Source organism: Lepus europaeus, chromosome 11 (genome assembly GCF_033115175.1).
Source record: "Lepus europaeus isolate LE1 chromosome 11, mLepTim1.pri, whole genome shotgun sequence".
Taxonomy (NCBI): domain Eukaryota; kingdom Metazoa; phylum Chordata; class Mammalia; order Lagomorpha; family Leporidae; genus Lepus; species Lepus europaeus.
This window is the reverse complement of record NC_084837.1, coordinates 54,038,318-54,110,406: the sequence shown is the minus strand read 5'-3', so window position 1 is coordinate 54,110,406 and position 72,089 is coordinate 54,038,318. Positions and strand designations below refer to the sequence as shown.

At 36.8% G+C, this 72,089-nt stretch overlaps 6 protein-coding genes across 6 annotated transcripts in view; 1 reads left to right on the top strand and 5 right to left on the bottom strand.

The window, feature by feature from the left end:
* Nucleotides 1-2,464: 2,464 nt before the first annotated feature.
* On the bottom strand, nucleotides 2,465-3,400 carry LOC133769490 (olfactory receptor 4K1). Its single transcript, XM_062204701.1, has one exon. It carries the CDS (start codon nucleotides 3,398-3,400, stop codon nucleotides 2,465-2,467), a length of 936 nt encoding a protein of 311 aa, XP_062060685.1.
* A 10,062-nt stretch (nucleotides 3,401-13,462) lies between these two features.
* Nucleotides 13,463-14,434, bottom strand: LOC133769489 (olfactory receptor 4K5). The gene has a single exon (XM_062204700.1). The coding sequence runs from the start codon at nucleotides 14,432-14,434 to the stop codon at nucleotides 13,463-13,465; it is 972 nt and encodes a 323-aa protein (XP_062060684.1).
* Nucleotides 14,435-20,397: 5,963 nt separating this feature from the next.
* On the bottom strand, nucleotides 20,398-23,259 carry LOC133770533 (olfactory receptor 4K15-like). Its single transcript, XM_062206610.1, has 3 exons — nucleotides 22,337-23,259; nucleotides 21,367-21,388; nucleotides 20,398-20,472 (listed from the first exon to the last, which is right to left on the bottom strand). Exons 1-3 carry the CDS (start codon nucleotides 23,254-23,256, stop codon nucleotides 20,398-20,400), a joined length of 1,017 nt encoding a protein of 338 aa, XP_062062594.1. The 5' UTR covers nucleotides 23,257-23,259.
* A 9,890-nt stretch (nucleotides 23,260-33,149) lies between these two features.
* Nucleotides 33,150-34,142, bottom strand: LOC133770532 (olfactory receptor 4K15-like). The gene has a single exon (XM_062206609.1). The coding sequence runs from the start codon at nucleotides 34,137-34,139 to the stop codon at nucleotides 33,150-33,152; it is 990 nt and encodes a 329-aa protein (XP_062062593.1). The 5' UTR covers nucleotides 34,140-34,142.
* A 15,165-nt stretch (nucleotides 34,143-49,307) lies between these two features.
* Nucleotides 49,308-50,276, bottom strand: LOC133770531 (olfactory receptor 4K2). Its single transcript, XM_062206606.1, has one exon. It carries the CDS (start codon nucleotides 50,274-50,276, stop codon nucleotides 49,308-49,310), a length of 969 nt encoding a protein of 322 aa, XP_062062590.1.
* Nucleotides 50,277-71,350: 21,074 nt separating this feature from the next.
* The window catches only part of LOC133769488 (olfactory receptor 4N2), a 924-nt gene continuing 185 nt past the window's right edge, over nucleotides 71,351-72,089 (top strand). Inside the window, exon 1 of the mRNA XM_062204698.1 lies at nucleotides 71,351-72,089. This exon is cut by the window's right edge and continues 185 nt beyond it. Within this exon, the coding sequence (XP_062060682.1) occupies nucleotides 71,351-72,089 (739 nt within the window).

Below are 72,089 nucleotides of genomic sequence, written 5' to 3'. Positions count from 1 at the left end.
AAATTATCATCTATAATTACAAGTCAGGGCATTGGCACAAAGGAAAAAGACAGTGACCTAGAAGCTTGCAACAGCAACATTTGTCCTCATTTAATGATATAATTTCCTCCATATTCATTTCTTTCCTTTCTCTAAGCTTTTCATGGCAGTGAACATTATCCCACACACTCAGAGTCTGTTGGAAATCAGGGAAGAGATACAAATCTGGTTGGGATTCTCCGAACACTGGAAAATTTATGTTTGCCCTATTCCTTGTCTTTCTACTTTTCATAGAAATATTTATGGCAAATTTTTCAAATTCCATAATGCATACTATCCCATCAATTCATCTTTGTCTAATTCTGACAAGCATATTGTGCACATTATATATCTACTTAACACATTTGATTTGGTCTCTAAGTTGCAGCTAATAAGTAATCATTACAAAAGTCTAAAAATTTAGAGGTATACATTTTAATAAGATGGAGAGAGAAAACAGAGAAAGCATGCAAATGCATCACCAACTTAGTTTACTTCTTGGAGGTAGCAAAAGCCTGTGTGCATAGAATCCATAAAGATCTAGCTGTCTACTGAATTACCTATTCAAAATAGTAGCGGTAAAACTATTTGTATCTTCTTATCTCTTGTAGTTCCTATGCAATAGTTACTATGAAAATCTTCATTTTAGGGTGTTGGCTTTGGGGCATCAAGGGCAAAGCCTCTTCCAATGAAGCCAGCACCTATTTGAATGTCGGTTTGTGTTCTGGTTACTCCACTTCCAACTGAGCTCCTTGTTAATGGCCTGGGGAAAGCAGTGAAAGATGGCACAGGTGCTTGGGCCCCTGACATCCATATGGGAGACCTGCATGAAGCTATTGGCTCCTGGCTTTGGCCTGGCCGAGCCCTGGTAATTGCGGGCATCTGAATTGTGAAACATGAAATGAAAGAACACTCTCTATCTCTCCATTTCTTTCTGTAACTCTTTCAAATAAATAAATAAATCTTACCAAAAAACCCTTCATTTTACATATGAGAATACTGAGGACAGAGTCATGGTATGACCTGATTTTTCAAGTGTACAGTGAAAACCACTCCAATATTCCCAACAGGATAAAGCAAAGAACCACCACCAACAAAATTATGACTATTTGAGGTTTATTGTATAACCAAAATGCTTTCAGCACTGTATTAAAATATATTACAAATAATCAAGTTTAACAGATCATTATCATGTTTGACATTGTACAAATGAAGTTGAACAAAAGTCCAAAGTTCCAAGAAGATAATATTCTTATGGTTCAGTAGGATTGTGTATCTATATCTAAAATGCTGCTTTCACTAGGACTTAGCATACAGACTTAATATCTATGCATATATCCAGTAACTTCTGTCTTACAGTGTAATTAAAATACTGAATCCAGAGTAATAACAACTTGAAGACTTTCTGCTTTCTGTAATAGTTTTTGTTTTCATTGTTAGAATACATTTATTCTTCCTATTATAAGACTGTTTTCCTAGTGTAAATCCCAGGGGAAAATAGTTAGTAAACAAACAATATTTGATAGATGCATTTTATCTGTATTATTAGATGTAAAGGAATTTTATTTTACTCTTCTGTTTTCAAAGAACTATGACAGACTGGATTTCAGATTTTATCCTCAGTTGTAGATAATTTGTCATTTTGTGTATTTATGTTTTAGAAATATATGGAATTAATTTTTTCTTTAAGTATTGTCATGTTTCAGAAATTTCATTGATATTTGTACTTTTATGTTAATAATATGGGTGAACTATAACCAATTTATCCTACCTCAAAAATAAGTAGATTCGGAAAATAGTTATATATGTTGCTGATGGCACCAAATAGAAAGTTTTGTAATAAGTAGAAATATGTATGAAATAATCTTGAAAAACAGAAAAATATTCTAGTAATATAGGAATAAAGTACTACCTAGTGAAAAGGAATATAACCATATTAATGTAACCATATGTACAAGTGAATTATCTATATCAAAAATATTCAATATATACAAGGAATAGATAAGCTCATAAAATATATCAAAGAAATGAAACAAAAGTTATAACCATTTTTCCATCAATATATAGAAAAATGTTACAAAGAAATTGAATGAAGACATCAGAAATTCAATTTCTTTGTTATATTGATTGCGAAGTATGGAATATCTTTGTTCTGTTGAAGAGAATCACAAATTGAGTAATATGAACATTTAAGCACATTAACTTATCAAATAATTTAACACTACTTAATATTATAAAGATGATTCATACCATGTTCTAAAAACAATGAAAAAATTTTTTAATTATAATGAAATTGACCCAAGATGTGCTTTTGTGCAATATTCTTGCCATTACAACAAGTCAAGTGGCTCAATGAGCCATATCATTAGCAAAGATATTTGGCACAATTCTATGAACTACTGGAGGTTTCATTCTGTTTCAGGATTATGCTGCCACATACTGATCCCTAGTTTTTCCAGGATGTAACATGACGATTTCTCAACTTCCTCATTGCTGCTTTAACATCTTCATTCCTCAGAGAGTAGATGATGGGGTTCAGTAAGGGTGTACAAACAGTATAGAAGACAGAAAGGAATTTATCCACTGAAAGCCTGCTAAATGGCCATATATAGAAATAAATGCAAGGCCCAAAGAAGAGAATTACAACTGTGATGTGGGCAGTTAATGTAGAGAGTGCCTTGGATGACCCACTGGAGGACCGGCGCCAGACAGTGGCCAAAATGATGGTGTAAGAAATGATTAAGGCCAGAAAACAGCTCAGTGAGATCAGGCCACTGTTAGTTAGGGTCATAATTTCCATTTTATATGTATCCATGCAAGCCAGCTCTATAACTAGGGGAAGGTCACAGAAGAAGCTGTCTACCTCATTGGGACCACAGAACGGAAGATCCACTGTAAAAGCCAAGTGACTCACAGAATGAAGAATGCCCACTGCCCAGGAAATAGACACAAAAATTACACAGAGCTTCCGGCTCATAATTGTACCATAGCGTAAGGGCTTGCAGATGGCTATAAATCTGTCATATGCCATGGCTACAAGCAACATCATCTCACTTCCAACAAAACTATGAAGAAGAAATATCTGTGCCATGCAGCCTTCAAACGAGATAGTTTTGTGCTCAACAAAAAAGTCCACAAGCATCTTGGGGGTGGCGAAGTTGGACTGGCAGATATCAATGAAAGAAAGGTGACCGAGCAGGAAGTACATGGGAGAGCTCAGCTGGGAGTCACAGGAAATGATGACGATAATCATGACATTGCCTAGTAGTGAGGCCACGTAGATGCTTGAGAAGATGGCGAAAAAGAAAAGTTGAAGCTCCCAAGAATTAGAGAGCCCCAGAAGTACAAACTCAGACACTACTGAATCGTTTGTGTGACCCATGAATCCAATCTACAGTGACCTAAAAAAATTAAAACAGTATCATAATAATTAATATTATAACATATCTTGTTGATAAGCAAAAGATATATGATGCTTTTGAGTCCTTTTAACTTAGGAAACATAAATAAATAATCAGTTGACTATTATTTAACACAAATGACTGCTATGAAAATTTGGAAAAGTTGGAAAAGAAGATTCTGTATGTATTCTGTCATAAATGGGAATAGTTAAAAATATTTTAAAAATAAAATCAAAATAAGCAAATATGTCAGTGATACGTTATTATCACAAATAGAAATAAGATAAATGAGATTGTGCAAACATAGTAAGTTTTAGCTCAAATGAAATCTATTTTAAATTTTAAAAGCTTGAGATTTGCCAGCCAAATACGAATGACAGGGCTGTTTCAGACAACAGAATAATACAAAGTTAAGTGTCTGGCTGTAGAACAGAGCTTGTTAATGAGCTTTAATACACTGAGAAAAAAAGAACTAGAAACAGAATGAGGACATCGTTAGCCTTCAATGCAAGACAAAATGGACTGAATTATTGTTCTTGGAATTGGCAGGCTCTTCTAAAGAAGTTTAATAGAAGAAATTTGAAATTTGTTATTAAAAAAAGAGTGCAATAATGACACAAAATATTTCTCTGAAAGTCAAGAGACTTTCATTTTTTTTAATAGTTAACTAACATTCACTTTTTGTCACAAAAATACCTACCAATTATGAATAACTGATGAGAACCAATGTATTTTCCATCTGGTCCTGGTTTTGTTGTTTATTGCTGACACACTTGAATTTTCCAGAAATTGTAACATCTTTCAGGAATGATCATTTCAGAAATGTGCGACTATACCTTCTATATTTTGAACAACTAATAGATTATTGAGAAAAATTAAGTAGTATGTAAATTGTCTCTTTTTTTTACATTTTGCTTATCAAACATGTGGTCATTGGTCCCAGCAAGGAAAGTTGTGTCTATTTTTCTGCTGTGACCAAATGACCACATAATGGACACAACTTTCCTGAAGTGTTCAGAAAACATTTTAACTTTAGCTTTGTGTACCCAACTGTACACAGAACATATTAATTTGCCCATACGTTGATTGAAGCTCTGTCCTCCACATTCTTCAGTTAGGACTAAATTGTTAAGCTATCACCAAAATAAGAATAAATATTTTAATATTTTTAAAGAATATGTATTGTTAACCATAAATTAACAAACTAAAATGTGTTTAAACTCTGTAAAGCTTTCCTTATGTAATTTTAATCTAGATGTTTCAGCACTAAAATGTGTCCCTTCAGGGGCTTCCATTTTTGCATTTTGTTATTACATCAAGTTTTTAAAACTATTCTGAAAATTAAGTTACTCAGGAATATAAACACTTCACTGAGACTTGAACTCACCCAAGTACAAACTTGTATCCTGGGACTCTCATTTGCTATGAAGATTTCGGACAATACTGGCATACCTGATCACATGTTTACATGGACAAGACAGAGAGAAAAAAATAGACATTGTAATAGAAAGACATTCCTTTTTGTAAAAATTAAAAATTCCTAAAGAGCTATAATTTGAATTTAGAGAGATAAAATTTGACACCACAAGAGAACTGATAAAATCCAGTTAATTGTGTAAATTTGTTAAATATTATTATAGTTTGGTAAGAAGGCACTGCAGTTTCACTGGGTATCACAAAATCATTTACATTAGTAAGCAAAGTATTATTCTTGATACAGAACATCCACATATATTTTGATACTACTGTTACTAGGATATTATTACATCTTTATTAATAATAAATACTGATACTAATAATTATAATTTTTATCTATTTCTATGACCATTGTCCTAAAGAATATTATATGTGTTTACTATTTTGTGTTGAGGACAATAACTCTGAAAGGAAGCCACCATTTCTACATAGATTGTACAGTTGAGGGAACTGAAGTACAGAGAAGCATAGAACAGAAATTCTCTGAGTTTACCCACCTAGTAAGTTGTATCATTATAGTATTCATTAGACTGGTCTGTTTTTAAATATATAACTAAAGATAAATCTCATGATAGAGTAACAGAATAGTACAGTATTACTGTGCAGTGGAAGAGACTTGGATTGAATCTCATTTCCTGGACTTTGTAATGAAATGAATAGTTCTTAACATTTGTAGTGTGCAATGATAATCTCACTTGTTACATTACAGGGTAGAATATTACAGGTATTTATATGAGAAACAGCAAGAGTGAAAGTAAGAGAGGAAATGGAGAAGGAAAAAGTTGAGGAGGAAAAGATGATTCATGATTGTTACGTAAGATTATTAGTTCATTTTTTCCCCAGAAACCTTCTATTTAAGGTATACAAACTTCATGCATTTCCTAAATACAAACTTAGGAACATAGTGATTCTTTATAACATACTCGCATTCCCAGCCACACTCCCACCCTTCTTCCTCCTCCCTCTCCTACTCCCATTCTTATTTTTTACTAAGCTCTATTTTCAATTAAATTTATACACATAAGATTAACCCTATATTAAGTAAAGAGTTCAACAAATAGTATGAGAAAAAAATGTCCCTCTACAGTTGAGACAAGAGATATTCAAAGTCATTGTATCTCAATTTGTCAACTTCACTTCTATAGATTACCTTATAGGTGCTCTATTAGTTGCCACAGATCAGGGAGAACGTATGATAATTATCCTTTTGGTTCCAGCTTATTTCACTAAGCCTAATGTTTTCAGTTTAATACATATCCAAAAATCACGTTATATTTGGCCAAAGATTTTCTTAAAATAGCCAAAATCTCTATGAATTCTGTCTTCAATATTGTAAAGATGGAATTAGGAGAAAATGTGGAGGTCTTCAGAAAATCATCTTGCCAGCCCTCATTTTTCAAATGAGGGAAATAACTAGAAAATCTTCTCTATGGTTACACACTATGATTTCTTAATGCAAGTAGAACAGATCAAATTCAATGGTGTATCACACTTCCTTCATATTAAAGAAAGGTCCCTAGTAAAGATGAATAGTGCTGTGTTGCTTACTTGGGGCTGAGTTTAAAAGGAAGAGCTGGATATCTTGAAAGCTCCTTTCATCTCAAAAATTCTAAGTGCAGAGGTAGTTATGTATGTAAACACACGAAGTTTATAAAAGTCACTTGGAATTCCTTGCATAATACCCCAAAACTTCTCTGTTAATGAATCATTTACTTTTTCATTGTCACAATATCTTAGAGATAGAAATATTTTCAGATCTCAAAATACATAATAAGATAGAAGATGATGTTAAATTAACATCCATTTCTAAAATATGTCAATAGGATTCAAAACACAAGTATGTGTAATTTTAATAACCTTACTTTAACGTATAATACTTGACTTCCTATAATCCCAGACAAAAAGGGCATTGAAAGAAACTTTATTGACCATTATTCTACTCTGTAGAATTCTTTATTTAAGGCAAATTTTGAAATTAATAAAAACTTTTCTTTATTTAAGGCAAATTTTGAAATAGATAAATACTACTTTAGCTAACAGCTAAATATTTGTCTTGAAAACATAAAAGAGGATGAGAAGGGACCAGTAATGATTGTAACATACTTCTCATTGTTTATCAAGTTTGGATAGCATTCCTATCACAGTTGCCTCAAACCATTGTGGTGGGAAGTTATAAAAACAGAAATCGAGAACAAAATTGGCATTTTTCAGGTTGAGTTTTCAATTTGACTAAGACATCAATAACTTCCCCAATTATCTTATTGCTGAGTTTGTATCTAGAATTTACCCATTATTTCTTCAACCCTCACTATGTTCACAATTTATGTAATACTTACACTTTCATAATTTCTGTGTTTCATTCATTCCTTTTTTTCTCCAAACATTGTGTCTTACAGTTTGTTTCTAAGACACCTATTTATGCTATGAATTTTCATACTGAAACTATTTGTAATATCGTCTTGAACTGATACATTTTATCATGACTTCCTATACTAAACTTTGTAGAAGTAAGCTCTTGGCCTCTCCCTGAAGTAGTGAGGGATCTACTTCTCTGGCCCTCAGTCATTCAATTACAATATCCTAGGCTGGTGTAATATAAAACCTTTTACCCTTGTCCAGGAAATCAATATCACTGAGGAAGTAAGAAATCACCCTTTAGAGATCTGAGTCAGCCTGCAGTGGGAATAATTATGTTTTACAAAGCAACTTTTTTTTTCAGGAAAGAAAAAGAAAAGAAAAAAAATTAACCAATGAGTTAATTTAGCTGATTCTTAATAAGAAATTTAGAAAACTAAGGTTCTCATCATCAGTTAAATTGTCAAACACAATATGTGTGTAAGAGACACATGAGATGCCATGGAAAAGATTAATAAACATATACTCAAGATCACAGAAGAGAGATAAAGGAAAACTAAAGCCACAGTGAAAAAGTCCTGGCAGTAAAATTGAAGTACATATCAAACAATAGAATCAAGAACTTCTATAAATAAGCAACAGAATAAAAATAAGATCATAGTAAAGTCTAGAATTATGGGGCAGGAAACACAAAATACAGAATTGGGTCAAGGGGAGTGATGGAAAGAAGATCCAATCTTCCATTCCTTATTTCCTGCCAGTGTTTAAGCTACCATAGCATTAACAAATTAAAGAATAATTGATTATCTCAATCAATGCAGGCAAAGTATTTAATAAAATACAACATCCTTTCATGATAAAAGCCCTAAGAAAGTTGCATATAGGAGGAACATTCCTAAACACAATCAAGGCAATGTATGACAGACCCACAGCCAGTAACTGTTGAAAGGGAAAAAGTTATAATCCAAAAGTTGGACTTATGAAATTTACATTATTAAATAAAAGCTTTCTATAAAAAATAGAAAATTATATCATTAGAAAAAAAAGAAAGGGAAAAAGTTGAAAGCATTTCCACTAAGATCCAGAACCAGACAATGATGTCTGCTTACACTATTGCTATTCAATAGAGTTCTAAGTTTTAGTTAGAGCCATTTTTTTTTTTGGACAGGCAGAGTGGACAGTGAGAGAGAGAGAGACAGAGAGAAAGGTCTTCCTTTGCCGTTAGTTCACCCTCCAATGGCTGATACAGATGGTGCGCTGATCTGAAGCCAGGAGCCAGGTGCTTCTCCCCGTCTCCCTTGCGGGTGCAGGGCCCAAGCACTTGGGCCATCCTCCACTGCACTCCTGGGCCATAGCAGAGAGCTGGCCTGGAAGAGGGGCAACCGGGACAGAATCCGGCACCCCGACCGGGACTAGAACCCGGTGTGCCGGTGCTGCAGGTGGAGGATTAGCCTATTGAGCCATGGCGCCAGCTGAGATATTGCTTTTCTTAAGGATTAAACTTTATATAGACTTTAAAAGATAAATGTTATTCACACTGGAATTTTCTCTCATTACAGAGCACTCTGCAAGTTTTTTTTAAAATCATACTTCCAAAAAATCCATTAATAATTGGGTGAAACAAGTAATGAATTTAAAAAAACACAAAAACAGCAACGACAACAAGCTTTGGTTAATAATGGAAATAGTCATTCTCAGTAAAGACATGTAAACAGTGAATTTCCCAAATGATGCCATCCATTTCGTGAGTGCTGCCAATGCTTATATTTTGAAGCATGCCATAAATAAATTTTATTTCAGCCTTTAAATAGATGATACTGCAGACATCTTTTGGTTCCCCTTGCTCCTGACTTTCCTCATTATGTGCATCATCATCTGGATGCTTCTGGTTTTCCAGTATCTTCAAAATTCTTAAAATTATCTGCATCAGTCAGAGTCCATGCATGAAACAGAACACACATCAGTAATTTGAACATGAATATTTAACATAAAGAATTGGGAATGACTAACATGGGTTAACTACTAAGAGAGAATAAAAGAAAACTCTAAAGAATGCCCTAAGATTAAAGTGCTGTGGGATGGGCGGAATGGTGGGGACAGGAAGAGAGGAAGCACTCTGGACCAGGAGTCCTTCCCTGCTCTGGTGCTCATCCAGCCAGGTCGCGACAACTGACAGAACCCTGCTGCAGTACCACAAAGCTGGCCCGTGAAAGATGCATTTGGTGTCAAGAGGCAGTGAATTGATTATTGATAGCAGCGTCTTTGTCAAGAAATAGTCAAAGGAAAACATTATACTGTTTTTAAATAGACTACTTGTAATTTTCTGCAGTTTTCCACTGTGATTATTTTGTTGATCACACTCTCAACGTTACTACCATGATCATTGCTCTTTTTATTGGCATAGGTTGGCTAGAAATCATTTTAACAGCCCTCAAACTGTGTTTCCTGCTAATAAATTAGTCAACTTCAACATTTAAATGTAAGGCCTTAAATGTCTACTTATCAAGAGAGTCTATCAATAATTAGGAATAAAAGTATTTTCCTCTACTATATGAAAGCTTGCTGGCTTTCCAAACATTCTTTGAAAGAACTAATTAAAATGTAGACTATTATTAGTCTTTTCATGAAGCAGACCATTTGAATTTTTTTGTTGACCAAAAAAAAAAAAAAAATTGAAAACAATTAGAAGAATCAGGGAAAATTTGGAGTTCCTGGTCCCAAATATCTCCTCCTTTGCAAAACTTAGCCATGGAAGCTTTCACCCCAGTTCTTAATACTTATCATTATCTCAAAATTTAAAATAGCATATATTTTCCAAGGCATATATCACTCTACAAAGTCATCTTATTTAAACTAAAAACAATTGTCTTCATATTAAAATGTATACTGAACAAAGCTAAAACCTCTTTAGCAGTTTTTATTTTTACTAAAATCTTATTAATTTTTAACAAAAAAATACAAAAATATTTAAAATTGTTTATATCTGATTAATTTGAGTAAAGTAAATGTCTTAAATAATAAATATACTGTATATGCAATCTTATGAGCAAGTATTTAGTTTGTTTATTTGGAAGGGTCCTTGCTGAACAAGCATTAACAACTAAAAAGCCAAAAGACCCTAGATTAGTGTGAATACAGACAACAACTATAATAATGATTTAATGGCACAATGACCATTCCACCCACACACAATACATGTGAAAGTAATCACAGATCATTCAAAATATAGTAGTATAACATTCTTAACTATTGGTTTCACATAGGAAAACAAAGTTTTATAAAACTATATTTGCAGCAATACTGATACACACAGATATTTCTTTTTTTCTTTCTTCTTTTTTTGCTTGTTTTGTTAAATTTTAGATCACATGGGAGAACATATGATATTTGTCTTTTTGGTCCAATTTGTGTCAGTCAACATGATGTCCTCCAGTTGCATCCATTGAGCTGCAGATAATAGAAGTTCATTCTTTTTTATAGCTGAATAATATCCATTGTGTATGTTTACCTCATTTCCTTTATGCATTCATCTGATGGTGGACACCTTTGTTGATTCTACATTTTGACTATTGTGAACAGTGCTGCTATGAACATGGTAGTGCTAGCATCTCTGTGCTACACTGTGTTCAAGTCTTTTGGGTATATAAACAGTAGTAGGATTGCTGGATCACATCGGAAGCCTATTTCTGATTAAGAAATCTCCACACTGACTTTCACAGTGGCTGCACTAGTTTACCCTCCCAGCAATGGCATCTAAATATTTCCCTTTGCCCACATCCTCATCAGCATTTGTTACTCTCTGTGTTTTAGATTTTAACCATTCTGGCAGGAGTGAGGTGATATCTCAATATGGTTTTGATTTGAGTTTCCCTGATGGCTAGTGATGTTGAGCATTTTACATAAATTTGTTGGTCATTTGTATTTCCCCTCTTGAGAACAGTCTTTTGAGGTCCTTTGCCCATTTCTCAACTGGATTGGTTGTTCTGCTGTTGTTGAATTTTTTAAGTTTGCTTTTGTTGCCTGTGCTTTGGGGATCTTGTCCAAAAAGTTGTCCCCTACACCCGTGATTATGAGTCTTTCCCCTACAGTTCCTTCCAGCAACTTCAGAGTCTCAGGTCTTAAATTTAGGCTTTTGATTCATCTTTTTAAATTTTTATATATGGTAAGATATTTGGATCTAATTTGATATTCACATTTTCAAAAAATTTACTCAGTCAAAACTTTTATGAATGCATGTGTAGCTAATAAATAGCACAAATTAATTAGTCAATATATTTTTGAATTTCTTAACACATTAATTCTCATAGTTTAATATAGCTAGTGGAACTTTTTGATAAACAGCTAGAAAGAAAACAATTTCATTTTTTTTAATTTTTATTTTTTGACAGGCAGAGTGGACAGTGAGAGAGAGACAGAGAGAAAGGTCTTCCTTTGCCGTTAGTTCACCCTCCAACTGCCGCCGCGGCTGGCGCACCGCATTGATCTGAAACCAGGAGCCAGGTGCTTCTCCTGGTCTCCCATGCGGGTGCAGGGCCCAAGCACTTGGGCCATCCTCCACTTCACTCCTGGGCCACAGCAGAGAGCTGGCCTGGAAGAGGGGCAACCGGGACAGAATCCAGCACCCTGACTGGAACTAGAACCTGGTGTGCCGGCGCCGTAAGGCGGAGGATTAGCTTATTGAGCCGCGGCGCCAGCCCAAAAAAACTTAATTTCATGAGAGCTAGTAAGTCACTAAGCATTGGAAAAATTAATTAAATGAATTAAATATTAATAAATCTCGCCTCCTGGATACTAGGCTTATTAGGAGAATATCATTTAGTCCATACCCTTTCATTCAAGAAAAACTGGTTGTCCAGGCCTCATTCCATGAACTGACTATGAGACAGCTGACATGGTCCAAAGTCAAGGAACACTGGTAAGCTCTCATCTCACTGACCTCGTTTTGGATCCAGTCTACCAACTCTCCTCCTAGCTACTCAGGAAATCCCAAAATTAGAAATAAATATGCATGCATAGATTCCTGGAAGAGGTGAGGAATTTAAATATATACCAAGATGTAAACTACCATTATGCCACCTTTACTCATAAAGAACATTTGAGAATAGAAAAGAGCAAAAATCTCGGGTCAGAGAAGAGCTCACATGCCATAGAGAGAGCACGTAGTAGAAAAGATTCCTTCAGTATTTTATTTAATGATGTTTCTCTTGGCGATGGATTCAGAAAAGATTAACTGGATTTTGGAGGATATAAGGGAAACAATGAAGTGCTAGACTAATATCTTCATCCTTGACATAATGATTAATTTTCTTTTAGGAACTGAGGGATTTGGAAAGTAATGTTAAACATTATAATGAACATGAGTAAATCTAATGGTCTGTTGAGTCCTAAGTAGAGGTGCAGCTGTAAGATACAGGTTGCCAACTGATGTATGTTTAACACTGATTCTTTCATACCACGCACCTCATATTTGGTCCAAGTACAAAAAGTGTTGCAATACTACTCAAAGCACAGACTAAAAAGCTAGTGTTAAAATGGTTTGGCTTTGAAAATTCTCCTCTGTTTTCTACAACTCACAATTTCAAAGGAAACAGGAATTATCCTAACTGATCATAGACATCCTATCATATGAGACTCTTGAAATGGAAGCTCCTGATTATTTACCATTCCATGTTTAAAATCATTGTTAAACACTGGAAAATCATACAATATAGATATAAATTATGTTAGGGTAGGATTTAATAACCTGAGAATCTATACTTAGACCCATGCATGTGTCTTAAATCAGTAGATTTGCTATCCTCTAGCACTGGAAAAATTCAACTTTAGCTTCTTAAGTATTATTTGTCTGTACAGTTTTTCAAGGTATGTCATTAAAAAACTCATAAGACAATGAAAATATCTAAACTTATGCCCACCGAAGAATGGGGTTCTCATTCATTTCCCCCATGATATGCATATTTGCCTAAATAAAAGCAATGAATGCATATATTCTACCATTGTAATAATCAGATTTTACTGCTAGAACCAGTAATCACATGCCCAATGACTTAACTTTTGCTTAGGTGATATCTGGGGAAAGCCTTGTTAATAGCCATTAAAATAATTTAAAAAATCATCTTCAATATTTTCCCACAGTTGATATATGCCACAAGAATGCATTGAAATTTTTTGTAGACACATTGTTGATTTGAGGAGTTTGAAGGATTTTCAACTTAATAAAAAGAATTCCTCACTACTAGTGGCATCTCGGAAATTTTCTTGGGTCTCAGGTAGTGGGTCACAATTTTACTCATGGCCACCTTCATATCCCTATTCCTTAGTGTGTAAATAATTGGATTGAGGATGGGGGTGAAAACAGTGTAAAATATAGCAAGAACTTTATCCACAGGATAGGTGGTAAAGGGCCATACATAGATGAAGATGCAAGGTCCGAAGAATAATATCACTACTGTGATGTGAGCAGCCAATGTAGAAAATGCTTTGGCCATTGCAGCTGAGGACTTGAACCAGACTGTAACAAGAATAACAACGTAAGAACTGACCAAGAGAGAGAAAGCACTTAGGGAGAGAATTCCGCTATTGACCACAATTAGTATTTCAGTGTTGTAAGAGTCTAGGCAGGCAAGTTTAGTTACTCGAGGAAGATCACAAAAAAAGCTGTCTACTATATTGGGCCCACAAAAGGGCAAGTTTACAGTAAATGACAGCTGGCTTAATGTGTGCACTAAGCCTACAGCCCAGGAAATCAACACCAGGACAGTGCATGTCCTTTGGCTCATGATGACCACATAGTGTAAGGGTTTGCATATTGCCACATATCTGTCATAGGCCATGGAGACAAGCAGCACCATCTCCCCTCCAGTAAAAAGGTGAATGAAGAAAATCTGGGCTATGCAGCCACTGAAGGATATCGTCTTGCGTTCACTCAGAAAATCTACAATCATCTTAGGGGTAGCAAAAGAAGCCTGACAGATGTCTACAAAGGAAAGGTTTCCCAGGAGGAAGTACATGGGGGAGTGCAGACTGCAGTCGGAAGTCACTGTGATGATGATGAAAAGGTTTCCCAGCACTGCGACCACATAGAACACAGAGAAGAAAACAAAGAAGAAAAACTGGAGTTCCCGAGACCTAGAAAGTCCCAGCAGTACAAACTCAGACACCACTGAGGTATTGCCGTCATCCATGGATCCAGGCTGCAGACTTGCCTGGAAACAACCCTAAAGAAGGGGAAATGAATAGGAAGGCATAAGAGTCAGGAACTAACAAGTGTAACTGGGAGGGATTCTTGGATCTCAGACGTAACATGCACTTGCTGAATACAAAACCTTTGAGGTTATGATGATACATCTTGGTAGTAGGAATAAACATGGAAGAATATTTAAATAATGCTTAATAATGCATCAGGCCCTTGGTGCCTCTTGAGTTTTGGATGGTCTTTATCTGTTACACCGTAGTCAAGGAGCTCAATCTTGAACTCACTCCTGATAACAAGATTAGGCTTCATAGATTGAGAAAAGCAGTTTATATTGTTGGTCTTGTGGTCGTTTTCTGTCATTATTTTAATTATTATTTAAGTGCAACATTCTCTTTTTCTGTCCGAGTTATTCATGGCTTGGTGTTGATTGGGTGATTAAAGTTTCATTTGCTGTTAATTTTGAAGCTAATTATTTTTTATAAGTTTTAATTCTACATCTTAAGAGAGGAGGAGTAGGAATTCTTCACAGGTTTAAATTTCAAGCATGATTCATGATATTTATTATCAAAGTAACTGTATCACAATTAGACAAACAGCTAGTAAGGATATAAAAATCCTAGTGGAGATTTAAAAACAGATATTAACATAGTATTTAACATTTAACATGGGCCAACAATGCCCTGGCACTGTTCTAAGCACTTTACTGAAAGGGTAAAAAAGCTTAAAAGTAAAGCCATAAAACTGAAACTGCAAAAATCCAAGTGTAGCCACGGTGTTAAGGAACCGAATTATCTCTGTTGAAACATGTGTCCCCAGTTGCCTGTGATACTGTCCCCATCCGCTTGAGAGATGGCCTTGTAAAACTGCTTTGTGTAACTGTCTCATGCGATAATGCTTGCAGGAGTCCAGAAAGAGCTACAATAAGTTCCTGTAACTCAGTGATCTTTGTATGAACTCACCCCCTCCTGTTTGTTTGTTGCACTGTATAAAAACCCTCGCCTTCTTTCACTCGGGGCTGCTCTGTTCCTGAGTGTTCAGACAGCCCCAGCCTGCTGGAGAAAATAAACCCTTTGCTGATTGCATGAGAGTGTCTTCTGGAGTCGTTCCTTGGCGGTAGACGTTCTGTGACCCTTACATTACAATATAATAATTCAATCTCTCCATATTTATTAGTTCCATTTTGAATACATCAGAGGCACAGAGACAATAAGTAACTTCACTAAAGTTACTTCGCCGCAAAGTCATTGGGTTAGAATTTGGACGAGTGTCTTTGATTCCAGGGCCAGCTCTCTTCAATATTGCGTAATACTGTTTTGCGTCTGAGTACTATGAAATCCAGGCACCTCAGTCTACATCTTGATTTTAATCTTCCACTTGTTATGAGGCATGGATTCTCCAGTTAATTCAGGGTGAAGACATCTTTAGCTCACCTTTTAAACCCCTCCTTTTGTTTTTAACTCTTTCATCTACTTACAGACTACTTGGAATGACTCATCAGCAACAGACAAAACAAAACTCCAAAAAGCAATGCTTTTTAACTCTTATCATCTTAAGTTATTTTTTCCATAATGTCTCCTCTTTTTTGCAAGAAATTTCTTGAAATGTCTGTGTTTTCCCACCAATTCTTTTCCACTATTCAGACCCTTATATACTTAACTATGCCTATTGCTGCCACAGTTAGAGAAATGACTTTATCAGATATCTTCAATGACCTAATGTTAATAGCTAATTGTGGTGTGCTCTCAAGTGAACTCTAGGTTTCCTTCCTTCATTCACACTACTTATAAGAAAATTTCCATTGTGAATCTAGCCTCTGGGTTTCTAAATTGTCCCTGTGCCATCCACACTTCTTCCAATAACTTTTATCTCTTACTGTATATCCTTATTCCACCCTCTTCCTCTTCTCCTGTTCACTGTCTTATCTGGGCAATTCATTCATCCTTGTGCCATCAACTTTCACCTGTGTGTTTACTTCTAATTTTGCAACACCATTCTCACCACACTCCAGTTTTCCAAAAGTATTTCTGACAGTTTTGTGGATGTGATTATAAGATAACCCATTCAAAGAGCAGCCTAAGTTTTCCTTCTTTAGTTCAGCTCTTTTTTTGTTTCAGCTTACCTTCTTTATGTAACTGGAAGAAAGAAGCCTTCCTCTATCTATATATCTCTCTCCCACTTACAACATCCCATTATTCCTTAAATTCAAAAAATATTAAAATGTGAAATCCTTAGCATGCCAGCCAAACATATATAATCTGGTTTTATTTATACCATACATCCTCACTCTTCAACCAAAACAGACTACTTGACATTTATCAAGCTGGTAGACACCTCCTATTCACTTTCACATGTCTTTCACAGATCATACAGAAGCTATATCCTCCAAAAGCAATCTCAGCAGCTTCAGTTAACATTTTTTTTTCCTAATGCAGACTTAACATTTTCCTTTCATATGTAACATGCATTTTCCCAAGGTAAGTGCTATGTTGTGCACCATGCATCTCCTGTCTCTACCACATTGAGAGCTCCTTGAATTCTTGTGCTTATTCTTTTTTTTTTTTTTTTTTTTGACAGGCAGAGTGGACAGTGAGAGAGAGAGACAGAGAGAAAGGTCTTCCTCTGCTGTTGGTTCACCCTCCAATGGCCGCTGCTGCTGGTGCACTGGTGGCGCACCGCGCTGATCCGAAGCCAGGAGCCAGGTGCTTCTCCTGGTCTCCCATGGGGTGCAAGGCCCAAGTACTTGGGCCATCCTGCACTGCACTCCCAGGCCACAGCAGAGAGCTGGCCTGGAAGAGGGGCAACTGGGACAGAATCCGGCACCCCGACCGGGACTAGAACCCGGTATGCCGGCGCCGCAGGGAGGAGGATTAGCCTGTTGAGTCGCGGCGCCGGCCCAAATTCTTGTGCTTCTTATGTATCACATCAGGATTGGTATACAGCTATGCAAGCAGTAAAAATCCATGAGTGTAATTTAGTATCAATTGAAATGCATTTCACTTCATATCTGTCATTCACTTAATATTTCTAGCTTCTTGTCTTCCTATTCATGGACTCCACCTCAGTGAATGGCCTTGAACTCTGCAAACCCCAAACAACCTACATAAACTGAACATTTACACAGAACAAAAATATTTCATCTTGTTGATAATACAATATAATGTGTCATTAAAACTAGTGCAAATAACCAGGAAGAACAAAGAGAATAAAATAATCAGTTTGAATTACAGCATAGAGAAAATAGTCTATTTGTTGTATTATAAGTAAATTATATTTAGGTTACCAAGTTTAAAAAAGTCATAGAAATAAAGGGATATTCAATGTCAATTGTTAAATCAACAATGGGAGTCACTGTGCACTTACTCCCCATGTAGGATCTCTGTCCTTAATGTGTTGTACTATGCAAATTAATGGTAAAACTACTACTTAAGGCCGGCGCCGCGGCTCACTAGGCTAATCCTCCGCCTTGCGGCGCCAGCACACCGGGTTCTAGTCCCGGTCGGGGCACCGATCCTGTCCCGGTTGCCCCTCTTCCAGGCCAGCTCTCTGCTGTGGCCAGGGAGTGCAGTGGAGGATGGCCCAAGTGCTTGGGCCCTGCACCCCATGGGAGACCAGGAGAAGCACCTGGCTCCTGCCATCGGATCAGCACGGTGCGCCGGCCGCAGTGCGCTACCACGGCGGCCATTGGAGGGTGAACCAACGGCAAAAGGAAGACCTTTCTCTCTGTCTCTCTCTCACTGTCCACTCTGCCTGTCAAAAAAAAAAAAAAAAAAAACTACTACTTAAACAGTACTTTATACTTTGTGTCTCTGTGTGGGTACAATGTGTTGAAATCTTTACTTAGTATATACTAAGTTGATCTTCTGTATATAAAATAATTAAAAATGAATCTTAATGAAGAGTGGGATGGGAGAGGGAGTAGGAGAAGGGATGGTTGTGGGTAGGAGGGAGGTTATGGGGGGGAAAACTGCTGTAATCCAAAAGATGTACTTTGGAAATTTATATTTATTAAATAAAAGTTTAAAAAAATAAACAAACGAATACACAAAAATCCCCTAAAAAAAGAGATACTCAAAAAAGAAATTTATGCTCAATGGAGTTAAATAGGTCATGTGTAGTTCACTAAGAGCAAGGTAAAATAAATTACTATTATACTACAGCTCCAACTTATATCCTGAGTTTGATTTTCAACATTTCCATGATTTTATAGATTTACTCTACAAAAAATATGCAGACTTGAATTGCATGTTTACTAACTTTCTTTTGGTAAAAAGTAAGTGTCACAATGGAGTTTTCAAAGTACAGACAGAGTTTCTCATAAACCTCCCCAAGAATACTTCGCTTACTTCCATAATTTCTCCTAGCTCTCCAAAATATGCTAACATACAGACATTTGAGCATCCCTACTTGATTCACTTTTTAAAATTTCCAATACATTTTTCTCTCATTTGTGGATCTTCTCTAAAGTATAAGGTAATAATTGACTAGAGTACATAGCAGGGAATATTTTATGCTTATTGTATATATCTATCAGTTATATCCTACCTGTTATAATGCATACCAGAGATGCATATTGAATTCTTCAGTATTTCTATTGTGTAATTAACCTCTCCTGCACAGTGATATTTATAAGTGCCCTTTTCCTTTGTCAGATGGGAAGAATACCATGAATTTATCTAAGTGACCACTTGAAACATTTGAGATTTAGCAATAGATCTTCCAATGGGGTTTATTAATACTTACCACTAAATATTCCCACTGGAACAAAAAAAAATCATTCCATATTATTGGCAATTATAATGAGCACCATGTGGGAAAAGGGGAGGGTCATTCAGTCTTTGGGCAACATGTGGAATAAATTATCTTCTGTGAATTCAATACAACTGAACCTGCAACTCCGTAGAAAATGTGTGTAAAATTACATTCTTTTGCCTGAATGTAAAAATGCTTTGACTTGAGAGTATGGGAACATACCATGTCCTCGTCAATTGAGTGTGTGGTGATGTTCTAATTTATTAGAACATAGAGGCCGGCGCCGCGGCTCACTAGGCTAATCCTCCGCCTTGCGGCGCCGGCACACCGGGTTCTAGTCCCGGTCGGGGCACCGATCCTGTCCCGGTTGCCCCTCTTCCAGGCCAGCTCTCTGCTGTGGCCAGGGAGTGCAGTGGAGGATGGCCCAAGTACTTGGGCCCTGCACCCATGGGAGACCAGGAGAAGCACCTGGCTCCTGCCATCGGAACAGCGTGGTGCGCCGGCCGCAGCGCGCTACCGCGGCGGCCATTGGAGGGTGAACCAACGGCAAAAGGAAGACCTTTCTCTCTGTCTCTCTCTCACTGTCCACTCTGCCTGTCAAAAAAAAAAAAAAAAAAAAGAACATAGAGAACATGAGATCATATTCTCAATCCTACAAATATCTAGGAGTGAGTTACTGAACAAATCATTTTATTCTCTGACTCTCAGTTTACCCTTCTATAAAATTATTTTTAATATTCAAGGACACTGCTGGCGCCGCAGCTCAATAGGCTAATCCTCCACCTGCAGCGCCGGCACACCAGGTTCTGTTCCGGTTACCCCTCTTCCAGGCCAGCTCTTTGCTGTGGCCAGGTAGTGCAGTGGAGGATGGCCCAAGTGCTTGGGCCCTGCACCCCATGGGAGACCAGGAGAAGCACCTGGCTCCTGCCTTCGGATCAGCGCTGTGTGCCGGTCGCAGCGCGCCGGCCGCGGCGGCCATTGGAGGGTGAACCAAAGGCAAAGGAAGACCTTTCTCTCTGTCTCTCTCTCTCACTGTCTACTCTCTACTCTGCCTGTCAAAAAAAATATTCAAGGACACTTAAAATAAAGAATTATTAAATTAATGTATTTGGTTACAATATTCACCTTTTCAATCTTTTAATAATTTGTCATATTTCCTTTATTTCAAATAGAACCATTAGTGAAAACATACTATATAAAATCTCAAGCCCATTTTCCAGAATTAACCATGAAATGAGTTTTCCTCTTTTTAGAAAAATTGTCTTCACACGAATGTATCTACAAATAGATAGGCCTATATTTACATTTTTATTTAATTTAATGCCAGTGTTTATCATTCTCTATGCAGTCTTTTACAAGGCTCTGTTTTTCCATACAGTCATATGCTTTGAATAGTTATCAATAGTCATACACATATTTTTAGTTCATTCATTTTAATGCTATAGGATTTTTGTATTATATGTATGAATACATTGTTTATTTGTCTTTTTTTTTTGGTAAATAGATATCTGAAATGCTTTCAGTTCTTGCTATTATAAAAACATTTAAATGACTATGGGTGAATAAACATGTGCTAGAGGTTCTCCAAATATGTCATTTTTTAAAATATTTATTTATTTATTTATTTGAAAGGCAGAGTTACAGAGGAAGAGACAGACAGAAAGGTCTTCTATCCACTGGTTCACTCTCCAACTGACCACAATGGCCAGAGCTGGGCCAATCTGAAACCAGGAGCCCGGAGCTTCTTCTGGGTCTTCGATGTGGGTGTGGGGGCCCAAGAACTCAGGCCACCTTCTACACTGGATTGGAAGCAGAGCAGCCAGGACCTGACCCCGGGCCCATATGGATGTGAGCACCACAGGCCATGGTTTACCCACTACACCACAGTGCCAGCCCCAGAAACACCATTATTATTTGTAAAAAACATTTTTTTTTTTAGAATTTATTTTCTTTTTTTATTTTGTATTTTTTGCACAGGCAGAGTTAGTGAGAGAGACAGAGAGAAAGGTCTTCCTTTTTCCGTTAGTTCACCCCCCAAGTGGTTGTCATGGCCAGCACGCTGCGCCGATCTGAAGCCAGGAGCCAGGAGCCAGGAGTCAGGTGCTTCCTGCTGGTCTCCCTTGCGGGTGCAGGGCCCAAGTACTTGGGCCATCCTCCACTGCACTCCCGGGCCATAGCAGAGAGCTGGCCTGGAAGAGGAGCAACCGGGACAGAATCCGGCACCCCGACCGGGACTAGAACCCCGGGGTGCTGGCGCCGCAGGCGGAGGATTAGCCTAGTGAGACACGGAGCCGGCCTGTAAAAATGTTTATTTCAATCTATTTAGTGCCTCAGTTCAGACAAAAGTAATTTGAGTAACAAGAGATTTAAGTGTGTCCGTTTGCGTAACATGCAGAGTAGACACAGTCATCAAGACAGAGATGGATGGGATCCCTAGTAAGAAAATGCATCCTGTTTCTTTGTGAAAAAGAAGAATGGGAATAGGAGATGTGGGAGTGCAGGCAGGAGAGAGGGTAGGGTGAAAAGAATCACTATGTTCTTAAATTTGCATATATGAAATGCATGAAATAAAAGGTTTCTAGTGTTAAAAAAAAAAGAACTATTCCTGCTGTAGCCCATAAAAAATAAAGTTTCAGAAAAAAAGAAAATGTATCCTGTTACCTAAAAATGATGAGAATTTTGCTAAACTTTGCTCATCTGTACAGCTTATGATAATACTTACCTGTCATTTCTGATATCAAATAATATGTAACTAAAAATAATTATAAATTTGTTATTCTGAAACCCAAAAATATAATTTACATCTTACATTAATTTAGTATTTTATGTTTTTATGCTTAGTAAGTTAATTGGAAAAACGTGCATTTGATATTCACGGGTTATTAGACATTAAAGGACTTATTTAAAATAATTTTATTATGAATCAAATAAACATTATTTCTTATGCTAGACAAAGACAACCCCATTCACCTATTATCCAAGATGATTTATTTACTATTATGAAATCCAATGCTATTTTCAAAGGCAAATATGTCTTATGCTATTTGAGACACAACAGTAATTCTCAGAGGAAAGTACACGACCCTGGCTTTTAGCATGAGCTGACATTTACCACAAGGGAGATCCGGAAGACAGTCAGGAGCGCACTTGTCTACTGCCAAGTTTTTGCATGGCTGATATCACTTCCTTATTTCTTAAGGTGTATATCAAGGGGTTTAAGAGAGGGGTGAAAACAGTGTAAAATATTGAGAGAAGTTTATCCACTGGTAAGTTGCTAAAAGGCCAAGCATAAATGAAGATGCAGGGACCAAAGAAGAGGGTCACCACAGTGATGTGGGCAGTCAGGGTGGCTCGTGCCTTGGCCATGCCCGTGGAGGAATGCCGTTTCACAGTGACCAGTATGATGATGTATGATATCAGCAAGAGCAGAAAGGAAACCATGGCCATTAGACCACTGTCTGACAGCATCAGTACCTGGAGATTATAGGTATCAGTGCAGGCAAGTTTGATTACCAGGGGAAGGTCACAGAAAAAACTGTCCACTTTATTGGGACCACAGAATGGAAGGTTTACTGTGAAAGCCAGTTGACTTAGTGAGTGCAGAACCCCTATGAGCCAGGAGCCCACCACAAGTCCTATGCACTTGTGTACACTCATGATGGCTGCATAGTGTAGGGGTCGACATATGGCTGCATATCTGTCGTACGCCATAGCCACAAGGAGCATCATTTCTCCACCAGCAAAGACATGCAGGAAGAATATCTGAGCCATGCAACCCTCAAAAGAGATGGTCTTGTGCTCCATAAGGAAGTCAACAATCATCTTGGGGGTGGCAAATGTGGACAGACACACATCAATGAAGGAGAGGTTACTGAGGAGGAAGTACATGGGCGTGTGAAGTGCTGGGTCAGAGATGACTGTAAAGACAATGAGGACGTTTCCCAGCACAATGGCTAAATAGAAGAGTGTGAAAAATGCAAAATAGAAAAGTTGCAGCTCCCTAGAACCTGAAAGGCTGAGTAACACAAATTCAGTTATTCCTGATTTATTTTCTTGGTCCATGATATTCAGTTTCTGAGAACAGAAAATGTTCCTGTAAAACAAGAAAGAAAAGTAAAATAATAGCATAGGATTGTCACAGTACATGAAGAAAGCCAGGTCTGGCATGGAATTCCACTCAACGCAATTCATAGTTTAAATATTCTCCGGCACATAAAATGAATGTTGTCTGCAATCAGTTCTTCAGTGGTGGCTGTGTGGCACTGGTTTTCTTCTCTGTATCCCAGCATGACAGCTACATGCAAAAAATATATTTACAACCTTGCTGTCACAACTGAGAAATTCCTGATGAATACCACACTTACTCTCTAAAGTCACACTGACAGTATTCAAGTTCTTTGTCTTGTAATTCCCAGGAATGTGACCTTTGTCAGGTTAATCAGAATCTGTGCTTTGAATTTTGCATGTATAAACTGGGGGGAAATGGTCATTACTCATAGGGTTTTTGTGAGATTTAAAAGAATTATAAGAGCTTGAAAATATTTTCTCCCATTCTTTAGGTTGTCTCTTCCTTCTGTCCACTGTTTGCTGTGCAGAAATCTTAAGTCTGATGAAATCCCATTTGTCAACTTTTGTTTTGTTTTCCTGAGACTTGGGCTCTGATCCATGAAGTTGGTGCCAATTCAAATATCATGGAATATTTCCCCTATTTTTTCCCATAGGGATTTCACAGTTTCAAGTCTTATATCTAAGTTTTCCATTGAAATACTTAGAGAGCAATTCCCAGTTAATAGTAGATGTTCACTAGATGTTAGCTACTATGACTTTTTTCTTTCTATGATGAAAATATTTGTATGTTCAAGTTAACGTGGTAGATAAAATAGTGTGCTTGCAGCCTTCTTAAGGGAAGAGCTATTAAAAAAAGAAGAGTTATTTTGTTCACTTTATTGACATTTATTTACAATCAAGACAGTTAATATTAACATTTGATTTGGTAATATTACATTTTCAGTTAGACAGTTTCTATTAGACTCTTTGTAAATATATAATGGTTCTTCCTTACCCAGTGACTCAATTTGTATAAATCTAAGATGTGATCTTCAGTCAGTATCAAGTACAAAATAAAATATCATAGTTTCTATTTTCCGTCTACTTTCTTATCAATTCATGTACATTCTAAAGAAGGAAATAAGTACCTTTTTAGTTGTATCACAGAATTTTACTCATAGATGGTGGTATATATATATATGTATATATAGTTTACGGAAATGTGTTTTTACTTTCATGTCAGCTAAAAGGGAACTGCTTTTATTTTACAGAATAACTATACACGTGAAATCTGGAGAAAACTGAAAAAAAAAAAACGGTTCTTGTGAGACAGTGAATCTTTTATGTGAGAAAAAAAAAATCTATTTAAAAAATATATTTTGATAAGTGAGTTTGAAATAAGTATGGAAGTTAATTTTTAAGATTAATTCCAAACAAATTAAACACAATGCAGAGTGAAAAACATCTAGGTCCACCAATATTAAAAATTTACCTTTAGAAAGATGGTCTCCAACTATTTGTCATTGTAATTTTCTAATAGTAATCTATTAGTATAGTAATAGACACATGTGAATATAACTTACAGATAAAAAAAAATTACATAAGCTATAAAATACAATTTCAATTTGAGACTAATTTTAATGCATGTGAAGAAGAGTCAGTATTTTTTCCCACAGACAAGCAGCTCACATTTTTGGATGTGTGCACCTTACTTTGAATTAAAAAAAAAAAATAGTGACTCTTTTTCTGGAATGTAATTGCTAAGAGTCTGTCTTGGGGACAATAGATAGAGCTAACTCACAGCTTGTAGCGCTGTGTTTCTGGAGGAAAAAATCAGGCAATCTTTGCAGAACAGAAAGGCATTCTCCCATCAGGGACCAAATAGTCAGGGTAGCAAAGTCTCTGTAGCACCTCTCTCTCCACGCTCCTTTGCTCACCAGTGGCTTTGCCCCCTTTTGGCTGCCGCATTTTAGAAATTCAAGATAATCCTGTTCCCTTTCACTAGACTGCTGGTGAACCCTGTGGCCAGATGGAGTAATCATTTTAAGCTGGTCTAAACTCTGTTTCTTTACCTGGAATTAGGGAAAATCATTGTTGGACTAAAATCACCAAAAAGGGATCTCTTGTTCCCATTGCAATACTGTATCATCCACGGAAAGGCTTTTAGAACTTACCGCAAAGTGTCAGTAGTCAATTTTGGAAGAGATGGTGCAGTAATTTTATTCTTCTGACATTTCTGTATTTGCTAAAATTTTTTTATTCTGAAATGAGAATGTAGTACATTTTTAATCATTAGTAAAAGTCCTTTTAGTTAATAAGTTTCCATTTTTTAATTTAGGAAAATCAAATAAGTAATAAGATGAAATAAAACTTATCTTTAATGAAAACACACAGGTATGGTAACTATGAATATAAATATATGTGATATTATATAAATAGTAATATTATTTTATAATTCACCACTCAATAATATATTATGAATAATATTTTCCATGTTACTTTAATACTTTCATAAAATCTTTTTGTTCTATTTATGTTATTTATTATACAACTATTTCATTTTATTTATTATTAACATATAATGACCTCATTTTATTTAGTTAAAAATTTATGAGTCTATATAATTATTTACTTAGTATACAAGATTATAATTATGCTCTTCAGAAATCTTTGATTCACTATTCCCAAACTTGCTTCACTAAAATGATCTCTGAGAATATTCCTCCTTCACCTTTTACAACAAGATGTATACTATACATTTTATTTTAATTTGCTTGTTACAATAAAAAACATTTTATTGATTTCTTAAGGCACTTAAACAATGAAGGCAGCTTTGTCTCCATCCATGAATTGGTTGTTTTCTCCTCTTCTTATACCTTATTTTCCCAATGTCTTTGGCCCATTTTTCTATAGGGAGCTTCATCTTTTTAATACATACTAACTAAAATACCTTACACATTAAGGTATTATTTTGTAGATATATTCCACAAATATATTAGTTTGTTTTTTATTTAAATTTTGTTTTAGAATGTTTAATGAAATTTTAGAATATTTAAGTAAATTAACACCTATATTTTTTCCCAAATGTTTTCCCGGCTGTTGTCTTACCTAAAAATATTCGTACACTGAGATGCATTCATTATTTCAAATAGTATAGCTAAATATTTATTAATTAATAAATCCAGTGTTTAAACAAAACCTTCCAAACAGTAGAGGCTAATAAAAGGTATACTAATCAAGTTTCCAGCAGTGAAATGTTTAAAAATTTATTTATTTATTAGAAAGGAAGAGAAAGAGACAGAGTGAGAGATGTTCCATCCACTGATTGACTCCCCAAATGGCCACAATGGCTGGATCAGGCTGTATTCAGAGCCAGAAGCTTCATCCGGGTCTCTCACATGGGTGCAGGGGCCCAAGCACATATGCTATCATTGATGGCTTCCCCAGGAACACTAGCAGGAAGCTGGGTCAGAAGTGGAATAGCAACAACTCAGCACAGCACCCATATGGGATGCTGGCATCACAAGCTGTGACTTAACCTGCTACGCCACAGTGCCTAAGGAAGTTTTAAAAGGTTTCAGCTTCAAATTACATTTTTTTTTCCTATGGCAAAGTCTTATGTAAGTAAAATGAGCCTCTCCCCTAGAAATTACAACACCCACCTAACATATGAGGAAGATGAGGGTTTTTTGGTTTCTGTTTGTTTATTTTTTAGCATGTACCTGAAATCAGTCTCCTGAAATTTCTATTTCATAAAATTGATTCTTCTTTTTCTAATGCCAGGCTTTGCAAGCTTATAAATGAGCCAATCTCTTTTGTGTGTACCTTGTAATTGAATATACGAGGAGTTTCCCGAGAAAGATGAAAATCTCAGAGTTTCATTGACCAGAGGACATTCTTCCTCACTACTCAAGAGAGGACCAAACATTAACTCATTCAAAACAAACATCATCTGAATGTTATAAAAATGTGTTATGGGGCTGGCGTGGTGGCGCACTACGTTAATCTTCCGCCTGCGGCGCCAGCATCCCATTTGGGCACCAGGTTCTAGTCCCGGTTGCTCCTCTTCCGGTCCAGCTCTCAGCTGTGGCCCGGGAAGGTAGTGGAGGATGGCCCTAATACTTGGGTCCCAGCACCCATGTGGTAGACCAGGAGGAAGCACCTGGCTCATGGCTTCGGATCGGCATAACTCCGGCCGTGGTGGCCATTTGGGTAGTGAACCAACGGAAGGAAGACCTTTCTCTCTCTCTCTCTCTCTCTCTCACTGTCCGTAACTCTACCTGTCAAATAAATAAATAAATAAATAAATCTTTTAAAAAAAAATTGTTCTATTCCTCATTCAGATGCTGTTCAATTTAAGATAAGGAAACTGGAATTATAATTTTTAAAAATATTTATTTATTTATTTAGGAGGCAGAGTTACAGACAGAGAGAGGAAAAGACAAAGAGAGAGGTCTTCCATAAGCCGGTTCACTCCCCAAATGGCTGCAATGGTCACAGCTGGGCCAATCTGAAGCCAGGATCAGGAGCTTCTTCCAGGTCACCCATGTGAGTGCAGGGACCCAAGCACTTAGGCCCCCTTCCACTGCTTTTCCCAGGCCATTAGCAGGGAGCTGGATTAGAAGTGGAGCAGCCAAGACTGAAACCAACACCCGTATGGGATGCTGGAGCCACAGGCGGAGGCTTAACCTACTATGCCACAGTGCTGGCCCCTGAAATTATAATCTTTCATGTTATTGAACTTGGTAATAAGCTCCATGAGAGAAGGAATCAAATCTTTTTCATCACCCCCAAGTTAGGCCTGTGTCTCACAAAAGGACTCTTTATAAAAGTGGCACAAAGGCTGCCAAATTAACAGATATATTAATGCATTATCATATGAACTATATACATGAATGACTTAGCGCAGTATAATTTTAGTAGAAATTTAGATGAAATATAAATACTATTTTATCATTTTCTCCTTGCTTGTAGACAAATAAATCAAACCCAGAGGTAACTGAATTATAAATAATTAAATATGAAATTAAGCATGAAAACAAAACAGCATTAAAAACCCAACCCACATTCCATCACCTTGAATGACTTTGCTGAGAGGGGTGGGGTACAAAAAGAGGGAAAGGAAAAAAGGAGGGGAGGAGAAGAGGGAAAGGGAAGGAAGGGAGGGAGGAAGAAAAAGAAGGACAAAGGAGGCAGGAAGAGTATTTTCAGTTGGTTATATTTCTTTCCCTCAATGTTGTCAGTTTACTCAGCACTGATAAAGTCCTCCCGTTTCTAAGATTAAGCTCTCCATTTTTTTGTCTTAGCAAACAGCAGTAAGTTCCTATCTTGTTGATGATGAATAGTGTAAAATATAAATGCAAAAAAAAAGATAGAGAAAATTAGAAGTCATAGAATTATTATTATAAAAATACATTTAAATGGACAACTTTGAATACCATGAAAACAACTAGATACCTTAATTTGGGTAAAATTTCATTAATTATGAGGAATAAGAGAATATTTTAATAAAAAGAAATTATGAATTAGTTATTCCTATAATTCTTAAGGAAGACAGAAACCAAATCTTTATGTAGATTTCTTCCTTTGTTTAATTTTTGGTAATTTCTGAAATTCTGCACCTTATAAACTTAATAGAAATGTTATGGAAATTTATGTGTGTGTTCTTCTGTCCTTAAGTCACTATGTGGCAAATCAAAGATAAAAAGAAGAATAAACATAAATCCCTGGTGTGGGCAGCTTCCTAAGAAGCGAGCCGGAAGCCACAGGAACAAGACAAGATGGGCACAAGCTACCTTATCAAGGTCTCATGCTTCGATTTTCGTGTATGTGACCATCTGCGGACACTTCCCTCAGCGATTAGCTTAACCTTGTATTGAATAGTGGGAGACTTCTGAATGCATAGATTCTGCAGTATTCTTGATAATTCATTCTAAACTCAGCGAGTCAGAGTTCCTTAAGTCATTCTCAAAAAATGTTAATTAGAATAACTTAAATGTCATTGAAGTACTGAAATAACTGAGTCTGAGTAGAAACAAAGTTTTTTTTTTTTAATTTGCTAATTTTTCCACTGTTAAAATCATTTCTGGTCTCATCAGCCACTTAGAAATAATTTTATATTTATGTGTTTGAATTGGGAGTATATATATATATACACACATACATATATATAATGTATATGTTTATGTATGACATTCTAGATTCTGTCATGTCAAAAAGGCAATGTCTGCAAAAAATCCAAAAGTTATTAAGCACAAATACTGAATGTAATTGAATTAGTGGATGCATCCCTGTAATTTTGCAATAAGATATTTAGTTGCTATTTCTTGAGCAATAGTTATGTGTTAAGTATTCTACAAGTCTTTAGTTATAAATACAGACATATAAATACATACAAACCCATATTTTTCTATGCACAATTAGATTATATGTATTCACACATAGAGAATCCTAGGCAAGACAAATAGATGATAGATAGGCAGATAGTTATAGATAGAGAACAATAAATGCTCAGACATAGGGCAAATGCATGACAAAGCTATACTTTTCATTGTGGAAACTGTAGATAAACAGCAAGATGACATAATTATGATCATTGAGATGAGTGTAAAAGCCAAAAGAAGATCTGTTTGTGTTTAGAACAATTTGGTGCCTTGGTCATTTACCACTGTAGCAAATTATGTGCCATAAAACTGTAAAAATAAACTCAGGTGCAACAGTGGCTGAGTCCACAAAACATGGTGTGAAGGTAAAACTGAGCTCATCTCAGGACATTAACAGGCCTTCAAACATGGAGAGACAAATTCAGTCTCATTTCCATAACCAAAGGCAATAGAAACTGATATTAAAATAGTCTACAGTGAGCTGTGGTAGAAGTAGTAAAACGTACCTGAGTCAGGCTGGCTAGGCAGCCAGTGTTAGAAGTCTTTTTTGCTTTGTATTTCAGAAGCCCCACATGCAAAACCTGAGGTATTGTGATGATAACTGAAATATTTTCTCATATTGTGGTAACATGTTTCCCCCTCCATTTTATTCATTTCAATGAAAGAGAGATAAAGATGAAAATGTATTTCTTAGTGCTGAGTAATTTTGTCCCAGTGGGGCCATTGGTCACAAGGCCTTTTTTTAAATCACAGAGTAGGAAATATCACTTCTGTCTAGGGATTCAGACTTGGTCAAAGTCTGTGCACACATTAGCTGTTTTAATCACCTCTGCTAACTAGTACAACATTCATTTCCTATGAAAACTTATTCTAAGGCAATCCTTTGATTTCAACAGTTGTAACTGAATTATCATAGAGTAGTTTTACACTCTATATAGTTCATTTTAGTCCCAATCCTTCTAATTCATACTCTTTGTGAAATACATACTGATTGAAGCTATAATCTAAGTACTTTAATGGTAGGGATAGAATTGTTTTAATATTGTAAAACTACAAATAACTTAGACAAAAGAGGCTATGTCTTTTTTTGCATCTCTCAATCATGTTTAATTCTGGAATTTGTAATAATTTCATACTTACTACAGAATAGTAATTAAAAAATAGTGAAACATAGTCCTTCTATAAAAGTGGTTTGTCAATACAAAGACAAGGAAGAAGATAAACATGGATTAAATATAAGTAGATGTGAACTGAGGAATGGTATTTAGTTCAACCGCATTCAGAAAATGTCATTTTTGTCCTAAAATAATAGTAAAGCTTATTCACTCAGTTGTATTTACTGCATGTCAAAGGATTTCCCAAACTTAGTAGATATAGCAATAGATGAAATGAACAACCCACCTGTCCCATAGGAAGATTTATTGGGTAGTTGGGAGAAGATAACTTTTAAGTGAGTAAATTACCAATCAGGCTACATGGTATAAGTGCTATGGGGCAAAATGTAAAGCAAGAAATAAGATAGATTGTTGAAAGTGTTACAATTTCAAGTGAGGTTGTCAGAGAAGTCATAAAATGAACTTGGAAGTATTCCTTTTTCACTTTTTAAAAATTTGAAAACAACTGATGTAAATTTTTTTCCTTTTTATTGTTATTTTAAATTATTTCAGGTACCAGAACAGTAAAAAGAGGAGCATACATAGTTTTAACAATTTTTAAAATTTTGCCATAAATGCTTCAGATATAAATATTATCTGTAAACATGTATATATAAATATCATACAACATGGAATTCATGACAAAGGTTGTAAGTGAAAAACAAGACCATATTATTAAGTAACTGACACATCTCTGGGACAGCAACATTTATAAATATCTGTTTACCTGCTGACTCTGCCTGTGTCACCTAAACCGGGATGTAGCCACTGAGCTTCCTACAATATCCACCCCCTTGTCTATGACCTGTGAGCCATTGCTACCTCCAGACATCACACTGCCTGCACACCCACTGTAATGTAGAATGAGAAATCCATTAATTAGAACCAGGCTCGTGGGAGCTCTCTATCCACAAACTGAGCAACAAACATCTGGGGCACATCACAAGAGCTGGGTGGGACCCCAAAGTGTCTTTTTTTTTTTTCCAGAATGACCCAATTCTATTCTGCGTCATGCCTCAGTGAATGTTGTGCTTGTAGACGAGACTTTTCTTCCCATCTTAGTTGTCCCGCTGTAGTAGTGATGTGTGGTATGCTGGCAGCAGCGGTGGAGACACGCTGATCTATATCAGTAGTGAGAGACATTACTTCCAGGATTACTTGTAGAAGGGAAGAAAAGAGGTTTCCGTTCGAGGGTACTGTGGATTTCTAACTCACCGTTCTTATTACCAATGTGGGCTCTGCTTTACATTGAAAACTGAGGTTCTAAAATATGATTAGCTTCCTACATCAGGATATACTTGATGTATGAAGTATGAATTCCATGTTTTTGATTCAAATTTCCATAATGGTTACATTTCAGCTTTTCATAATTTTTTAAAGTCAAACCTTTCTTGACTCAAAACTTTTTGACAGACAGGTATAGTTGATAATATAGGTCAGTTTCTTGCTGAAGCACACAGAAGCACAAATAATCCTGATTTTGTTGTTTGCAAAGGAAATACTTGTATTTTGAAAACGAGCAGGATAATTTGATTAAGTCCTCGAGAACCAAGGATAATGTGTTTAAAGAAGAACACTGACAACTCTAATGACCTCTCACCATGGACTTTAAAAATACTTGCTACACTATGGGAAAAACTGTAGATGGGATATCAATAAGTAGTCATTGCTATACAGATCATGTTTGACCATAATGCTGATACCAAGAAAGTACAACCAACTTAAAACACAGGATGATGGCAATAAGTTAACAGGATGAATTGTGTTTAATAACACAGTGAATGCATACATGAATATAATACTTCTACAGAGTAAGTGTCTGTCTTTGTTTTATTTCCTATGGACCTGACATTCTAAAATGAGATAACCTTAGAGGAAACCATGGTGGTACATAACAATGAAAAGTGTTACCTCAAATTTTTAAATGTATTTTTGTCATGTTGAATTAATTCATGGATCCTTTCAATGAAGAGCACAAACTTTTTTATGTAAAAACACATAAAATAATATTCATGGAATTGGTTTTTAATGTGAGACTACATCATATGTATATTACTTGGAATATGTATATTACTTTAGAATATAAAGGAAACAGTGTTCACAATTTATCCAATATAAATGTGCAGCTTAAATTTTTTAAAATTAGTGTCATGCAACTTCAATTGTAAAATAATTTGTAAAACAGTGTATCACTGATTTTAGGTGATAAATAGAAGCAAATAGTTCTAAATGATAACACTATTACAAATATGACTAGAGAATATGTAATTGTATGTAAGTTTACCAATATTCAACAAAAACATATATTGAATCTATTGGTTCAAGGACAGTAGTTGTTAAGAAAAATGCTAGACATAAGAAAAAGTAAAATCTATGTGACCTCAATTTTCCTCCTGTCTGCGCAGTTCAACAAGTCTAGTCCTGGGAGAGGCAGCCTGGGACTTATGTACTGAGTCTTCAATTTATGCATTGCTGATTTCATCTCTTTGTTCCTCAATGTGTAGATAATGGGGTTCAATATAGGTGTGAAAATAGTAGAAAACACAGAAAAGAGTTTATCCACTGGAAAGTTGCTGAAAGGCCATGCATAAATGAAAATACAAGGCCCAAAAAAGAGGGTCACTACAGTGATGTGGGCAGTGAGAGTGCTGCGGGCCTTGGCCATGCCTGCTGAGAAATGGCGGCGCACAGTGACCAGGATGAATGTGTAGGAGATCAGCAAAAGCAGGAATGAAGTCATCCCCATAAGGCCACTGTCCAAAAGCATGAGCACTTCAGGGATGTAAGTATCTGTACAGGCAAGTTTGATAACCAAAGTAAGGTCACAATAATAGCTATCCACAATATTTGGGCCACAAAAAGGCAAGTTTACAGTGAAAGCTAACTGGCTCAGGGAGTGTATAACCCCAATGACCCAAGAGCCTACTACAAAGCCTGTACACTTGCCTAAGTTCATGATGGTTGCATAATGGAGAGGTTTGCAAATGGCTACGTACCTGTCATATGCCATAGCTACAAGGAGCACCATCTCACCACCAGCAAATACATGGAGTAAGAATATCTGTGCCATGCAGCCCTCAAAGGAGATGGTCTTGGGTTCATGAAGGAAATCATGGATCATCTTGGGAGTGGCATAAGTAGCCAGAAAAACATCAAGGACAGAAAGGTTACTGAGCATAATGTACATGGGAGTATGCAAGGCAGGTTCAGAAATCACAGTGAGGACAATGAGGAAGTTGCCCAGCACAATGGTGATGTACAGAAAGTTAAAAAAAACGAAGAAGAAACATTGAAGCTCCCAGGAACTGGAGAGTCCCAGCAGCACAAATTCAGCCACCCTAGAATAGTTTCTCTGGTCCATGGTCTCAGGGTATAAGAGAAATGCCTACAAAGATAAACATTAAAGGATTATTAACAAGAACAAGAAAAGTAGACTGAAATCACAAAGTGTTCTGAAAATTAAATAGAAATCTTGCAGAATTATCCTATTAGAGAATTTCTTCTTTTAATTTTTAATTTATTATTTATTTAACTGGCAGAGAGAGAGAGACAGAGAGACAGAGACAGAGAGCTTCCATTCACTGGCTCACTCCCCAAATGTCTACAATGGCCAGGGTTCACCTGGACAGGAGCCAGCAATCAGGGTTGCAATTCAGGTCTCCCAGCTGGGTCACAGGAACCCAGCCATTTGAGCCATCACAGCTGCCTCCCAGTATCTCATTTAACAGGAAGCTGCAGTCGGGAGCTGGAGCATGGTATCAAACCCAGGTACTTTGGTGGGAGATGCGGCTATCTTAATTGCTAGGCCAAACATCTGCCCTAAGAAATGATGTATTAGTAATTTTGACATGTACATTCTTTCAAATATCTTTATAATAAATGTGTGGGTTAAACCTGGTACTAAGCAAATAGTGAATGTACATCACAAAGACCTTAATTTAAGAAGAGGTGTGAAATTTCCAAATTCTTGTACTATCCTCTTTGCCCTGTTGCTTTTCTTGTTCCAGTCAAAGTTAACAACAAGCAGCTATAATTCTTAGAAAATTTGTAAGAGGCCACATCTAAAAGAAAAATACTTATCTTTTTTTCCTGTATTTTTTTACTCTGATTCTCCTCTTGCCTCTTTTTCTCCATCACACAAGCTTAGCAACCACACTATTAAAAGTGCTTAGTACACATTGTCTCTGAAGTTATGATAACCTTTTTTGGTTACAGTCTCCTGAGCAAGCATTGCACTATATAAACATGAGTAAACTGAGATTGCCAATATGTCAGTACAGAATAGCAATAAACACAAAATACAACATCAGAATGAGTTTAGAGTTGGAAAGTAGATCACTTAAAAGGCAACTGTGACATTTCACTGATCAAAGAATCCCAAAAGAAATAATTTTCACTAGAATATATGATTTATAGGCTTTCACTAAAATCTGTCAGTTAATAAAATAAAATACATTCTTTGAAAAATATCCAACAACATAGTACTTTCTCACTTAGCAAAATTAAGATTACTAGAGTAACAATTATGGAAATTAACAGTTGAGATAAGAAAAAGTTGTAAGTTTAAGGGTACTTTATAAAGCTCATGGGAAATGAAATTGGAAGATAAGTTTCTTTTGGTGCAAAGATAATCTATTCTACTTGTGTTTGCCATGCAACTTCTTTGGAACAATGCAGAAAAGGCTCCCAAGGAGATAGATAACAATTCTATACTTCATTTTTTTTTTTTTACCTAGAAACATTTTATCTAAGGTACACAAACTTCATACATTTCATATGTACAAATTTAGGAACACAATTATTCTTCCCACTCATCTATCGTTCCTGCCCGCACTCCCCCCACTGCTTCCTCCTCCCTCTCCTATTCCCATTCTTATTTTAACAAAGATTTATTTTCAGTTAACTTCATACACATAAGATTAACCCTACACTAAGTAAAGAGTTCAACAAATAGAATGAAGAGGAAAAAAAGAAAAAAAAAACTGTGTTTACAAGGGCAAGGAACTTAGTTTACAAGAAGGGTTTTATTTGCTTTGTTTTTTTGTTTTGTTTTGTTTTGTTTTGTTTTTTAAGATAGAAGACCCTCACAACTCATATTCTGTGCTTTAATTGAAAGTGATAGTGTCCATCTCCATAAAAGATGGTGAAAAAATGGTGTCAGTTTACAAAACGGTTGAGCTTGAAAGTGTTGTTATGTGCAATATATGAGCATTGAACTCTATAACAATCTGGTGGGGAAGAGATGGTCTTCATTTTTATATAAGAAAATTAAAACTCAAGAGGTTACTGATATGCTCCATATTATTTAGCAAGCAAGTAACAAATCCAAAACTTCATCTCAGGTTTTCAGAGCTCTTTCTGAAATCCTTGATAATAGAGTCTCTAAGGGCATCAAATACATGTGGTTTAAGAGTTTAAGTGAGAAACTGAAAATGAAAGGATTAGTCGGGGGAGTTGATGTGAAACCTTGTTAAAGATCCACGAATACACTTTGTAGCAGTAGCCCTCTCTGGTTAAAATAGCAAGAGGTAATGTATATTTTAATTCCCAAAATGGCTAATGATTTTTACTGAAAGGTATATATTTTACTTTATAATTCATTAGTCTGGAATACTTTATCCCCTGATAATAATTGTGACAAGGACTGTTATTCTATTACCCTTACAAAGTTTCTTCTATAAACATAAGCATACAAAATAATGAAGTGAGTGAGCAATGCATACTGTGACAAGATAACTAAAATGTAACTATTATAAAGCATATTTAGATAAATAACTATCACTAGGCTGAGTAGAGATTTCATCCTGGGACATTATGTCTGTTGGGAAGAAAATCTTTATCCAAATAGAATAACACTGTTCCTGACCATATCTATTAATTTGGTCAGTTACTTATCAAATGACAAACTGTGTTTTGGTGTTAGAAACTAATGTTGTAGGAACAGAGGAGGAGAAGTGCTAGAAATCATCATAATGAGTGACATAGTATCACTTGACAACAGCTATTTTCATCTAGATGTTGTACTGGGCTGGAATTAACTGAGATAAATGTAAAATAATATTAATATGTTTTTGAAGAGTCTCCTCTATTCATTATTTCTCAAGAATAACCTGAGAATCAAAGAAATCACAGCTTAAATATTATGAAACTTGATCCTTAAAACTATAATCTGTCACATTCAAAGTCAAGTCTTAAACTCTTGATTAAGATTTGAAATATTTTGCAGCTAAGTCAAAGAAAATTGAATAAAACTCTAGTCCAAATACCAAAAGCGATGCTTCAAGTTTCTTTCTCTAGTTAAAGGTCTTATTATCGAATAGACTGTCCTTATTCCAGGGATTAGATTTGGATCTTTGGTCAAATATAAGTTGGCTGTAGATGTTTGGATTGATTTCTGGTGTTTCTATTCTGTTCCATTGGTCTATCCATCTGTTTCTGTACCAGTACCATGCTGTTTTGATAACAACTGCCCTGTAGCTAATTATATACTGAAGTGATCTTCTGTATATAAAGAGAATTGGAAATGAAAAAAAAAAAAACACAACAACAACCTGGTGTTAAAATGGAAATGGCATAGAAAATTAATTAATTTGAAAAAAAAAATTATGTAGGATCTCTGTCTTTAATGTGCTGTACATTGCTATTTAATGCTATAATTAGTAATCCAATGGTAGTTTTTTCACTTGATGTTGCTATATGGGCAAAATGTTGAAATCTTTACCTAATATATACTAAACTGATCTTCTGTATACAAAGAGAATTGAAAATGAATCTTTACATGAATGGAAGGGGAAAGGGAGCGGGAAAGGGGAGGGTTGCGGGCGGGAGGGAAGTTATGGGAGGGGGGAAGCCATTGTAACCCATAAGCTATACTTTGGAAATTTATATTCATTAAATAAAAGTTTAATAAAAAAAATGTAAAAAAAAAAAGTCTTATTATCATTTGTCCAAAGAGAAAATTTCAAGCAAATGGATAAAGCATGCAGTTAACATAAAATGACGAAAGCATACCTGATTCAGATATCTGCAAATTTTTGAGAAGCTGAAGCAAGAATAGTGTCTCTCAGCTCAAATGCTCCTATAACTGAGAGAGCATCAGTTGCATCCGTGATTTTGAGTTGAGCTATCGTAACTGCAGTAGGTATTAATTTAGGCAAGCTTCCTCTTCTTATGGGCACTCTATTGTCCCATTTTATCATTTCTCCATTTCATTTAGGACTGAGGTTGTACAGGGACCATGGGAAGATATCCCAAGTCAATTCCTTAGTATTATATGTTTGCTGGCTTGTTAAATAGGGAAAATGGCTTAGGTCCAGAAATCCAAACCACTTGAAGCTTTCTCTCAACTCCCAGAGCTCTGATCTTAGCAATAATCAGTTACATACACTATGTTTCTAATAGATTTAGGCAGAGATTTATGTGTAGAGATTTCTGAAGTACTACATGAAGAACTGAATTGAATTTTATCTTTAGTAGTGTTTTCTTGTCAAGAAATCTGGTCTTTTGCAATGGGAAAGTACAATGAATTCATTTTTTAATCTTAAATATAATTGACAATACATCCAATGCAAACATCTTTGCATTCTTAACATAAACTACTCAATTTTAGTGTATTATATGCTAACATCATAATTTGGTTTTGATATGCAAATATATATTTAGGATACTTGCATTTAGGTTTACAAGCTGCAATTGCCCTTTAGTAGTTTTAAGTTATTAAACTATCTTTCCACTTCCAAATTTGGTGGTAAGATAATGACTCACTTGCTCATAAAATTAGTAGGAACCCTCAGAAAAATATTTCTACATCCTTGCACCATTTGTTCTCTGATGGTCTAGAAGAAGTTGCAGATGTGTCTTGTGAGTTTTATAGGGATATATCTTTACCTACTTTTTCAAAGTATTGCATAGTTTTTGGCAACTTCAGTTTTCCCCTTCTCCTTACATAAATTCATTAGCGTATGCTTTCCTAAGAAATTGAAAAATTTGTGTGAGTGAATCTGTGACCTTCTGTTCTACATGACATTTTCTAATTATCTAACCTCAAATTAGTAATTTATGACCATTTTTATAATCTCCAGTGATTGTGAAGTTCCTGTCAACTTTTTTTTAATCAATATTGATTCTTTGTTTCTTTCTATCTTCATTTTTGCTTCTCCAAGAATTATACTTGTAATTTCACTTATAACTGTACAGATTATTTCTTTTTTTTTCAATTCAAGAGCTCATGGTTGGTGTTTTTTTATCTTTTTATTTTGATGAAAATGTAATCCTTGTACCCTTCTGGGAGCACAGTGCAGGATATTTTTAATTGGCATATAAAATTGCATACATTTATCATTGATAACATCATGTTTTTACCTTATTTTAAAAATTTTTAAGTTTATTTTCATTTATTTGGAAGAGAGAGAGAGAAAGATGTAAACGACAGAGATCTTTTGTCTGCTGGCTTACTGTCCAAATGCCTACACCAATTGAGATTGGTGCAGGCTAAAGCCAAGAACATAGGTAATCTCCATCTCTCATGGGAGTGGCAATGACTCAGCTATTATCTGCTTTTTTCCCAGGATGGTCAATAGCAGGCAGCTAGAATCAAAAGCATGCTGGGACTCAAACCCAAACAATCCAACATGTGATAACAGTGCCCCAAGACATGTCTTAATCTCTGTGCCAAATACCTGCCCAAAAACTTTTGAGCATGTACACATTGGGGAAGTACTAAATCAATCTATTTACCATGTGAATTACCTTACATGCCTACCAATATTTGCATGTGTGTATGTGAGAACACTTAAAATCTATTTGTCTAGAAATTTTCAAATATGTAATGTATTGTTGTAGTCTGAAGTCACCATGATGTACAATAGATCTCTTGAACTTATTTCTCTTAACTGAAATCTCTTGTCCTTTCACCATCTTCCTGATCTCCAAATCCACCATCCTCTGATGACCAGTATTATGACTATGAAGTATGATTTGCAAACATTTTCTCCCATTCCATACATTGATTTTTTTCATCCAATTGATTATTTCCTTGGTTTTGCAGAACTTTTTAGTTTGATGTAAACTTATTCATCTAGTTCTGCTTAGTTGCTTAGGTTTGGTGTTATAACCCCACCCCCAAATTTGTCTAGATTAATGTCTAGGAGATTTTCCCCTATATTTTCATTTTAGTTTTACAGATTCAAGAGGGATTTAATGATTTTGTATTGATATTTTTAATATGAAGTGAGTTAAGGACTCAGTCTTAGTCTTCTGCAGGTGGATATTTAGGTTTTTATTTTGTAATATTTATTTATTTGAAAGGCAGAATGACAGAGAGAGTAGGGAGAGACAGAGAGAGATAGCTCTTCCTCCTACTAATTAACTCCACAAATACATGCAAAAACTGGGCTGGACTAGGCCAAAGCCAGGATTCAGGAACTCTATCTGAGTATCTCACATGAGTAACAGGAACCCAAGTACGCGGGGCATCATCTCATGCCTCTGGCATATTAGCAGGAAGTGGAATCTGAATCATAAGTGGGATCCAAGTCCTGGAGAAGGTGGTTTTTAAAAAGTGGAGAGTGCAGTCTCAGGGAAGAGTTAGGGAGAAAGCAATGGAGAAACTATGAGAATTGGAGAGACACAGTGGTCCAACACAGTGGACCAACATGGAGGGCATGGATGCACACAACTCAGGGCCCCAGCAGCAGAGAACCTCCACACCAATGTTGGAGAGTGAGGTGAGACCAGACTACAGCTGTCCAAGCCACTGGCAAAAATGGTACAGGAAGAGCCGGGAGGGAATCTGGCTTGGAACCCTGTGGGGGATAGTGGACCTGCCAAACTAGAGGAGAAAAGAGAAGGGGTCATCTTTCTCTCCCAATCACCGTGCAATGGTGTCTTGTAACAAGCTGATAGACAGCAAGCCCATTTTGGGCATATGTAACAGCTGAGCCAGCCAGTGTCCACGCCAAGGAACCAGCCGAGCAGACTCCTGAGTCTGGGGGGGAGACCAAGCAGGGGGGTGAGTGCTCATGACTATGAGAGGCTTGTGTACCAGGACTGTGAAAACACTGACGCTGCACAGGAGGACTCAGGGTGAGGCTGGGACTTTGGACAGTCACTGAGGGAGGTCTGCACCCTCAAGGCTCCCTGGTTGTCTGGTGAGGAACACTGCTGGGGAATCTGCGCTTGCACTAATGACTGCTCAGATCCTTTGTGTGGTCCTTGTGGCAGAGTGGACAAATAATATACTCACTGGGGCTAGAGCCCAGGCACCGGTCTCCTCTAAGGAGAGGAGCTCAGCTGAGTCTATACCAAGAGACAGGAACAAACCTCCCCTCTGATAAAAATTTCTGGAAACAAATGAAGATGACTGTACAACATATCAAAGCTTATGGGATACAGCAAAAGCAATGTTAAGAGGAATGTTTATTTATTTATTTTCTTTTATTTATTTTTTTGACAGGCAGAGTTAGACAGTGAGATAGAGAGACAGAGAGAAAGGTTGTCTTTTCATTGGTTCAATCCCCAAATGACCGTGCCAATCTGAAGCTAGAAGCCAGGTGCTTCCTCCTGGTCTCCCATGCGGGTGCAGGGAGCACTTGGGCCATCCTCCACTGTACTCCCTGGCCACAGCAGAGAGTTGGACTCGAAGAGGGGCAACCAGGACAGAACTGGCACCCCAATCGGGACTGGAACCCGGAGTGCTGGTGCTACAGGCAGAGGATTAGCCTAGTGAGCTGTGGCGCTGGAAAAAGGAAAGTTTATATCAATTGGTGCCTACATCAAGAAATGGAAAGGCACCAAATAAATGAGCTATCAAGCATCTCAAGGATCTAAAAGAAAAAACAGCAAACCAAACCCAAAACTAGTAGGGAAGACAAATAATTAAAATTAGAGAAGAAACCAACAAAATTAACCCCCCCAAAAATACAAAAGATCAACAAAACAAAGAGCTGGCTTTTTGAAATAAATAAACAAAATTGACACATCATTGGCCCAAATAACCAAAAAAAAAAAAAAAGGGAGAAAAAGACCCAAGTGAATAAAATTAGAGATGAAAAGTGAAATGTAGCAAAAGACAGCAAGGAAATAAAAAGAATCATCAGAAATTACTAAAAAAGAACTGGCTGCTGGCAAACAGGGAAACCTAGCAGAAATAGATAGATTCCTGGTCACATACAACCTACCTAAATTGAGCCAAGAAGACATAGAAAACCTAAACAGACCCATTACCAAGACAGAAATTCAATCACTAATAAAGACCCTCCCAACTAAGAGAAGCCCAGGACCAGAGGGCTTCACTGCTAAACACTACTAGCCATTTAAAGAATTAACTCCAATTCTTCTCAAGTTATTCAAAATAATTGAAATGGAGGGAATCCTCCCAAATTCTTTCTATGAAGCCAACATCACGTTAATTCCTAAACCTGAAAAAGATACAACACAGAAACATAACTTTCTCCCTTTCTCTGTCAATCTGCTTTTCAAATAAATAAACATTTTTTTAAAAAAGGAAAAAAAAGGGGGGGGGGGCGTCACTGTGTCATAGTGGGTAAAGCTACTACCTGCAACACCAGCATCCCATATAGGCATGGTTCGAGACCAGGCTATTCCACTTCCTATCCAGCTCCCTGCTAATGGTCTGTGAAAAACAACAGAATATGGCTCAAGTGCTTGGGCCCCTGTCCCCACATGGGAGATCTGGAAAACACTGCTGGCTCCTGGCTTTGATCTGGCACAGCCCTGACCATTGAGCCTTTAGGGAGCAAACCATCAGGTGGAAGATCTCTTTCTCTCTCTCAGTCATTCCCTCTTTCTCTGTAACTCTGCCTTTCAAATAAATAAATAAATAAAAGTTTAAAAAATAAGTCATTAAAAGTTACTTTCATTGTGAAATATTTTTATGGGAAATAAACTAGGAAATAAACCATCAGTCCAACAGGCAATATCTGTAATGGGAACAGATTGCCTTATCTATAGCCAAAAATAACTGTGCCCTGGGTGATTGACAAAGGCATAAGAATCTCTCTCAGGGGAAGTTTGGGGTTTTTGTAATGGTTTTCCCTTTTCTGGGGGTAGGAGGAGGTGTTCCTTATGGGTTTTCTGTTAGAAAAGAAGTGCAGCAGTGAACGTCTCAGAAAGGAGAGGTGCCTGGCCAGCTGAGACGGCTTTATCAGAGAATGGACCTGAGGTGGGTCATCAGTCACAGGGGTCAAAGACCTCTCTCCCACATTTTCACACAGCGAATTAGTGTGCCAGAGACAGAGCACTCTGGTTCACTCTGCCAGATGTCCACAATGGCTAAGGCTGATGGGGGCTGAAGCTGAGAGCTGCGAACTGAATGAGGTTTCCTATCTGGTTGAAAGGGACCCAAATACTTGAGCCGTCACCACTGACTCTCAGGGTCTGCACTGTCAGGAAGCCTGAATCAGAAGCCAGAACTGGAACTTGAATGTGTCAACATGCCGATATGAGACATGGATGCCTTAACTCTCAACTAAATGCTCATCCATTGCAGACTTTTTTTTCCATGTGTGAAATGAAATGGGGAGACACAGCCTCAAGGACTTGAAGATGCAAGTAGAGGTTCTAATTTATTTGAAAAAGAAGCAAAAGGGCTGATAAAGCTGTATCTTTCTTGAAATAATTAGAAAAATTAAATAGGCAAATTTATGATGATCCAATTATGTTGCTTTTGATAGAAAATTTTAGTTAAATTTAACATTTGTAAAGGAATTTCAAAAATTTTAATGTCTGAAGAACTGTTGGATGCAATGAGATTCTATGTAATTACCCTAGAGAGATGGAGTAGAGAAATACCAAAGTGAGGTACTGACACTTCCCTGCAAAAGTTAATAGACAGGGGCCAAAGTTGTGGTGCAGTGGGTTAAGCCACCTGAGATGCTGACAACCCCTATTGGTCTGGTTTGAGTCTTGGCTGCTCTGCTTCCAGTTCAGCTTCCTGCTCATGTACCTGGGAAAGGAGGGGAGAATGGCCCAAGTGACTGGGCCTCTGCCACTCATATGTGAGATCCAGGTGGAGTTCCAGGCCCCTGACTTCAGCCTGATCCTGCCCTGGCCATTGTGGCCATTTAGGGAGTGAACCATCAGAGGGGAGACCTCTCTGAATCTCATTCTCTTCTCAATAACTCTGCTCTTCTAAATAAATAAATAAATATTTTTTAAAAGTTAATAGATCAATCCCAGTCTTCATTTTTGCCAAGTATTCAGGTGAATAAAAAAAAAGTACAGACCTTAGAGTACCAAACTGTTTAAAAATGGAGTAATAATTTAAATTTAAGGTACTTGAGGACATAAAGTGATGACCAAGGAATTTACAGCAAAACTGACTTTAAACTTGTCAAGTTTCAAGAACCAAAGATACTGTTCTCAGTGTGCCAAAATCAGAGATATTGTTCTCAAGACGTTTTCTTAGAGAATACGTTAGAAGCTTTAAACACCAAAATTGAGCAGAGACATCAGCTATAGGCAGTAGCCTTGAGCAACATAGCTATCATCATTTAGGGGAAAAGGGGAGACAACAAGATATCAAGGTCATTTGGATGAGAGAAAAGAACACCCTGTATAGTCTGTCTTGCAGAAGTTTCAACCTGCATATGATCAAGTCTCTGATTTTACAATTTGCAGAGAATTGCAGAGGACAGAGATGTGTTGAACTGGACTGTGAGCATGCAATCAGTATGTTCTAGACTGTTGGAGGCTCCTTGGGGTGAAAGCTCAGGTTTTTAAAAAATAAATTAAGTAGAACTGGAGAGATGATGTTATAAGTGTAATGAAAAGATAACAAAGTGGGTGAGACTAATTTTGAGTGTCTCAGAATGTATCTTTGAATATAGATGTATTCATAAAACTGATAAATACAAAGAATTTAATATCGAACCAGGGTAGTGGATAGTTTTAGGAGAGAAACTTGTCAGTGTGCTGGAAAAATATGGGATTTATGGGTGGCTGCCAAAGTTCTATTTTGTGTCCTGAAAAATGATTCTAATCTTGTTTGCCTTACAATAATTCAATAAGCTGAATGTTTCTTGTGTATTTTTCTTTTTCATGGTTTTACTCTACAAGGATCAGATTATAATAATGAAAAATGCATATTAATGTGATATTGATTGGCTGACTCATTCAGCCTCTGGTCCACATCTTTTAGATATTTTCTGTTGGATAACAAAAAAAAAAAAAATAAATAAATCTATCAACTTTTTTTTTTTTAGCCAAGGTTTTCTGTGAAAATTCTATCACTTAATTTCACCAACAAGAGCTTAGAAGGCAAAAAGGAGACAGAGGGTGCATACTTATGTGACCCTCTGCTGGTGAGCAAGAGGATGCAATACAAGGGATAGCATTTGTGAAGAGAGCCCTGTGTTGGCCAGCGTCATGGCTCACTAAGCTAATCCCGTATCTGCGGTGCTGGCACCCTGGGTTCTAGTCCCGGTTGGGGCGCCGGATTCTGTCCCAGTTGCTCCTCTTCCAGTCCAGCTCTCTGCTGTGGCCCGGGAGGGCAGTGGAGAATGGCCCAAGTGCTTGGACCCTGCACCTGCATGGGAGAACAGGAGAAGCAGCTGGCTCCTGGCTTCGGATCAGCGCAGCGCGCCAGTCGTAGCGGCCATTTGGGGGGTGAACCAACGGAAGGAAGACCTTTCTCTCTCTCTATCTCTCTCTCTCTCTCACTGTCTAACTCTGCCTGTTAAAAAAAAAAGAGCCCTTTGTTTCTACAACTGTTCACCATTTCAGGAGTTTTGGATGTTGTGGCTATTTGGGGAGTAAACTAGAGGATGGGAGATCTCTCTCTGTCTCTCCTTCTCTCTCTGTAACTCTGCCTTTCAAATAACTAAATAAATCTTTGGTCTCATAGCTCTTCTTTATGTTCTCTCTGGATATCTACACTCAAAAATCAACATGCAAAATAGTATCAGGAAAGAAACAAGGAGAAAGGGATATTCTAGCTTTCTTGTCAACTTTGCTTTAATTATTTTTCATAAAAGCTCATTTGAAAAGCAAGGTTTCCCTGGTATCTTAAATTAACTCTGAAAATACTTAAAAGAATCTGAATATGCTCAGATAATCTTACTGAAAATTTCTTTTGCTGGGCAGAATCAAAGCGGTCAGTTTATCCTAAGCCATAGTCACACAACATACTCATATAAGACAGTTTGTGTCATATACAACTCGGTCTGTCTATCACCTTTCTATCATCTACATGTACTAGTCTATTCACTCACCTCTTCACCTTGATAATATAACAATTAAGTATCATCATTCTTATTCTGACAAAAAAAAGTGTAGTGAAAATTCATCCTAAAATCATTAAATCAATTTAATAATTACTCATTATAAATAGACAATAGCATAATGATTAACAACAATTTAATGTGTTCTTTGATTTATACAATTATGAGCCAAGAGAAAAATTTCCATAAATTTGAATTAACATAAGAACCAATGTGATTTTTAGTTGAAGTCATTTTTAATTCTCCAAATCAAACTTGATATACATTACTTTTAATGTATATGACATACATATACATTACTTTTATGCATACATATATATGGATGAATACTTAAACTCATTAAACAAATGAAAATTATTAGCTCAAGAGAATATGAAGTCCCATAAAAAATAGATATCCAGAGTTGATCACCTAAAATATGACTAACATTGAACACAACTGTATACTTTAAATGATTTACTTCCTTTATTCCTCAAACAACTATGTAGTAAGGGCCCCTACTATTTCCTTGTATTGACGTTGAAATGCTGAGAGACATTAAATATGCTGCTCAAGTTTATAGCAGTAACAGCAGAACTGGCATTAAACACTGTTAAAAAGATGCCAGGGTCTAAAACTTACTCATGCACTCAGGGTGAATCTAGATTCTGCAGAGCCTAACCTAATACAATCTGAAGGCACATGTTTCAGAAAAAAATCAAAATCATCAATAAAAAGTTGTTGGGGCTCACTTGGGGCCTTGGAGGAGACCCAGGCAAAGGAAGGGGTCTAAATCTATGCTTTACTAGCTTCACAGTAAGTCCATGGTCCATATAGAGTGTGGTATTCTGAAAATTCTCCCCAAACATTTTTAAAAATAAGCAACATTTATAATTTTGTGGACATTTTATTATATATGCAATTCTTTCAATTATTACAATTTATCACTAATCTGTTTTCATTTTACTTGAATTTTTTCAATTGCATTCAATTTTTCTGCTTACTTTTGCAAGACTCATTACAATTGGCTTTTTACAGTTTTTAAAAACTCATATAGACTTTGTATCACCAAGCTTCATGGCTCTTCAAATACCTATATACCGCCCTTCCAACAAGTTAAGGAGTTGATGACCATGCTGCTGAGCTTACCCTGGGTTTAAAAAAAAAAAATGTGTCAGCAGCTTGCAGAGCATTTTTGGTGATAAAATGATCCACTATGTGTCCTAATTAGGGTTTTCAATGCAGAAATGTCTTGAATGTTGACTCCTCATGTCTAGCCACCAGGCAAGGTAAAAAGTAGTTCCCTTTACATGTGGAAGTCCTCCAGAGGCCATCTCTAGTCCTGTCATTCTCAGCTATTTTCAGTTCCACCACCCAGGCTTGTTACTGACTTGTGATATGGAGTTGTCTGCTGATAATTTACATGTGAAGCTGCTTTGGCAAATGTCCTTGAGCTTTGAGTTTTCCACAAAAGCACTGATGATTGATGGCATAATTTCCAAAAGACTCTACAATTTTATGTTGCAAAAAGTAAGTAGCTCATTTCTTAAAATATTCTCCTGACACGTTATATCTTTCATAAAACATCAACTAAAATATTCTACAAAAATAAGGTCCCTGCTTCTGAACATATGTGCACAAATAACTGCAAAAAAGAGAAAGTTAAACAAAATCTGAATTCATCCATTTGAATCCCTATTTTTGAATAAAATTGTGCTATTAGTTTGTTGACATAAATTTTTATTATTCCTGTGTTAATACTGTAGACATTTTTATCCAATGATTTCAAAACTGCATAGGTTTTAAACACAATGTCACACACTCTTAAATTGTACATTTGTTCCCTATTTTTGTAAACAAAGTGTATTTGCTTAATACATTAATAAAGAAAAAACATGTACCAACAATGAAATATCACATTCCCATTATTTGGCTTAAAAGTTAAAAGTTAAGAATTTTCCCTTGTTAATTCATCTCTCAGAGGCAGTAATTAACATATTCATATAATTCTTTGTTTTAACAGTTTACTTAATCATGTCAGAAAAAAATAACAACTTGATATTTGTCAAATATTATGTTTCCAATGCATCTTTTCTTTTGTGGATACAAGTTGGATAATAAATCTGATCCTACATTTCATAAATATCGTTTAACAATTCTAAATGACTTTTGATTTTTAATGTTTTCTACTATTTAAAAAAGACTTTTAAACCAAGGTACCCAAGAGAATTTTGTATTTCTTATGACTTAAAACACCTGCAATTCCAGTAACTAGAAAACAGGAATAGGGGCAGTTTGCATACCTGTCGGTTAATATTAAAACCAAAGTTCTTAATTTAAAAATAATAAAAACCTATTTGTCTATAAAAACTTTATGATTACATTGATATTACATTATTAAGTCAAATTACTTATTTGTATCCAAATATAAACAGAAAACATGACTTAACCAAAATGTAAAGCAATATAATGCTTTAAAATGGAAGCGTATGTTCCCCATAAACAATCATAAGCTCTATCTTGATTTAATTCTAGTTTTAACATTATAGGCATTAAGAAATCATAGTATCTGTGTTAAACAAAAATGCATTGCTTTGCAACTCATTTCATATTTTCTGATTTTTCAGAATTCTCCAAACTTTCTACTTACTGTGAGTTATCAGAAAAAAGGATCTTAGCAGGACTGCTTTGTTTATTAGCCAAATGTGATTGATGCATCCTCCTATATTACATCACTTGCTTTTCACCCCATAACATTTGCAATGAATTCTATTCATAGTTTTATTTAATAGGAGAGATCACAATGTGTTTAAATGTTAAGTAAGCATGGCACAGGATATGAACAGGAAACCATCACTTTTCTGTCTGAAGATGAGCTTCTACACAAGTGTGAATTATAGAAATATTGCTAATTTGTAATAGTTTAGAGCCAAAACTCCAAACAATTCAATCACTAACTATATTTAATTATCTCATAGTTCTTCTTTAATTTGTTTTTCTCATTCTTTGTTCCCTTTTTCAGTGAATTAATTACCATTATTGAATTCCTAACCAGAACAGTCACTTCTGATCTTTTATGGTTTTAGTTTCTGCAAGACTTTATTTGTGCTAAAATGATTTTTCTGAAATTTCAAATGACTTTTGAACAAACATAAAAATAACTTCAAAATGCACTTGACCTTGTGCCCTCACCAATTCATGGCGATTGTAATTTGATAATTACAACAGAAATGGAAGCCTAGCATGGAGTTGTAAGCACTATGTGTCACACAAACTATGACACATAATGCCTTGGAAGCTAAAACTAGAAGTTAACAAATCAAAGCTAAGAAATAATGAGAAGGAATTGTCTTGTGGGAATTTAAAAACCTATTCTTCAGTTTCTTTATGGCTGTCTTTATATCTTGATTCCTTAAGGTATAGATCACTGGGTTCAGAATTGGAGTAAAAATAGTATAAAACACAGATAGGATCTTGTCCACCAGAAAGCTGCTTTGTGGCCACATGTAGATGAAGATGCATGGCCCAAAGAACATGAAGACAACAAGGAAGTGAGCCGTACAGGCAGAAAGAGCCTTAGATGGTCCTCGGGAAGAATGATGCCTTATGGTAACCAGGACAATAACATAAGAATTAAATAAGAGAATAAAGCAGGACAGAGCAATTATGCCACTTGTTGAGATCATAAAGAGACCCAAAACATAAGTATCCACACAAGCCAGCTGGAACACCACAGGAAGGTCACAGAAAAAGCTATCTACTTTATTGGGACCACAGAATGGTAATGTGAGGGCAAATATGACCTGACTCATTGAATGCATGATTCCTACAATCCAGGAAGCTACCACAAATGCAGCACAAACATGAGGACTGATAATTAAAGCATAGTGCAGGGGCTTACATATTGCAATGTATCTATCAAAGGACATAGCCATGAGTAAAATAATCTCAGTACCAGTGAAAAGATGTAGGAAAAATATCTGAGTGATGCAGCCATCAAAAGAGATGGTTTTATTACTGATTAAGTAGTCCATAATCATCTTGGGAATGGCAAATGAAGCAAGAGACATATCAATTATGGAAAGGTTGGTAAGCAGAAAGTACATTGGCGAGTGTAGGTGAGAATCACCTATAACTGTGATGACTATGAGGCTATTACCCACCATTGTTGCCACATACAACAATGAAAACACTGTAAAGAAAAATATCTGCAGTTCCCAGGAATTAGAGAGTCCCAACAAAACAAATTCAGAAACAATAGACTGATTGGCAAGGTCCATTGTCTAATTCACAGGTAGAAGCCTGTATTAAAAAGAAAAAGAAAAAAAGTTAAATGAAAGCATTATTCAAAGGAAACAAAATCTCCAAATCCAAGAATCTATTTTAGTAGATTTTGTTTACTCTGTGAGAATTTTTCCAAACTATTATTTTTATTCTTCTCATTTAGTACATTAATTGGAAGGGAAATTATAGAATCATAGTGATTATAGCAAAATAATATTTAAATGAGGTATTGAAAATAACATTTTCTTTTTTGGCAGTAAATGGAAATCAAAACAAGATATTATTCTGTACAGACTTAACTACCTATTTATCCATCCAATTATCTATATAGTCCTATAAATAATAGCCAATATTTAGTAAATACTTTATGTTGACAATGTGTTAAACACACATTTATGAATAAACATATACCTGTTGAGTCTTTTAGAATTTATGCATAAAGGTAAACTTGCTGAAGAAACACATAAAATTATATCACATAGAGGGGTTCTTAAGCAGCATTATAGAGAACCTTCTATGAATGAATGTAGAACTCTTCTAAATTTCCAGAGAATTATTAGCAAACTCAAAGACTAAAATTTCCCAGTTCAAATCCAGAAGAAACACACAGATAAACAGTTTTTCTGATACTCATCCAGAGGAAGAACATTAAGTTTGCTACATTATGGAAATCCAGACTAATGAAAGGCATTTGATTCCTTGGGTAGCAATTTTCTTTCATTTAAAATATGTATTTATTTCTCTTATAAACATTTATAATTCTTCAATTTAAAACATTACCTTTTTCTCTTTAAGGAAATATTGTATCACTTTTATGGCAAATAGCCCAAAGATCAATTCTTCCATTGAACCCCTAGTCGAATTCTCCCTTCAGATCTGCCAACATATATTCATTATTTTATTGATCTCAGATCTATGTGATAGAGCTTAGCTGATAGAATTGGGAAGGGAAAATATTCAACCTACTTACTAGAGCTACAGCAGAACCATGGCTTTAGAATACTCAGTTAAGTAGACTTCTGGCAAAGGACATGAGGATAATTTTAAATATAAATAAATGACCTAATTGAACCATTAATTTTTAGCAGCTGTAGATGAAATGAATATTTAATGGACTAGGGAATTGACCAAGAAATCATCTTGCAGTGGGATTTATTAGACAACAAAGATGATATTATTGGGTTCACAAAAAGAAGATACTGTAAGAATCTTATGGGAATTTATGATTGTTTTCATCTGCACTAAAAGATTCAGAGAATGAAAGTTGAAAAAGTCATCATTTCATAAGGCAGCAGCATATAACAAGTGAACTAATTTTAACAACTATTCTTGGTTACCTGACACTGTACTAAACGCAATAGAAAATGAAATTAAAACACACGCACCGCTGCTTCAAGTGAGTCAGAGCTCTCGGGCGGTATTGAACACTGATAACTAAAACAATCGGTGAAGAATGCAACGACGTGGAACATGTGCTCAATCATTCTCAGGGATCCTCTGTGAACTGAAGTTTAGCTAAAGGAAAACACTGTGATAAGTCAATCTTGAATGTACTCCTATAGGAGACATGAAATAAACTTTAATTAGATTGAAAACTACAATTTTGATTGGCAGAAGAAAAAGCATATTTTGAGGAAACAATGCCATTTATATGTGGTGGAGCCAGATATCTGGTTAGTGGTTTGGAAGAACAATGATGCCATTCTATGCCATATGCGCAGTCAACATCAACTCTGACCCAAAGGCCCATCATCCGTGGGGGGCAGTAAGAAGGCCCCCAGCACCTGCTACACATGCCACAGTTGCTGCTGAAAGAACTGCTGGAAATAAGGGCATTGTATGACCAAATCCCAAAGGAAAAAATTATAGTCAGGAATCCAATACCTAGCAAAGCCACCTTTCATAACTGAGAAAAAAAAGTCTTTGCATGGCAAGCAAAAACTGAATGAATTTATTCCTACCACACCAGTCTCAAATCAAATATTAAGGGAGTTCTACATTTGGAAGCCAAAAGAAAATCAGTCATCATAAGACACATGAGGACCGGCGCAGTGGCTCACTTGGTTAGTCCTCCGCCTGCGGCGCAGGCATCCCATATGGGTACTGGTTCTAGTCCCAGTTGCTCCTCTTCCAGGCCAGCTCTCTGCTGCGGCCCAGGAAGGCAGTGGAGGATGGCCCAAGTGCTTGGGCCCCTGCACCCACGTGGGAGACCAAGAGCAAGCAACTGGCTCCTGGCTTCGGATCAATGCAGCGCCAGCTGTGGCAGCCATTTGAGGGGTGAACCAATGGAAGAAAGACCTTTCTCTCTGTCTCTCTCTCTCTCTCTCACTGTCTAACTCTATCTGTCAAATAAATAAATAAAGACACATGAACATATAAAACTCAATAACAGCAAATATACCCAAAAATGAAAAGAAAAATAATCATACTTGGTCTATAAAGGAAACCATAAGCCACAAAGATGAATAACAAAAGAGAAATAAAGGAACAAACAATAAAGAAAACAACAAAAAAATTGAAGGATTTTTTATTTGTTTTACTTTTTTGTGACTACTTTTGTGGCAGACAACAACTCAAAAAATGTGTCTGTAATAAAGCAGGCCAAAAGGCTTAGGATTTTTTAATTTTGTTTATTTTTTATTTTTGTTTAAGGTAAATGAATTTCATGTAATTCATGTACAGATTTAGGAACACAGTGATACTTCCTACCCTACCCTCCCTCCATGGAAATTGAAAGAATTTGTCACCACTTGTCCAGCTTTACAAAAGATGTTTCAGGATGTGCTACAAGCAGAAACACAGAAACATGGTCATGACTGTGAATGAAGGTGAAGGCTGAAAATCTTCCAGTAAAAGTAAAATGGAGATCCAAAGGAACTATGCCTTTAAAAAATAATAAATAAATGAATAAATAAGTAAATAAATAAAAACACATTTGACAAAATTCAGCATTCTTTCAGGATTAGACCATCTTCTGCTGCTTTCCCAGGCCAGAGCAGAGACCTGGATTGGAAGAGGAGCAGCAAGGACTAAAATAGGTGCTATATGGGATGCCAGTGCTGCCTCAGGTGGAAGATTAACCTACTGCGCCACAGTGCCAAACCCTTTCCCCTTTTTTTCATTTACGTATTTTATTTGTAAATATTTACACCAGAAGAGTGAAATTAAAGTTTAGGGGCTGGTGCTGTGGCATAGCAGGTAAAGTCACTGCCTGCAGTGGCATCATCCAAAATGTTCCAACTGCTCCACTTCCAATCCAGCTTTCTGGTGTGGCCTGGGAAAGCAGTGGAAGATGTCCAAGTCTTTGGGCCCCTGCACCCATGTGGGAGACCCAGAGGAGGCTCCTGGCTCCTGGCTTCAGATTGTCATATCTCTGGCCATTGTGGCCAACTGGGAAGTGAACCAGTGGAAAGAAGACCTCTCTCTCTCTCTCTCTCTCTCTCTCTCTCTCTCTCTCTCTCTTTCTCTGTATAACTCTGACTTTCAAGTAAATAAATAAGTCTTTATATAAAAAAAAGAAACTAAAGATTAGAAACAATGGGTGTCATTATTTTAGATAGCTCGGGCCATACCCATCACAGCCTCTAAGGATCCATCAAAAGCAGACAGTCCACTTAATCTAGAGGCATAGTATAATGAGAAAAAACACCACAGCAAAGAAACCAAAGAATATCTCCACAATGCCAAAAAACAAATGCAGAAACCGAGATAACAAGAACAAGGAGGACACTATGATGCCCTCAAATGAAAAAGACACCCCAATTCAAGATTATGAAGATGATGAGATAGAAAAAATGGAAGAAGCGGATCTAAAAAAAATGATAAGAACATTAAGAAGTTCTCAAAAACAAATTCTTGAACTACAGAAATCCTTACTGGACAGGATAGAAAATCTCTCTTGTGAAAATGAAATATCAAGGAGGAATCAAAATGAAATGAAACAACTAGTAGAACATGAATCTGTGGTAGTGACGAGAAATCATAATGAAATGAAGAATTCAATAGATCAAATGACAAACATATTAGAGAGCCTTAAAAACAGAATGGGTGAAGCAGAAGAGAGAATATCAGACTTAGCAGAGAGAGAACAGGAAAGCATACAGTCAAAACAAAAAAAAAGAAGAAGAAATTAGAAATCTAAAAAATATTGTCGGGAATCTACAGGATACTATTAAAAAAACCCAACATTCGGGTTCTAGTAGTTCCTGAAGGCATGGAGAGGGAGAAAGGATTAGAAGGCCTTTTTAGTGAGATATTAGCAGAAAATTTCCCAAGTTTCGCCGGCGCCGCGGCTCACTAGGCTAATGCTCCGCCTTGCGGAGCCGGCACACCGGGTTCTAGTCCCGGTCGGGGCACCGATCCTGTCCCGGTTGCCCCCCTTCCAGGCCAGCTCTCTGCTGTGGCCCGGGAGGGCAGTGGAGGATGGCCCAAGTGCTTGGGCCCTGCACCCCATGGGAGACCAGGATAAACACCTGGCTCTTGCCATCGGATCAGCGTGGTGCGCTGGCCGCAGCGTGCCTACCGTGGCGGCCATTGGAGGGTGAACCAATGGCAAAAGGAAGACCTTTCTCTCTGTCTCTCTCTCACTGTCCACTCTGCCTGTCAAAAAAAAAAAAAAAAAGAAAAAGAAAATTTCCCAAGTTTGGAGAAGTACAGACATCCTAGTACAGGAAGCTCATAGAACCCCTAATAAACATGACCAAAAGAAATCCTCACCACGACACGTCGGAATCAAACTCACCACAGTGAAACATAAAGAAAAGATTCTAAAATGTGCAAGAGAGAAACGCCAGATTACTCTCAGAGGATCTCCAAATAGACTCACAGCAGATTTCTCATCAGAAGCCCTACAAGCTAGAAGGGAATGGCGAGACATAGCCCAGGTACTAAGAAAGAAAAACTGCCAGCCCAGAATATTATATCCTGCAAAGCTCTCATTTGTGAATGAAGGTGAAATTAAGACTTTTCATAGCAAACAGAAATTAAAAGAATTTGTTGCCACTCGTCCTGCCCTGCAAAAAATGCTTAAAGATGTGCTACACAAAGAAACACAGAAACACGGCCATCAATATGAAAGAAGGTAAAGGAAGAAAACCTACCAGTAAATGATCATAGGAAGCTCAAAGCATATACTAGAAAATATCTTTGGGAAAATGGCAGGGCAAAATCACTATCAATAATTACATTGAACATTAATGGACTCAATTCTCCAGTTAAAAGACACAGACTGGCTGAATGGATTAAGGAACAAAACCCATCTATTTGCTGCCTACAAGAAACACATCTTTCCAACAAAGATGCATGCAGACTGAAAGTGAAAGGTTGGAAAAAGATATTCCATGCCAACAGAAACCAAAAAAGAGCAGGTGTAGCCATATTAATATCAGACAAAATAAACTCTAACACAAAAACTGTTAAGAGAGACAAAGTGGGGGCACTATATAATGATTAAGGGTTCAATTAAACAGGAAGATGTAACTGTTATCAATGTATATGCACCTAATTTAATTTAAAAGGTATGTTAAGGGACTTAAAGGGAGACTTAGATTCCAATACAATGGTATTGGGGACTTCAATACTACACTCTCAGAAATAGGCAGATCAACCAGACAGAAGATCAACAAGGAAACTGCAGATTTAATTGACACTATTGCCCAAATGGATCTAACAGATATCTACAGAAATTTCAATCCTACATTTAAAGATTTTACATTCTTCTCAGCAGTGCATGGAACCTTCTCTAGGATTGCCACACAGTAGGCCATAAAGCAAGTCTCAGCAAATTTAAAAGAATTAGAATAATACCATGCAGCTTCTCAGACCACAGTGGAATGAAGGTGGAAATTAGCAACTCAGGAATCCCTAGAGCATATGCAAACACATGGAAAATGAACAGAATGCTCCTGAATGAACAGTGGGTCATAAAAGAAATCAAAAGAGAAATCAAAAACTTTCTGGAAGTAAATGAGGATAACAACACAATGTATCAAAACCTATGGGATACGGCAAAAGCAGTGTTGAGAGGAAAGTTTATAGCAATAGGTGCCTACATCAAGAAATTGGAAAGGCACCAAATAAATGAGCTTTCAACGCATCTCAAGGATCCAGAAAAACTGCAGCAAACCAGACCCAAATCTAGTAGGAGAAGAGAAATAATTAAAATCAGAGAAGAAATCAACAGGATTGAATCCAAAAAAAATTACAAAAAATCAGCAAAGCAAAAAGCTGGTTTTTTGAAAAAATGAGTAAAACTGACAAACCGTTGGCTCAACTAACTAAAAAAAAAGAAGAGAAAAGAACCAAATCAATAAAATCAGAGATGAAAAAGGAAATCTTACAACAGACACCACAGAAATAAAAAGAATCACCAGAAATTATGACAAGGACTTGTATGCCAGCAAACAGGGAAATCTATCAGAAATGGATAGATTCCTGGACACATGCAACCTACCTAAATTGAATCATGAAGACATAGAACACCTAAATAGACCCATAACTGAGACAGAAATTGAAACAGTAATAAAGGCCCTCCCAACAAAGAAAAGCCCAGGACCAGATGGATTCACTGCTGAATTCTACCAGATATTTAAAGAATAACTAACTCAATTTCTTCTCAAACTATTCAGAACAATCAAAGAGGGAATCCTCCCAAATTCTTTCTATGAAGCCAGCATCACCTTAATTCCTAAGCCGGAAAAAGATGCAGCATTGAAAGAGAATTACAGACCAATATCCTTGATGAACATAGATGCAAAAATCCTCAATAAAATTCTCACCAATAGAATACAACAACACACCAGAAAGATCATCCACCCAGACCAAGTGGGATTTATCCCTGGTATGCAGGGATGGTTCAATGTTTGCAAATCAAGCAATGTGATACACCACATCAATAAAACTGCAGAAGAAAAACCATATGATTATTTCAATAGATGCAGAGAAAGCATTTGATAAAATTCAACACTGTTTCTTGATGAAAACTCTAAGCAAATTGGGTATAGAAGGAACATTCCTCAATACAATCAAAGCAATTCATGAAAAAACCACGGCCAGCATGCTATTGAATGGGGAAAAGTTGGAAGCATTTCCACTGAGGTCTGGTACCAGACAGGGATGCCCACTCTCACCACTGCTATTCAACACAGTTTTGGAAGTTTTAGCCAGAGTCATCAGGCAAGAAAAAGAAATGAAAGGGGTACAAATTGGGAAGGAAGAACTCAAACTATCCCTCTTTGCATATGATATGATTCTTTATTTAGGGGACCCAAAGAACCCTACTAAGAGACTATTGGAACTCATAGAAGAGCTTGGCAAAGTAACAGGATATAAAATCAATGCACAAAAATCAACAGCCTTTGTATACACAGGCAATGCCACAGCTGAGAAAGAACTTCTAAGATCAATCCCATTCACAATAGCCACAAAAACAATCAAGTACCTTGGAATAAACTTAACCAAGGATGTTAAAGATCTCTACAATGAGAATTACAAAATCTTAAAGAAATAGAAGAGGATACCAAAAATGGAGAAATCTTCCATGCTCATGGATTGGAAGAATCAATATCATCAAAATGTCCATTCTCCCAAAAGCAATTTATACATTCAATGGAATACCAATCAAGGTACCAAAGGCATTCTTCTCAGATCTGGAAAAAATGATGGCGAAATTCACTGGAGATGCAGGAGACCTTGAATAGCCAAAGCAATTTTGTACAACAAAAACAAAGCCAGAGGCATCACAACACCAGATTTCAGGTCATACTACAGGGCAGTTGTTATCAAAACAGCATGGTACTGGTACAGAAACAGATGGATAGACCAATGAAACAGAACAGAAACACCAGAAATCAACCCAAACATCAACAGCCAACTTATATTTGATCAAGGATCTAAAACCAATTCCTGGAGCAAGGATCTCCACGTGCAGAAGCATGAAGCAAGACCCCTACCTTACACCTTACACAGAAATTCACTCAGCATGGATTAAAGACCTAAATCTACGACCCAACACCATCAAATTATTAGAGAACATTGGAGAAACCCTGCAAGATATTGGCACCGGCAAAGACTTCCTGGAAAAGACCCTGGAGGTGCAGGCAGTCAAAGCCAAAATTAACTATTGGGATTGGATCAAATTGAGAAGTTTCTGTACTGCAAAAGAAACAGTCAGGAAAGTGAAGTGGCAACTGACACAATGGGAAAACAGAGTAGCAAACTATGCTACCAATAAAGGAGTAATAACCAGAATATACAAAGTGATCAAGAAACTCCACAACAACAAATCAAACAACCCACTTAAGAGATGGGCCAAGGACCTCAATAGACATTTTTCAAAAGAGGAAATCCAAATGGCCAAGAGGCACATGAAAAAATGTTCAAGTTCACTAGCAATCAGAGAAATGCAAATCAAAACCACAATGAGGTTTCACCTCACCCTGGTGAGAATGGCTCACACTCAGAAATCTACCAACAACAGTTGCTGGCGAGGATGTGGGGGAAAAGGGACACTAACCCACTGTTGGTGGGAATGTAAACTGGTTAAGCTACTATGGAAGTCAGTCTGGAGATTCCTCAGGAACATGAATATAACCCTACCATTCAACCCAGCCATCCCACTCCTTGGAATTTACCCAAAGGAAATTAAATTGGCAAACAAAAAAGCCATCTGCACATTAATGTTTATTGCAGCTCAATTCACAATAGCTAAGACCTGGAATCAACCTAAATGCCCATCAACAATAGACTGGATAAAGAAATTATGGGATTTGTACTCTATAGAATACTATACAGCAGTCAAAAACAATGAAATCCGGTCATTTGCAACAAAATGGAGGAATCTGAAAAACATCATGCTGAGTGAAATAAGCCAGTCCCAAAGGGACAAATATCATATGTTCTCCCTGATCGGTGACAACTAACCAACCACAAAAATGGAAACCTGTTGAAGTGAAATGGACACTATGAGAAACGATGACTTGATCAGCCCTTGCCCTGTTGATGAACAACTTAATACTTTATCCCTCCTAGTATTTTTTTGTCTGTTCTACTTAATACTATTGGTTGAATTCTGTAATTAATACACAGTTATTCTTAACTTTTGATACTTAACTGAAAAAAATGATCCCTGTGAAATATAAGAGTGGGAATAAGAGAGGGAAGAGATGTACAATTTGGGACATGCTCAATCAGACTTGCCCCAAAAGGTAGAGTTAGAAACATACCAGGGGATTCCAATTCAATCCCATCAAGGTGGCATACACCAATACCATCTCACCAGTCCAAGTGATCAATTGCTATTCACAATTTATCATAATGATAGGACTAAGAGTCAAAGGGATCACATAAACAAGACTAGTGTTTGCAAATACTAATTGATAGAATAAAAAAGGGAGAGAACTATCCAATGTGGGAAGTGGGATACACAGCAGACTCACAGAATGGTGGATGTCCTAAACAGCACTCTGGCGTCAGAATCAGCCCTTAAGGCATTCAGATCTGGCTGAAAAGCCCATGAGAGTATTTCAGGCATGGAAAGCCAAGACACTCTGGCAAAAAAAAAAAAAAAATGACCTAAATGAAAGATCTCTGGGAATGAGATTCCAGTAGAAAGAATGGGCCATCAAAGGAGGAGGTACCTTTCTCTGAAGGGAGGAGAGAACTTCCACTTTGAGTATGACCTTGTCTAAATATGATCAGAGTCCGCGAACTTGGAAGGCTTCCATAGCCTTGGCAACTCATGACAAGAGCCTAGGGTGATTACTGATGCCATAAACAAGAGTGTCAATTTGTTAAGTCAACAACAGGTGTCACTGTGCACTTACTCCTCATGTAGGATCTCTGTCCTTAATGTGCTATACATTGTGATTTAATGCTCTAGCTAGTACTCAAACAGTATTTTACACTTTGTGTTTCTGTGTGGGTGCGAATTGTTGAAATCTTTACTTAATATATACTAAACTGATATTCTATATATAAATAGAATTGAAAATGAATCTTGATGTGAATGGAAGGGGAGAGGGAGTGGGAAAGGGGAGGGTTGCGGGTGGGAGGGAAGTTGGGGAGGGAGGAGCCATTGTAATCCATAAGCTGTACTTTGGAAATTTATATTCATTAAATAAAAGTTAAAAACAAAACAAAAAAAAGAACTAATAACCCAATTCATTGAAGATAATAGACACAAAATCAAATATAAAACATCAACATCATTATACACCAATAGACATTGCATAAAAAAGAAATGAAGAATATAATTCCAATTCCAATGACTATAAAAAGGATGAAGTATATTAGAATAAATTTCAACACAGCGATTTAGAGATGCAACACAATCCCGGATTCCAATATTATATTTTACAGAACTTGAAAACCATTACTAAAAATTTGTAAGAAAAAGCAAAATATCATGAATAGCAAAGCAATATTGAACCAAAAAAGGCAGGAGGCATTATACTATCTGGCTTTGAATTTTATTATTGGGTAGGTATTTGGTTCATTGATTTGTATGAAAAAACTAGAAAAAAAAATTAAAAAGAGAAAAAAAACTGTTTCTCAACAGGTGAGATAAGGGCTGTTCGAAGTCATTGCATCTCGAATTTGAGTTCACTTCTCCTTTTTTGGAGAAGCTTAACAAACTTTAAGGAAGCAACAAAGAATGATACATTTTTTGCAAGTACTTAGACATGACTGTAGCTTGTGAGACATAAGAATATTCTCCATTTAATACATTCAAAGAAAGTAAGTCTTTGGGAACAAGTTTTGTCATTAATGAAAGAAGCACCTAAGGAAACAAGCAATAGAGTTGGACACTTTGCCTAACTAAAACTTGTGAGACATAAATATATTCCCCACTTAATAAACTAAAATATAATAAATCTTTGAAAACAAGTTTTGCTAACTCTACTAACACAACTTTTTGAGGGCAGAGGTCTTGCATGGGAGGTTAGTGCTTAGTGGTCTCCCATGCAGGTGCAGGCCCCAACCACTTGGGCCATCCTCCACTGCCTTCCCATGCCACAGCAAAGAGCTGGACTGGAAGAAGAGCAACTGGGACAGAACCGAAGCCCCAACTGGGACTAGAACCCAGAGTACCAGTGCCGCAGGTGGAGGATTAGCCTAGTGAGCTGCGGCACCAGCAGGATTTCTTTTTTTTTTTTTTTTTTTTTTTTTTTTACAGCTCAGTAGTACTCCGTAGTGTATATATATCACAAATTCTTTATCTGGTCAACAGGTGATGGACATCTGGGTTGATTCCATATATTAGCTATTGTGAATTGTGCTGCAATGAACATGGGGGTACAGATAATTTTTTCATATGCTGAGTTAATTTGCCTTGATAAATTCCCAGGAGTAGGATGGCTGGATCTTATGGTAGATCTATACTCAAATTTCTGAGGTTTCTCCATATTGTCTTTTACAGTGGCTGTACCAGTTTACATTCCCACCAACAGTGGACTCCCCATATCATTGCCAGCATTTGTCATTTGTTGATTTCTATATGAGAAGCCATTCTGTGGTTTTGATTTGCATTTCCCTGATGGCTAGTTATCCTGAGCATTTTCTCAAGTATCTGTTGGCCATTTGAATTTCTTCTTTTGAAAAATGCCTTTTGAAGTCCTTTGCCCATTTCTTAACTGGGTTGTTTGTTTTGTTATTGTTGACTTTCTTTAGCTCTTTATATATTCTGGATGTTAACCTTTTATCAGTTGTGTAGTTTGCAAATATTTTTTCCCATTCTGTAGGCTGCCTCTTTACTTTTCTGAGTGCTTATCTTGCATGCAGAAGTTTCTTAATATGATGTAATACAATTGGCAATTTTGGCTTTGATTGTCTGGGGTCTTTTTCAAGAAGTCTTTGCCTATGCAAATGTCTTCCAGATTTTCCCCAATGTTCAGTAGTAATTTGATGGTATTGGGTCATAGATTTAGGGTTTTGATCCATTTTGAGTGGATTTTTGTGTAAGGTGTAAGGTATGTGTCTAATTTCATATTTCTGCATGTGGAGTCCACATGCAGCACCGTTTGTTGAAGAGACTGTTTTTGCTCCAGGGATTGATTTTAGTTCCCCTTTGTCAAAGATAAGTTGGTTGTGGATGTCTGGATTGATTTCTAGAGTTTCTATTCTGTTCCCTTGGTCTACAAGTCTGTTTTTCTGCCAGTACCAGGTTGTTTTGATTATAACTGCCCTGTAGTATGTTTGAAATTTGGTATTGTGATGCCTCCTGCTTTGTTTTTGTTGTATAAGATTACTAGTTACTTGGGGTCTCCTGTGTTTCCACATGAATTTCAGCATCATTTTTTCTACATCTGAGAAGAATGTGCATGGTATTTTGATTGGTATCGCATTGAATCTGTAAATTGCTTTGGGTAGTATGGACATTTGGATGATGTTGATTCTTCTAATCTGGGAACATGGAAGACTTTTCCATTTTTAATGTCTTCTTCTAATTCTTTCTTTAGTGTTTTGTAATTCTCATTGTAGAGATCTTTGATCTTTTTGGTTAAATTTATTACAAGATATTTAATTCTTTTTGGAGCTATTATGCATAGGACTGATCTTAAAAATTCTTTCTCAGTCTTGGCATTGTCTGTGTATACAAAGGCTATCTATTTTTCCGTGTTGATTTTATATCCTTCCACTTTACCAAGCTCTTTTATGAGTTCCAATAGTCTCTTAGTGGAGTCATTTGATCCCCTATTTCTAATTATTTCTAGTAAAATTTCAGTTTGTACCTACTTTATTGTACTTTTGATACTATTATCACCAAAAGCACATCTTCAACTGAACTTTTTTTTTTTTGGACAGGCAGAGTTAGCAAGAGAGAGAGACAGAGAAAAAGGTCATCCTTCCATTGGTTCACCCCCAAAATGGCCGCTACAGCCAGTGCGCTGCTCCGATCCGAAGCCAGGAGCCAGGTGCTTTCTCCTGGTCTCCCATGCAGGTGCAGGGCTCAAGCACTTGGGCCATCCTCCACTGCCTTCCTGGGCCACAGCAGAGAGCTGGACTGGAAGAGGAGCAACTGGGACAGAATCCGACGCCCCAACCAGGACTAGAACCCGGGGTTCTGGCACCACAGGCGGAGGATTAGCCTAGTGAGCCGCAGCGCTGACCCTTCAACTGAACTTTAAGTGAGATCCTGCACTTTAAAATATCTTAAATGTAAAAATGTAAACATTTAAATATGAATTTTAATTTGCTTTAGTATATAATTTTAAACACCCTGCCAGCCTTAGTGGACAGTCAAATATCTCAACATACTTATGAAATTACTTTCTATTTATCTTTTAATCTACTAAATTTTTTTTTTTACCATAGTAGCTTTTATGATTTATAGTACTGGTAACACTGCTACAAATTCTTCATGACTGCTCATTGCTAGTTATTCAACTGACCTTCCTTCTAGCTAATTTTGGGTTAATTTTATAAACATTACTAGAGGGGCCTGCACCGTGGCTCACTTGGTTGATCCTCCACCTGTGACGCCAACATCCCATATGGGCACCGAGTTCTAGTCCCAGTTGCCCCTCTTCCAGGCCAGCTCTCTGCTGTGGCCCAGGAGGGCAGTGGAGGATGGCCCAAGTGCTTGGACCCTGCACCCACATGGGAGAACAGGAGGAAGCACCTGGCTTCTAGCTTCGGATTGGCATAGATCTGGCTGTGGCGGCCTTTTGGGGGGTTACTAGGCAGGGACAAAAACCATCAAAAGACCTTGTTTACAATTCTTGTTTTTAAATTTATTTTATATTTTCTGTTGCCATTATTAATGAGATCTTCCTTTCTGCTTTGTTACTGGACACATATACAGGCAATATTTACCTCACCATTTTATATTTACCTATGTATTTATTATGACTAACTATATATTGACAGCTTTCCAAAGTATTTTCCTTTTTATATAAGTTTTTAGTTAATTCTGTCATGTTTTCCATGATAATTATTGTAGTAGTCAGACTAATCTTTTGTTTCAAATGTATATATTTTATATGTTTCTGATTTTTATAACATGTTTAGCATTTATTTCTTTATTTTCCTTCATTTCTTTTAAAAGAATATAAATTTAAAAAATACTTGAAACCAAAAATAGTTCATTTTTTGTTTCAGAATAGAAAAAGGGTGTGACTAGCAACCCAGTGAGGAAATGGACAAGTGCCATGCAGATCACTTAAGAACAGAAGAACGTCTCACTCAAGAGAATGAGTGAACGCCCTCACAGTAAGAGTAAAGAAAATTGAGAGACAGCCTTTTTTCAACATTAGCTTCACAGAATCTGGAAGAATAAACTCCTCTACAACTCAAGGCTGATCATGTATATTGCCATACGCTCACTGAGGGCAAGCTGGCATCCTGGTTATAATACATGTTTGCCTCGTTCTTCCCTGCTTGCTTTCTTGATTTGCACCAATGATCTTTCAACATTTTTTACTTTTTCCTTTTTTTTTTAATTTTATTGTCAAGTGTAAATTAACTTTTCTCAACTTATTTTCTTCTAAACTAATAAATATTACTCAATTAATTCTCTGTGCTATTAGGTTGCATGTATGCTAACCTGATCTTCTGTATATAAAGAGAATTGAAAATGAATCTTGAAGTGAATGGAAGGGGAGAGGGAGCGAGAAAGGGGAGGGTTGCGAGTGGGAGGGAAGTTATAGGAGGGGGGAAGCCATTGTAACTCATAAGCTGTACTTTGGAAATTTATATTCATTAAATGAAAGTTTAATAAATGAAAAATAAATATTTAGTCCTAGCAGAGCTCTAGTATTTTCCTTTTTCTGATTTACTTGATAACTAAAATGGTTAGTCTAATAACTCCCTTTGGAAGCATTCATTTGGTTGTGGTAGTCTCAAATCCCGAAAGCACTTTCTCCATTGTAACATCAGGAGAGTGGATTTCACAATCTAAGATTCCCTACGTGACAACAGCTATTTATGAGCAACAGCAAGAATGATCAGTTAATTTCTCATCAGGAAGGGAAGGATTGCCATCTTTTGGGAGTAACATAATATTCCTGGAGATTCCAATTTCTGGGGAAGGCTCTATATTAGCAAGAAACAAAAAAGGAAGGAACAATAGAAAAAAATATTGCAAGTATTCTCTTGGCTCATCTGCTGTCTTCGTGCACAGTGAAAACAGCAGCCAGGGTGTCAGTAGGAAAACAAACCAAGGCTTAGGTCTAAATCCAGCAGCGTGATATTTTTTATCTTCTCCTCCAATACATGTTCACCTGCTTTTGATGACTAGAAATACTTTAATGGTGACACAACCTTTAACTTGGTTATTAAAATTAAGTGAGATTGTCAGTAGCCTTAGAAGAGTTGACATCTGGGGTTAAAAATCAAGGATCATACAAATGACTGACATGTATTATTTTCCTTATAAGGTACGGGAAGGGAAAAAAGACACAGAAAGAGTAGGATAAGGGCTCCAGAGAAAAACATAACAGGTTTTACAACTTGCAGAAGGTAAGCCACGGCATTTCCATTTCCACTCTTACAGGTATGAGCGTTTCTTCCATTGTCTGTAGTTCTGGCAGTCATCAACTGGACTTTGGTGGTTAGAGAAAGTTTGTAGAACTGAGAAAATCTTGAGCTCCAACTATGATCTGCATTGAAATTTTCACATGAAGACTTTATTGCACCTTTACAACTTATTCTATATGTTAATTATTCAGATTTACACAGCTATAATTCCCCCAGGGTTTACCCAAAGATATTGAAAAAGGTTCTAGTGGTATTGTTTCCATTCAGTAGAGCTACCTCTTAACATCTAAATGCTTTCAGGATTATCTTTGATTTAAGCACACATTGATTAGTAATATATTAAGTGTCATCGCCACTTCATTTGATATTCATATTACCCCTGCAATATTGAAAGAGTCAATATATTACTTTATTTGATAGATGAAAACTTAGCCACAGCACGAGAATCAGATAAAGGATTCCAAAACCACCGATCTTTCTAAATTATTATTGTGAGCTTAATTTTTAAAAAGTGGGAATTCACAAGGAATTTAGAATTAAATTAACCTTATCATTCCATTTTATTGATGAAGGAATTCTCTGGCTGAATTCCTATACCTATATAGTGCAATTTATATTTATAAGTGGCAACAGAATGAAGTATTTGATCATGATCTTCAGCCAGATTTACTTTAGTACTTGCAAAACTTACAATTTTGTACTTAAGTAAATGACCTTTCAAGCAAAATGGTAACAGACATGATCTCATTTCTTGAGTTTTTATTTAATATTTTTATTTTACTAGAATGACACTAAGATTTACTATTTTTTTAAGTTGGATCATTTCATTCTATTAGGCTCACTGCAAGTAAAAAAAAAAACAACAAACAAACAAACAAAAAAAAAAAACCACATTATATATAATGGAAAAAGAATGAGTGACCTGATTTGGTAAATTACAAGAATACCATTTAAAAGTAAATGATTGGGCAGTCCTTTGGTCTAGCAGTTAAGATGTGGGTTAAAATACCCATCTCCCATATTGGAGTGCCTGAATTCGATTCCCAACTTCAGCTCCAAATTCCAGTTTCCAGCAAATGTAGATCGTGGGAGGCAGTGGTGATGGCTCAAGTACTTGGTCACTAATATCCACCGGAAACACCAGCATGGGGTTCTTAGCTACTGGCATGACCTGGTCAGCTCTTGATATTTTGATAATTTGGGGAGTAAGCCAGCAGATGTGAACATGCTTCATGTTTCCTTCCCAAATAAATGTTTAGAGGGTGCTTAAAGAAAAGTAAATGTGCTAGTATTGAAGAGTTACTTGCACATTCTTATTTTGTAGATCAAATATTTCCAGACAATGGGAAGCACCCACACTGCTCTATTATTTTTCTTTAAAGATTTATTTATTTATTTGAAAGGCAGATGAAGGAGAAAGAAAGAGAGAAGGGGGGAGAGAGAGAGAGAGAGAGAGAGAGAGAGAAACTTCCATCCACTGCTTCACTCCCCAAATGGCCAGAATGGCCAGGGCTGGGCCAGGTTGAAGCCAGGAGTCAAAAGCTGCTTCTGGGTCTCTGACATGGATGCAGGGTCCCAAGGATTTGGGCCATTTTCTGCTGCTTTCCCAGGTGCATTAGCAGGGAGCTGGATTTGAAGTGCTGCAGCCAGGACTCAAACTGGAGTCCATGTGGGATGCCAGCACTGCAGGTGGAGGCTTAACCTTCTATGCCACTGCTTACTCTTGAGGAAAATAAAACAGGAGGTATTTTTCTTTTTGTTTTTAAATGCATAAGCAAGATAGGCATGAGGTATATTACAGTAGCAGTGAGCATAGTGGACAATGGTAAGAGTGAAAATGTTTCAAAGTGGAGATAAATTTGAGGGGAAAAAGAAAATTAAGAAGGACAATAACTAAGGAGAATCGAGATAAAAGGCACAGAAAGGAATTGAAAGGGGGAAAGAAAGGCAGTAAGTCAATGGAGGAAAAGACATCAAAATCAAAATTAAATAATTAAATTCAAAAAAACTACTGCTTTAATGAAAAGGGAGAGAATGAGGGAAAATAAGGAAAGAGGCAGGAGGAAATGTTTCAAAGAGAAATGAGGGAATGTGCCACTTGGATCTCTAAGCATCTGGCTACCAGAGCTGGTCTGATCACAAGTGGGACTCCAGGCCTACACAGAGCTGCCTCGGACACTGTGTGTCTGTACACTAGGAATGTGGTGAGCTTTCCTCCCTCTCCCTAGCCCTGCAGTGTTCTGTCACCACCAGAGTCTGACAAATCTCAGAATCAACTGAAACAGCAAGAAAGATTAGAAAGACTGTGGTGACGTTTAGATTTCTGTTTCTGTCTCTCTGTCAGCAGGTTTCCTACTACTTGGCTAAAATAGAATGCTTTACTTCTCTGTGACCATACTTTCTGCTTTTACAGAGGAAATGTTTTCCCTAGAGGAATGCTCCAGTTGCTGGGTTTTTGCAACCCCTGTTTAGAGAAGATACATAGATGGTGGAACAGGGAAGAAAATGGAATCTCCTTTGTTGGCTAAGATAGGAAAACAGGGTTGTGGACCGGAAACAGGCAGTGGAAGGGCTTCTCACCCCAACCTGAAGCATGAAGAGGGCCACTGATGTCCCAGAGATACTGCTAAATGCTAGAACTTCAGGAAATACTCACTCTGTGTGGCTGTGTGAGATGCAAAAGAGTTAAAAGCATGTTGAAGGGATTCTTGATTTAAGGGAATATTTTTGACAGGCAGATGGTAGAATAAATATTCAGATAAGTGATTACCTAAATGGAGAAAAGGTAAGAAGTGATTAGAAAAGTTCATTTGGAAAGCATCTAAATATTTTTCATTAAAATTCTGTTTGTGTATGCATATATATGTGTGTGCTATTTGTTCACACGTAGATGCTGATAAGTTGAAGTATGATTTTGATAAATTCCACCTGTGGCTGATAGAAACATCTGAAAATATTTTTGTCATGTTTGAATTTAGCTATAGAGATGCAGGAAACAGATCAATTTGATGTTTCTTAAAATGTGTTCCTTAAGATGCCACTCTAGATTTCTATCTGTTTTTGCTTTGCTTTAAACTTTCTACCCGCTTCCTTTTTTCCCTCATCCAGCCTTTTTTTAAACTTTTATTTAATGAATATAAATTTCCAAAGTACAGCTTATGGATTACAATGGATTCCCCTCCCCATAACTTCCCTCCCACCCGCAACACTCCCCTCTCCCGCTCCCTCTCCCCTTCCATTCACATCAAGATGCATTTTCAATTCTCTTTATATATAGAATATCAGCTTAGTATATATTAAGTAAAGATTCCAACAGTTCGCACCCACACAGAAACACAAAGTGTAAAATACTGTTTTAATACTAGCTAGAGCATTAAATCACAATGTATAGCACATTAAGGACAGAGATCCTACATGAGGAGTAAGTGCCCAGTGACTCCTGTTGTTGACTCAACAAATTGACACTCTTGTTTATGGCATCAGTAATCACCCTAGGCTCTTGTCATGAGTTTCCAAGGGTATGGAGGCCTTTTGGGTTTGCCGACTCTGATCATATTTAGACAAGGTCATAGCCAAAGTGGAAGTTAGGGTTGATTTCTGGTGTTTCTATTCTGTTCCATTGGTCTATCCATCTGTTTCTGTACCAGTACCATGCTGTTTTGATTACAACTGTCCTGTACTATGTCCTGAAATCTGGTATTGTGATGCCTCTGGCTTTGTTTTTGTTGTACAAGATTGCTTTGGCTATTCGAGGTCTTCTGTGTCTCCATATGAATTTCGGCATCATTTTTTTCAGATCTGAGAAGAATGCCTTTGGTACCTTGATTGGTATAGCATTGAATCTATGAACTGCTTTTGGGAGAATGGACATTTTGGTGATGTGGATTCTTCCAATCCATGAGCATGGAAGATTTCTCCATTTTTGGTATCCTCTTCTATTTCTTTCTTTAAGATTTTGTAATTCTCATTGTAGAGATCTTTAACATCCTTGGTTAAGTTTATTCCAAGGTACTTGATTGTTTTTGTGGCTATTGTGAATGGGATTGATCTTAGAAGTTCTTTCTCAGCTGTGGCATTGCCTGTGTATACAAAGGCTGTTGATTTTTGTGCATTGATTTTATATCCTGTTACTTTGCCAAGCTCTTCTATGAGTTCCAATAGTCTCTTAGTAGAGTTCTTTGGATCCTCTAAATAAAGAATCATATCATCTGCAAAGAGGGATAGTTTGAGTTCTTCCTTCCCAAATTGTACCCCTTTACTTTCTTTTTCTTGCCTGATGGCTCTGGCTAAAACTTCCAGAACTATGTTGAATAGCAGTGGTGAGAGTGGGCATCCCTGTCTGGTACCAGATCTCAGTGGAAATGCTTCCAACTTTTCCCCATTCAGTAGGATGCTGGCCATGGGTTTTTCATGAATTGCTTTGGTTTTATTGAGGAATGTTCTTTCTATACCCAATTTGCTTAGAGTTTTCATCAAGAAACAGTGTTGAATTTTATCAAATGCTTTCTCTGCATCTATTGAGATAATCATATGGTTTTTCTTCTGCAGTTTGTTAATGTGGTGTATCACGCTGATTGTTTTGTGAACATTGAACCATCCCTGCATACCAGGGATAAATCCCACTTGGTCTGGGTGGATGATCTTTCTGATGTGTTGTTGTATTCTATTGGCGAGAATTTTATTCCCTCATCCAGCCTTACTGCCTGTGTTTTCTAGTAGCATTTTCTTTAAGATATTTTCCTTCCTGTTTGCATCCTAGATTCTTCAGCACTTGTCTGGTTAAATAACCTGAGGAATATTGTTATGTTGCTTATCTATAATTTGCTGTAGGTTAGCCACTTTTAAACTTTAAAAGTAATTCACCTGTATGTTAAAATATTTTCAATATATACCTTAAATTATGCATATTTATTTTTGAAGTATGTAAACCATTATACTGATACACATATACAAAAATATTTAAACTTATAATTATTTTATTAATTATATATTAACTATGCAGCTAGCATAACAGTAGGTTTGCCTACACCAGCACTACCACAAAGCGGTCAACAATGCATTGTATTACAATATTACAACAGCTACTATAATACTAGCCAATAGAACATTTTCCACCTTAAGATAATCTTATAAAAAATAAATTTAAAAAAGATAATCTTACAAGATCACCAATTTATATGTGGTCTATCAATGACTGAAACATCATTAATAGGTGCATGACTATATCCTCAAAATTCAAAAGACCTTGATAATTGAAGTTGTGTTCTATCTCAACTAGGAAACTTACCATGTATCTTATTAATGTAAGAATCACAAGGTGAAGGGGGCTAGATTACTAAGGTGTAGAACTGTTCTGTAAAAGGTCCTGGTTGAATGGGAATAAGACTGTGGCTTTGAGAACAGAAGTTTGCTTTTGTTTTTTTTTTTTTTTAATTTTGATAAATTAAAAGCATAGAGTTTATCTAGGACGTTGGAGAGAATTGATGGGTATTGCTTTTAGTTAAATCAATAATTTTCTTGCTTGAAAGAATTAGTATCTAGATGGAAGACCTAGATATTATAAACTCTGCTCCCTGATGCACTGCAGGCCAGGGAGATGGAGAGGAAAAACAGCACAGTGGTGACCGAATTCGTCCTCCTCGGCCTGACCCAGTCTCGAAATATTCAGCTCCTGGTCTTTGTGCTGATCTTCACCTTCTACTCCATCATCCTCCCTGGAAACTTCCTCATCATCCTCACCATTAGGTCAGACCCCGGGCTCTCAGCCCCCCTCTACTTCTTCCTGGGCAACCTGGCCTTCCTGGATGCCTCCTACTCCTTCATCGTGGCCCCCAGGATGCTGGCGGACTTCCTCTCTGAGGAGAAGCTCATCTCCTACAGAGGCTGCATCGCCCAGCTCTTCTTCCTGCACTTCCTGGGGGGCGGGGAAGGCCTCCTTCTGGTCGTGATGGCCTTGGACCGCTACATCGCCATCTGCCGGCCTCTGCACTACGCGACTCTCATGAACCCCAGGGCCTGCTACTCCATGCTGTTGGCGCTGTGGCTTGGAGGCTTTATCCATTCCATCATCCAGGTGGCCCTCATCCTGCAGCTGCCCTTCTGTGGCCCGAACAGGCTGGATAACTTCTTCTGTGATGTCCCGCAGGTCATCAAGCTGGCCTGCACAGACACCTTCGTGGTGGAGCTGCTGATGGTCTTCAACAGTGGCCTGATGACGCTCCTGTGCTTCCTGGGGCTTCTGGTCTCCTACGCAGTCATCCTCTGCCGAGTGCGTGGGTCTTCTTCCGAGGGGAAAAAAAAGGCCATGTCCACGTGCAGCACCCATATCATTGTTA

What these genes read in the sequence shown, in the direction of transcription:
- LOC133770531 (XM_062206606.1), bottom strand. Translation starts at nt 50,276, where the DNA reads ATGGACCTTGCCAATCAGTCTATTGTTTCTGAATTTGTTTTGTTGGGA.
- LOC133770532 (XM_062206609.1), bottom strand. Translation starts at nt 34,139, where the DNA reads ATGGACCAGAGAAACTATTCTAGGGTGGCTGAATTTGTGCTGCTGGGA.
- LOC133769489 (XM_062204700.1), bottom strand. Translation starts at nt 14,434, where the DNA reads ATGGATGACGGCAATACCTCAGTGGTGTCTGAGTTTGTACTGCTGGGA.
- LOC133770533 (XM_062206610.1), bottom strand. Translation starts at nt 23,256, where the DNA reads ATGGACCAAGAAAATAAATCAGGAATAACTGAATTTGTGTTACTCAGC. An exon ending in CTTGGCAGTAGACAAGTGCG is followed by an intron (nt 21,389 to 22,336) that starts CTCCTGACTGTC and finishes GGTTGCTCCTCT; the next exon opens with TCCAGGCCAGCTCTCTGCTA. An exon ending in CAGGCCAGCTCTCTGCTATG is followed by an intron (nt 20,473 to 21,366) that starts GCCCGGGAGTGC and finishes ATCTATTTGTAG; the next exon opens with ATACATTCGTGTGAAGACAA.
- LOC133769490 (XM_062204701.1), bottom strand. Translation starts at nt 3,400, where the DNA reads ATGGGTCACACAAACGATTCAGTAGTGTCTGAGTTTGTACTTCTGGGG.